Source organism: Gouania willdenowi, chromosome 3 (assembly GCF_900634775.1).
Source record: "Gouania willdenowi chromosome 3, fGouWil2.1, whole genome shotgun sequence".
Lineage (NCBI taxonomy): Eukaryota > Metazoa > Chordata > Actinopteri > Blenniiformes > Gobiesocidae > Gouania > Gouania willdenowi.
Window position 1 is genome coordinate 37,988,931 of NC_041046.1, and position 65,216 is coordinate 38,054,146.

Below are 65,216 nucleotides of genomic sequence, written 5' to 3' on the forward strand. Positions count from 1 at the left end.
CACTGCTCTAGATCACCGGTTCTCAAACTTTCTTTGCTCAAGTACCCCCCGTTCTCTTATTTCTGAATTCAAGCACCCCTTTCTCCAGAATATTACATCTTGCTCACAATACTATTAAAAAAACACAATAGAGCATAATGATGGAATGAGAGTGTTAACACACATTTTAAAGAATCGAACTTTATAAATTAGTGGAAAGAAACGGTGTTTAGTGCCTCATAAATATATTTACTTTTAGTTTTTATCATTTCCTGTCATCTCCACTTGGTGTGGGACCAACACTGAACCTTGTAATTTTAGATCATGTACTAATTTAAGATCATTTAATAATTATGATGATTTTTTACTTTATAAAATCCCCATATTTTTAATGCTTTTATTTCTTCATTTTCCATTGTCTCAAATACCCCCTGTGGTGCCATTGCGAACCGCTAAGTCAGGGATCTGCAACATTATTTACTCTCAAGGAGCCATTTTGCCTCATCTCGCCTGGATTAAAGTCCTTCCGGAGGCGAAAAAAATACATTCTCAATGAAGACAATACAGTGTATAAAATTCTATACAGTTAAAATAATATCTAGATATTCCAGGAGGTGAAGTAGGAAGGTGGCAGTTATTGCACAACGTGATTTATTGTTTTATCAGTTTTATTTGAAGTCAACGTCATTAATCTTCAATACCCTCTGTAAGAGATAATTCATTATTTTAATATTTTTCAAAGCTACAGGGAGCCATTGCAAAAATGAGGCTCCAGAGCCGCAGGTTGCAGACCCCTGCACTAGGTGAACACGTACCCCCATTTGAGAAACGCTGCTCTAGATTAGCTCGTTTTGGTCAACATGTTCCATTCAAGAACATCATGAAGGCAGCTTTTTATCCTAAGAAAGGAAAAGTACAGATTTTTTTTTATACCCTAATCCGATTACTCAGCAAACTAAGCTAGCTTAACATTCACTTTATAAAATGTCAAAGATTAGCTACAGGATCAAGAGGAAACGACAAAAACAAATATATCAACTGCCTAAGTGACTTCAAATGATGTCCTTCAGGAAAACTAACAAGCGTTTGAAAGCTTTCATGAATTGTTTCTGATGTACTAGTCACCAGTTAAACTGTACACCATTTGAATCAGAACATGCTAACACGGTGTATGTGATGTGAAAGCATCCATCAGTGATCCTGATTAGGCTCATTGTGCTTTGGTAATGAAACATTCCCCTGTGCTCAGCGACCTTGACCTGTGCACTGAGGAGAGCTTTAATGAAAAATAAATCTGGAGGAGAGGGAAACAGACGAATCAATGGAGGCTTAGAGATAAAAGCTGTGAGAGCCGTTTGTTGCCGAGAGCTCCTCGCCCTCATTCCTGAGCTGATTGTGCTCAGAGTGAAACCACATGAACTGAGCAGCTCTCTCAACAGGAAGTGTATAGAGAGCTAGAAGCAAACATACAGCACACCTCAGCACACAGGGTCCACCACGAGGACAGGAAGTGCTCTGTGAGCTCAGGTTGAGGATCTAACACTTAAACCAGTCACACTGCCATTAATCTAACGCAAGGATCCAGAAGGTCAAGATTCAACCTGATCTCACTGAATAATGTGACGGTGATACTGTCACAAAAATGAAAGAATCTAGTCTTTTGTGTCCCGATCCGATATTGATATCGGTCCGATATCAGCCAGAAAACGAATATCGTATTTTATCAAACTGCGTGATATAAGCTCTACGATAAAAATTTCCACTCCAGCACTTTTATCCATAGGTGACTGTGGTTCACACTCCAACAAAGTAACCTAACATTCCACACTACAAAATAAGTAATAAAAGTATGTATGATTCGTGCTGATATCGTATCGGATCAATATCGGTATCAGCTGATACGCAAGGCTGCAATATCGTTATCATATCGGAAGTGAAAAAAGTTGTATCAGGACAAACTTAATTACAATCCCGTCTTCAATTATCCATGTTTAATTACAACTCAATTACGATTACATCGACCGGCATTTTTCCCGATTACAATTATTATTTTTCTGCTGACAGTCAATTACAATTATGTTCTCAATTACTAAAGTTCGATCACAAATAATCACATTACTTAGCCTTTAATAAATACAGTAGCCCAAAGAACATACCCTTCCTCTTGTTAGCATCTCTAATGATAACGGGTCACTTTTGACCCATGTTTTAAATCAGCTGTAAAATACACAAAAAAATATTATCAGTCATTTCATTTATTTCTCATCTCTTGGTTACCTTGTTAGGCTTCCTTATCCATGATAACATAGATTATAATGTTTTTGTTCTGGGTGTCTAAGCCTTTCTTCCTGTAAATATACCCCTGGATTTAAGTTTTTTTATTTTATTTTATTTTTTAAATGGTAAAATTGTGAACTGACCGGTAATGGAAAAACTTGATATGAAACACATTTTAATACTTGTTAACTGCATATGTGTAAGCCATAGAACTGTAACATGGTTCCCCTGGTTTGCATTTAATTAAATTGTAAATAACAGTTTTTATAGAATTTCCATGGGAATTACAATTACAGTCAATTGTCTGAACTCAATTACAATTACAACAGCAATATATTTTCATATTTATTTTTACATTAACAGGCCTAAACTTCACATTCAAAAAAAAAATTTTAAACTCCGACATTTCAATGTTTGGAGGAGCGTTGGAATTGGAAAACACACATTGTTTTGTTAGTGGTTGGTTTAACAATTGTGATGGACTGGCGCCCTGTCCAGGGTGTAACCCCGCCTAACGCCCAATGAGAGCTGGAGATAGGCACTAGTAGACCCTCGTGACCCTGAAAAAAGGAACAAGCGGGTCAGAAAATGGAAAAACAGAAAAAAAAGAAATCTTTTTGGTTTTATATCTGCAGATGTTTCCAACATGTTTACGTCATTTATCAAATTGTACATTTTTTTTTTTTTACTTTCCTATGGAAATAAATGTTGAGGACTGTAATAGAAATGTCATTCTATAGGAAAAAGTGTTTCCATAAGCTTTGACTTTAAAAGGCTCCAGCATCCCACTGTTCTAAGAAAAATAAATAAATGAAAGAAAGCGAGGAAGAAAACAAAAGACCAGGAGGTATGAAAGATGAACTGAAGTGAAAAAAGAAGCGGAATCATGAAAACACAAACAAGCTCCAAACCACTACAAGGTCTGACTGGATGGTTTGATTTAAAGCTCAACAGGACGAGTCGGACTTGTTTAATCATCCATCTGTGAACGAGACAAAACAGACTGAGAACGAGGTGGTTTTCTATGTTAGGCACTTTAATTGATTTATACTGACTGGTTAACAAACACGTACGTTGCCAAAGACAGACAGATTGGTTAAACAGTACATTTATTTATTTATTTCACTGGATTCAGTTTCTGTTGACAGAACATGGGACAGTATCCCCAGAAATGGTGCTAATCCACAGTGTCTGCGGAACAATATATGATCTGTTGTATGAACACAGATTTTTGGTTGAAGTATAAAACAGAGAAGTAGATTTTAGGAGTGTTAACAGAGCAGTTAAGGACAGGAGTGCTTCTAGGGACTCAACTTCACGGCGGCTTCTTCTCCACTTAAATAAAAACTTTTTGTCTTTTCTTTTTTTAATCCGTGTCCTACAGGAAACATTCAAGCCGTTCTACTTCCAGACCTGCTGAATATTTTTAGCTTTCACACTGAAGTTAATTAAAGTAATACAACGCTATGAAAGAGACTTGCTCAACAGTCAGAACAGCACTACACTACATCTTCAGCAGGCTCGGGGGGGAAACAGCCACAGCCTCACCTCAGTTTTACTCCCATTTCTACCCTCACACAGATCTTTCTCAACCAGAGTGTCTTTAATTCACTGCTGCAAAGCAACGAACGCAACAAAACAAAGCTCTAATGTTTCACTTCGGGAGCAAATATACAGAGGTTCAGTCTGAGGCTCCCCTGGCCTCATGGTAAGTCTCTAATAACTTGGCCTGCCAAGTCTGACCACTAGAGGACACTCTTGTTCAACCAAATAAAAATCGAAAAAAAAAAACAACAATGACCATGTGCCACCGCAAACTGTAGACACACACCAAGAGATCTTCATCTTCACTGCACGCCTGCTGACTCAAATGATCAGATCCTCCAATGACTGACCACCTGACAAATGACATTAGGAAGCTTGTTAGGGTCTTTGGTACTAGAGTTACAACAATAGTGTCACTGAACTAATGTGTTAAAGATGAAAGCAAAGGTTTTAACATTTAAAGCTCAGACGACGACTCCTGGTGATGGAAACAATCCTTCTAAAAGTCAAAACACAGAGTACTGATGAGTGACTAATCATTCAGTAGCAGGAGCAAAACATGCTAAACCTTCCTTTGGATCACGAGACATGATCAAGTGTTTCATTTAAAAAAGAAACAGAAGCTTCCTGTTGTTTAGGTGGGCAGTAAATAACAGCTAGAAATTCTAAGTGTTGATGGGAGATATGTTTCGAATTTATGCAAGATTTTCTAAATAAAAAATATCACATTTGTACCGAGAAAAGTTGCAGAGAAGTAATATAGAGCATATACAGTATGTGTGCGCACACACTGGGCACCCACAGGGGCCTCAGCAGGTGAAACACACATCCAGGGTTGAGAATGAAGGCGGTGGATTTGAGTCAGCGGGCGGCGTGCCCTGTTTAGAAGTTTTAACAGACAAACTCCTGCCTCATACGGATGATCTGCAGCAGAGCAGCCTGCACGTCTTCATCCATGTGACCCTGTGAGGGAAACAGTCAGTGATCAACTTTAACTATTGGTGCAAATGTTGGGTGGCAGAAAACACAATTAACATGATATTTACTGCAAACATATATGTATTAAAAAACAACACTTTTTGGGAACATTTTAAATTGAATTCATGTACTTATGAGTAGATAGAGGCTCCAAGTTTTAGTTTGTCAGTTTCAAAAAATTCCGAAGGGTTCAGTGATTGTCAAGTGGTTGGTCTGGACCCAAGAGTGAGTCGCAGACCTGTACTGGGTGGGTCGTGGACGGCCGGTAAAAAATAATCAAATAATGTCTCTAATGTTGGACTTGTCTTTTATTTTGAAAGAAACTTTTCTTTTGACAGACATGCTGTGAAATGTATGTTGCACTGGAAAATTTATAGATTTATGTTTTTAAAAAGATTGTATATGTGTGTTATCAACAGATGTTTTTGACAAACTAAATTTGGTTGGTTGAATTCTAAAAAAAAGTGGGTCGCAATTTAAAATGCGGGTCCCAGGGTGAGACTAGTTCAGAACCCCTGGTTTAGTCAGTCATACAGCTATTTCTGTTTCAAGAGGTGAAGGCAAAGCAAGGCAGTAGAAATGTATAGCGCATTTCATACACAAGGCAATTCAATGTGCTTTATATGATTAAAAAGTGCATATTTTGCATGGGCCATTTTCGTGACTTTGTTCACATGTTTACGTTGAAAAATTCCATGTTAACTGTGTGATATTGTCCCAAAACATGCATGCGAGGGTATATTCCCCATCATATTGATATTTTTACTTGATTAAAATAAATAAATAATATTAAAACATTTTTCATTTCTGTTTCAGAAAGTGAACTAAGTTTTTACAGTAGACTGCTGAAGATGTGATTTGTTGAATGCCTCAAAGCTCAAACTATTGCAAACAGTGGATGTAACTTCTTAAACTAATTTTGTGCTGGGATTGAATTAGAAGATTGTTCAGTAAACTGGATGTTTGATGATGAAATGTAGAGATAATAATTATGGAGAATAGGAGGAGCTTACCTGTGCTGCACTGAGGAGATGGGTGCGATATATTGAAACCACTTCTCTGTGCTGCCTCTCAGCATCCTTAGTGAGCAGAGAAGACAACGGTTACTATTCAAAGGCTTCTATACAGATGTGTGTGACTGTGTATGATAAATCAAGTCCTAAATCCACCGTGGATCACAGCGATAACCTGAAAATTTTCTTCTGTTACTCAAGATTTTGGTTTTCATCCAATTAATCCAGGATTAATTTATTATTTAAGTAGATATCACAGACATAATTTAGCAAAAAAAGTTATACAGGAGGGAAGGAAAGAAGGCGCTGTTTCATGTTTACGGTTTCCTTCCTTTCTTCTGAAAGCATTAGAAAGTGTAAATTGAAGCTCAGGGAGTGACACAGAGCTCGAAAGACAAAAAGCAGCATTAAATTATACCATATGCACAATGAAGTGTGAGTTCAAAGTCAAGGCTATAAACTTTGGCTCCCCGTGATTAAAGTGTAAATTTCATGTATATTAATGGGGCAGCAGCAGCTATTTTTTTTAACCACTTCTCTATAATAATGAAGCACTTACAGCCAGCTGCTGCTGGAGGTTCTTGATCTGGGCTTGGAGTGCGTCCATGTGCTGCGTCTGCCACTTGTTGGGTGCGTTGCCCTGATAGGCTAGCTGGGACAGACCGTTCAGTGCTTGTTTCAGTCGATCAATGTCTGTTAGCAACTCTGTGATCTAATACACACAAAGATACACAAACAATTCTTAACATCGTTTAAATGAAATATTGATATGAAGACTTGTTTCCTTTGAGCACCTTCTGTGAAGCTCCTTCTGGATGAAATTATGGAATAAAGTTTTAAATAAAGTTTTCCTACCTTTTTGTCTTTGGCTTCTGTCTGGTGAGCAGATGTCTGAATCCTCCTCTGCAGATCAGAGATGGTACTGAGGGAATCGTCATATCTCTTCTTCAGCTCTTTGATCTCTCTTTCAACACCACGTCCCTTCTCCTGGATGGACTCCATCTCAGTCCGGACTCGTATTTCGCCCGCTCGAGCATGTGAGGCCTCCTGATGGGCCTCCTCACACTCCTGGGCTAAACTCAGAAGCTTGTTGCTCAGGCTGGTGGTCTCCTCTTCCAGCTGCTGCTTCTCCTTCTTCAGGGTGTTCATCTGGTCCTCCTTATCGCCGATATCTTCCAGAGCGTGCGTGGCTTGGAGAAGCTCCGACTGCAGGGCTGAGACGTCTTCGGCTCTCTGAGCGTTGTTCTCCTCTTCTTCACGAAGAACCAGTCGAAGTTTATGGATTTCAGCCTCCAGGGCTTGTTTGTCTTTGATGTGTTGTTGCTGTAGAGAGGCCCGCTCAGCTCGAAGCTCCTGGAGTTCTTTCTGGAGAACACTGACCCTCTGGGCCTCCTCCTGCTGAGCCTCTCTTGCCTTCTTGCAGTCGGCCTGGGCTTGCTGCATGGTGTCGTGAAGGGTTTTAAGCTCGGTGTCGTACGTGGCGATCCGGGTCAGCTCCGACTTCAGACGCTCCTGTAGGTTCTGTGTCTGAGAGCTGCCAAGGACCAGCTGGTCTTCAAGTTGGGTCTTCTGAAGCATCACGTCCTTGTGCTGCTGCTCCAAGTAGACGAACCTCTGGACTATTTCCTCATATTTAACCCTGAACTCTTCTTCTTCCTTTTTGTGCTTTTCACTAGAAACCAAAGCGCTGTCCAGCCTCTGCTGGACTGACTCCATCTCAAATTTGAGTTTCTCCTTCTCTTGCTTGCTGCTCTCTCTGGCCGACATCTCTTGGTTGAACTTCTCTTCCATTTCCTTTAGCTTTGCCATCAGTTCTTGTACCTTAGCGCAGTAGGAGACTTCCTTCTCCTCGGCTGATGTCAGAGGGACAAACTTGGACTGAATTGCTTCCTGTATTGTATCCAGTTCTTTCTTCTGGGCTTCCAATTCTTGAGTAAGCCTTTCTACTTCCTGCTGAGCCGTTGCAAACTTCGCCGATGATTCGTTCGCTTGATTTTCTGCCTCGATCACAGCGGCGTTCAGCTTGTCAGTGAAACCTTTGTGATCTTTGATGCTGATAAAATCTTTTTCCACCTCTGACTGAACTTTTTCCAGCTTGTCTTTCAACTTTTCATTTCCTTCTTTCACATTCCTCAGTTCCTCCACACACTCCTTTTCCTTCGTTTCCACCCTTGTCATTTCAGCTCTGACACTCTCTAAGGTGGAGATTAGCTCCATCTTCACCTGCTCGTGCTGCTGTCTGGGAACATACTCTCCATCTAAGCTCTGTCTCAGACTCTGACTCTGTAAGGTCAGCTGTTCATACTCTTTTTCTCTCTCATCACATTTCTTCTGTAAAAGTTGGAGTCTCTGTATCAGGTCAGAGTTTTGGGACCTCAGTGCTCCAGTTTGGCTTTGATGTTTTTCACTGTCATTCCGTAGTCTGTTGATCTGCTCCTCCATTGTGGATCTTTCAGCCTGAAGCTGCTGAACTTGTGCTTCTGCTTTGCCAGAACATTCACTGGCTTCCACCAGCTTGTCCTCGAGCTCCTCCAGAGTTGCAACCATGTTTCTTTGAACTTCGTCATGATCCTTCACGGGTATGAAATTGGTCTCAATCCTACTGTTAAGCTCATCCAGCTGCTCTCGGAGCAGATCTCTTTCCTCCTCACTCTCCTCTAATTCCTGAATCAGGGCCTGGCTTTTGGCGGTCACGTCCACAAGCTTCCTCTTCAGAGATGCATTTTGTTCTTCCAGAGACGCCATGGGCCCTTTCTGGGAGGACGGGCTATCCAGTCGTTGATGGAGATCTGCCACCTCCTCCAGTACACGGTCGTAGTCTTCTCTCAGCTCAGCAAGCTGCCGCTCCTTCTCATCCACTGCATTAGTGAGCAGGTTTTTCATGTTGTCAAACTTCTCTGCAGGAACCGTGTTTCCTTGTTTGGTCTGGGCCTCTCTCAGTTGGCTTTTCATTTCTGAAAGGGTTCCGGCAAGTTCGTCTCGTTTTGCCGTCACAGCTACCAGCTCCAGGTTCAGTCTGTCCGTCTCAGCAGCCAGCTGACCCTCGCTGCTCTTGTATTCCTCCAAAGCCTTCTCGCTTTGCTTGAGACGATTACGAACACGACACACTTCAGCTGAAGCTCCTTCATACTTGGCTTTTACATCCTGGAGCTGAGCGCGCAGTTCTTCGGCCGCCTGCCCCCCCAGATGCTCTTTGACAGCAACGACATGCGCTTGGAGCTGTTTGACCTTACACTCAGAATCCAGCATCCTCTTCTGCACGTCTCCCAAAGCGTCTTCCAGTTCCTGCACCTGCTGGTCCGCCTGCTTTTGAATGGCGTCTCGGCTCTGAACCAGCTCCTGGCACTCTCGGCTTTTACGGTTAAGTGCCGACTGAAGCCGTATTGTCTCTTCCTCTGCTGCCTGTTGTCTTTTTTTGACATTTTCAAGTTCCCGTCGAAGTGTGTCTAGTTCATGTGAGACATCCCAGCACACGGTGGATAGACTCCTCTCAGGTGGTCTGGACAGTGTACGTGAAATGGGAGGATTTTGTCCCACCTTTAAATGAAAAGGAAAAACTCCTGATTTTTAAATTGCATCATGATAATCATCTCAGACACTATTGTGATGAAAACTAGTAAGTGAATGCTTTTCTAAACATTGAGTAGCATATTGTTTCAATGCTTTACACAAAATAAAAAGCCCACACCACTGAAATCTTTAATAATGGACATTTGTGCCCACTGTCAAACTGTTTAACTCACAATATCTGTCACCACACTGACCCCCAACAACAAATTACTTCAATAATTTGCACGTCGTTTCTTTTTTCTCTGCTATGCATCTATATGTCCTACAGCCTTACATTTTACACTATTATCCTATGTTGGTATTTATTTGTATCTTACTGGCTGCTCTTCTATTGTGTTGCTGCAAGATGTGAATTTCAATAAGTCTATTCTAATTAAAATGAAAGTTCTAAAAAGCTTTTATGAGTGAAGTTCTCTCTCAAAAATCATTTTCCCACTTCAAACAGGCTGCATAAATAAATAACTTTGCTATTTTTTATTTTTTATTTTCAGAGAACATTGGGTGCCCCCAGCTTAAATAAACACCACAGTAACAAATCTGTTAATATTTCTATTTTTAATCATAAATCGCTTAAAAGCTGGAATAATTATTTTTCAATAAATAAAACTATGGGTATCCACATCAAACTGCCCTAATACAGTGAAACTTATACAGTATGCTTCATGACAATGAAAATGGACTTTATGCTAGAATGACAATTAGTGTTATATACTGTATGTGTACTCACAACTTGTAAAATACAACAAACAATCCTAAAAGGTTTCCACCCATATAAACTTAACCTTGCTTTAGGATTCAGGGTCAGTAATCAAGAAATATACCAATAATATAATAAGAACTATTACTACACAAGTTGTGGTCAATACATGTATGTGTTACTGCAGTGAGGACAAATCATTTCACGAATATATCTAATTGTATACTGTATATTTAAGCACAAACACAGGCTGGCCTCCAACACAAGAATGTCAAAATGATGTTTCACAGATAAACATACCATCAGCTATAATTATCCTTCAGTTTCAACTCTTTTGGGTAATTTCACAAACAATTTCTTTTTAAAAAGTATTAATAAAACTTACGTGGTCAGAATCCACACTGCGAGCTTGTTTGACCAAATTGTTTTCCTTGCCTGTCATGACAACAGTTAAACATTAAAACAAATGGTACAAACCTGGTAATTAAAAGGTGATTTCACAGCTATCCATTTTATTCATTTTATTATGTAACAAAAAAGTGCTAACCTTTGATGACAGATTGGCCTGAGTACTCTCCCTGTGGGAACAAAATATATATAAGAATGTTTTTTCATTTTAAATAAAAATGTAAAACAGTAATTCATTGTTAATATAATTTGAGTGATAATAAAGAACAGAGGTTAAATTCTGGAGACTTTGTACGTGATAGTACTGACCAAAGTACTGCGCAGTTGGACCTTCACAGTCTCGAGGCCTCGAGCTCCTTCCTCTCGCTCTTTGCCACCGTGAAACACCTTCAGCTGATCTTTCTGATTCATTAAAAACGAACACAAAGGCAGCAGTTGGCCGAGCATCACAGCCACATTAATAAAGAACAGACTGAGCAGAGGCACAATCAGTGGAGGGTCTGAATTTTATCTGCTATTCTTTTATACACGATTATCTCGAGACTTGATCTGACCAAAGGACGCAGAGCACATTCCATCAGCAGGCAAACAATCATAGATGAACTCATCTGTCTTTGCAAGAACACCATTTTATTTTGGGTACGTTTTTATACAGTGGGGAAAAAAACTGTATTATGCAGTAAAAGGTGGTGGTCCAGCCAATAAATGCACACAGAAAACAAAGTGTTTCATTTCGTTTTTGCGCCCATGTCCTACTGTTTAGTCTTCCAGAGTCAACCGGATTATTCCAGGTACTCTGGGATTTACGCTAGTTTGATCCGACAGGCAAAGAACACGTATGTTAGGTCCACATGAGTGCTCAGGATAAACAGGTAGGGCATTCTAAGAGAAGCTGTAATTGCTTGAAATTGATTCACTGTTCGATCTATATAATTTATTTCATCAGAACATTTAATGAAATAAAAAATTATTACAAATCAAAGTATTTATATTTTTTTTCTTTAAAAGAACAACTTCACCTCGTACTTCTTTTTGAGTCTCTTCTGTAGTTATCTTTTCCTGCAGATTGACAAACATTAATAATATATAAAATTTATATTTAGGTGATAAAGAGTCTTAGTCATTAATCTTTCACCAAAGGCCGAAAAAAAAGTGAAAATTTTAATTAAAACTCATTTAATAAACAGCATACACAACTAGGGCTGGGCGATATATCGAATATACTCGATATATCGCAGCTTGTAGTCTGTGCGGTGTCGAAAATGACCATACCGTTAAACTCGCGGACTTTTTTTTTTTTTTTTTTTGATTTTTTTCTTTTTTTTTTTTATTAAATATCTTAATGACAACATGCACAAAAGGGCACTATTTGTTTTAAAATATTGTAGTGGCATCATGTACAAAAAGTGCACTTTAATTTTGTGTTTTGAAATGCCATGTGAGTTGCATCCTGCACTAATGTCTTGTTTTGAAATGTCTCTGTGACAATTTTGCACAGAACGTGCACTTTCTGTTGACAATTTTATGTTTGAGCCACTCACTGTTTAATAAATACAGTTATGTCAACTTTGACTTAGTTGTGATATCCCCTTTTTTGCATGAAAGTTTAAAATTGGCATATATTAATGCAGTATGTGATTTTGTGCATCAAAGTGTTAATTCAAGGGTAATGCAAAATATCGAGATATATATCGTGTATCGTGACATGGCCTAAAAATATCGCGGTATTTATAAAAGGCCATATCGCCCAGCCCTAGACACAACCTACAAACTTCTAGGAAAAAAAGCCAATAAAATCCAATTGAGCTGAGCAGCATTTTTCAGATTTTCATGATTTAAACCCAAACCTAGACCCTCCACTTCACGCACTTTAAATGTCAAGTAAGATGGTGATAAATGTTGATCGTCTGCAGTGCTACGTCACCTGTGCAAGCTGCTGTTGTAGCATGTTGACTTTATCCAACAGAGTTTTCTGTTCCTGGTCGTATTTCCTGAGCCCTTCCTGAAGGCTTTCGTTCTGCCTTTCCAGGTCCTAATAAACAATATAAAACTTTTTGATGTAAAAAAAAAAAAGTACCTCATATTGATAATTGTTAACACATGACTGGGTTAGATAGCATGTAAGCACTTACATGGATGATCTGGTCCCTCCGATTAGCTTCAACTGACTCTGATCTCTCTACCGAGTACTGAAAGTATAAAGAGATGGTTTGAGTTTAATTGAAAACTGATGGGAAAATCACCATTAACAGCCACTAGATGGCAGCCACGTAAAACAGAGTGAAAGGCCCCTGCACTAAAATGTGTTCATGACATTTTTCAGAAACAAATGACAGTGTTTTCAGTCAATTCAATCTGTGATCTTAACAATCTTTAACACAGTGCAAATTAAAAATCTTTATGAAATGGCGGCTGGGTGCATTTTACCTTTCGCTTCCACTGCTGTATCCTTGCAGCGTCTTTGTCTGCAATGAAATGAGCAAACAAATCAGATATTTTCTCCTCACTGTTGTGATTTAAAAGACTTGGATTTCTTTTTATAATACCCTGAGAATATTTTGAATCCAAGGAGTGTAAAGCAATAGTTCCCAAACTTTTCACAGTCCATTACCCCTTCAGACATTTCACCTGAAGCTATGTACCCCCTACTCCTGCACATTTAAAAACATAATAATGTAATGTCAGATAAATTATTAATTATCTGTAAGGACAAAATAAAACATCTTATTTAGAATCATCACTCCATTTATTTAATTAACCTACTGACATTTTCAGTGAGAAAAAAAAAAGATTGTTTTCTTCACCCTGAAACTGAAATATAACTAAAAGTTTAATGAGAAGGGTTTCACATAAAACTTGTCAACTTGGCCAAGTTGACATTTGAAGTGTCTGGAGTTGTTGTGTATGTGTATTCCAAGTGGGTATCAGTCAGCTTCCTCTGAATTTGAAGCATCTCCGAAGCCCTTATTATAATAAAGTGCAATAGAATTCCTTAGTCATGTCCATGACCTGCTGGCTGGACAGCAGCTGCAGATAAATCATAGAGTGTAAACAGCCTCCGTGGGCATTTGCTAAGCAGAAACACTACATCATTATAACAGCATGAGCCAATCAGGCACATTTGACATGCAGCTTGTTAACTTTGAAGATTAGAACCACAAAAATCACAGCAATAAACGAGGCTGGTAAAAGTTTAAAAAAAAAAAAAAAAGAAAAAAGTCTCCTCTGATTTTTCCTTTGACATTTTCATATTGTGCTCAATTTTTTAGGAGTTTCCTGCTGTTCCCTTTAAAGCATTCGCTGCTTGAGGAGAAAGTAAAAATGACTGAGAAAAAATAAATCATTGCATACATTAATAACTAACTCAGAGTTAGATATCTCAAATTCAATTAAAATCCACATATCTGCAGGGCTCAAACCTTTCCCCAATGCTTATATCACTCAATGGCAGTTATTTTATTTTATTTATTTTTTTTTTTAAAGGATTTTTTTGGCTCTAGTGGCCTTTATATGACAGTTGCTTGACAGGAAGGGGGTAGGGGAGAGCAGGGAATGACACGCAGGAGAGGGTCCCAGGCTGGGAATCGAACCTGGACCCGCTGCAGGTGAGGAGCTACAGCCTCCGTACATGGGGCGGGCGCTCAACCCACTGAGCTACACACCGCCCCAATGGCAGTTATTTTTAATTGCAAATTAAAATCCTGCGATTTTCCTCAAATTATTCCACAAAGGTTTACCAAAATGAATAGAAATTGATCCCAAAACCAAGGAAATTTAAGTGAAGATCTTGCAGCAACTGATATTTGACACTAATTGCTTAGTATTCTCTGTGACTTACATACTTTATATATCATTTATACGTGGAACTGTAAACTAGGACACAGTAATGTTGAAATTGCTTGTTTTTCCCACCTATAACCTGAGATTAAATTTTGAGATTAAACTGGTCCATATTTGGCCCCTGAACTAAAATGAGTGTGGAACCCCTGTCTTAGCACATACTGTACATACAGTACAGGAAAATGAGTAAAAGAGAAGGGGGAGTTATGTTATTTGGTGGACTTGTGGGTTGCAATGGGCATATAGAACCACTAAATTATCAGGAGAAAATTATCTCGTTGAATCTCTAAAAAAAATTAAAAAAAATAAAAAATAAAAAAAATAAATGTTTTCAATTCAGTTGTAAAGAAACATTTCTTGTACAGCAGGGGTGTCAAACTAATTTTACTTGATGGGCCAAATACGGAGCAGTTTGATCTAAATGGGCCACAATTAATGAAAACAATTAATTTTAACATTATTGTGCCCTAGTTTGCACTTTTACGTATAAACTACAAAATATGTAAGAAACCGACCATAGCCAAGAAAAAAGTGACATTAGTCCCACCTGGATCTTCACTTTATAATTCCTAGATTTTGTGACCAATTTCTATTTAATTAAGGGAAATATTATGTATTAATTTGAGGAAAATTGTGACATGAATGTAAGAATTTGGGGTTTTATCAAAAAAAAAATGAGTTTCATGGGATGCCCCAAACGGCCGGATTTGGCCGCCGGGCCATGAGTTTGACACGTGTTGTACAGTCTTTATGTATTAAATGATGCATGATTACATCGAAAAATAACAGAAAAGTACTAAAAATTATGCAAAACAAAAATTGGTTGGTTCTCATACAATAGGTAATTGCGCCTTTTTGTTTGATCTTGGAGAAAAAAAGTAATTAAAAATACTATTTATTTTGAATGTGTCATCTGACCTTTGTTTGCTTTTTCCAGGTAACTTTTGACCAACGCCACCAGCTCCTGGTTCTTGCTGAGGCGAGCGTAGTGATATGCGTCGTGGCCCAAGTTGTCGGTGGTTTTCACGTCAGCGCCATTCTTTAGCAACACCTCCACGGCGTCCTTACAGCCAAACTCACATCCCAGAATCAAAGCTGTCCTGACAGACAAAGACAAAGACCAGTCAAGAGCAGTGATGACAGAAAATCCCAATAAAGCCTAAACACACATAATAATAATAATAATGCATACATTTTATATAGTGCTTTTTTGGACACTCTCAGTCGCTTTACAGAATTAAGGGGTTATTCTTTTACTCCACACTTAGTGCTGGTAAACTACTAGTGTAGCCACAGCTGCCCTGGGGCAGACAAACAGAAGCAAGGCTGCCAAAGTGCGCCATCGGCCCCTCCGACCACCACCAACACTCTCTCACTCACTACATTCATACTAGGCAATGTGGGTGAAGTGCTTTGCCCAAGGACACAATGACAGATACCACTGGGGTGACTGCCACTTCAATGTGGCACCTGGAATTCTGAGTGGTCTCCCATCCAACTACTAACCAGGCCCAGACTTGCTTAGCTTCTGAGATCTAATGGGGTCGATTTTGAAACAGACCTACATCTCAAACTGTGAGACCTACATCTCAGTTGTTCAATTCAATTTTATTTATATAGCGCAAATTACATCAATAGTCATCTCGAAGCCAATAAAAAAAAAGTTATGGATGTATGATATACTCAAATCTCCATCTCTTTAACACACAGGCTATCCGTCTTTTTACTGAAGTTTCAAAATTGACTGAATGCATGTGTACGATTGTCTGTCTCAGTATTTGTCTTGTGATGAACTGGTAACTTTACCAGAGTGTACTAAGCTAAGAAGTGCTCCAGGAGATTTATCAAATCAATTAATTAAAAAAAGAATCCATGTTTTTGGTTTCATGTGCAAACAGGACTTAGAGCGGCTTGGAAAGAGAAAACAAATGAAAAACTATTGATTTGGATTTCCTTATTGAAAAACAGCCAAAACCAACAGTCAATAACCTGACAATATTGGCACACATTGTAGGAATTATTTAGGAAGCTGTCAGTGAGACAAGAGTAACTAAATCCCAAAACGATATACATTTCTGCAGAATACAAATGTATATAGGTATGACATAGTGCTGTTGATTGATCCTAGCCCAACGCTCAGAGTGACTGCCCTCTATGGGTTGAAACCCGGCTACAATTGATTTTTGCTATTGGCTGAGAACAAGATCATGTGACGTTTTTTGGAACATCTTGCATCACAAACAAGCACTGGTAGCCCCGCCCCTTTGATAAAAACTAGCTGTGTGCTCTACAATCTGTGGTGAGTAGGTTGGACTGAGATAAGAGTGAATAGAGAGGAATATAGAGTCATGAGTGGCTAGTTAGCATAGCATAGATTGTTAATTGGAGATTTTATAGTATAGACTAGGCGTGTCTTGACTGTTCCAGGAGCCCCACCTATAATCAAAGCATTCTTTAATTTCCCTCCTAGTGGCAGGTCAAGAAAAAGCAGGGATTTAGTTACTCTTTAAGAAAGAGAAGCACTGTTTGGAACCCTTCCTTTATATTGAGCATGAAAAAAGTTTAACAAACAATATATTGCGTCATTTCTTGCACAGCCAGAATACAAGATAAGTCATGTAGTATCTTTATTTCATTTTAAAAGTTATATCTACCAAACAACGTCAACCATCATGTTGATCTGTGGTAAAGAGAAACACTTTGAGCGTGGGGTGTCTTACTTGGTTTGTTTGTCCCTGGCAGTGAAGTCAGCCCCTCGCTCCAACAGCAGCTGACAGATGTGTGGATGATGCATCTGTGTGGCCAGCATTAAAGGAGTCTTACCCTCCTGAATCAAAAACAACAGCACAACGACATAAAAACATGGTATTACATGTCAAAACAGAAACCAAAGCTGCCCTTTTTTTCTCTAAATGTGCAGAAACATCATAAATGTCCAATTCTGTTAAATGGTTCAGATCTAATGGAATAACTCATTGTGCCTGTCTAAGTGACCATGCATCGACCCATTGGGTTTCATCATTAGCAGCAGCAGACTGTACAAGTGGACAAAGGGAACGATACACAATGGAGGAAAATTGCCTGGAGTACTGTAAAATACGAATTATCACTTCTTACAAAATCGCTGGCATTCACTGAAGCCCCGCTGTCACACAGGAGCTTCACGCTGGAAGCGCAGCCCGCCATGACTGTCAGGAGAAAGAAAGGAAAACATTTCATCTGGTCTACCACTGTGAGGCACAAACAGACTGCAGCATGCTGATTTTACACTGGAATACACAAGGAACCAAACATCAAGGAAGGCAGGACATCTGCACATTCTCTACATTTACATAATGACTTACAATGACATTAACATGAATGTGGATGATACACTGGTACAACATCAAAACAGAAGAAAACATCATCACTATGCCAAGTTTTGGTAAGTTTATTCATCTCTGTGCCCACATGCACTCACTGAAACACTTTGCTAACATCATACATTTCAACCCTGATATGCTATTGAGAGATTTGTTTCACTTTTTGTGATCTAATAAACATTTTACACCTATAAATAAAGAAAATGATAAAACTAGAAACTTCTTCAAAGAACAAAATGGTTTATCGAAACGTATCTACAAACTTTTAACTTCCAACATACATTTTTAGGAGATATATTTGCAAATAACTAATCGGTAATGTATTAAAGCAGTATTTCTCAAATGGGGGTACGTAGACCTCAAGGGGTACGCAATGACACTACAGGGCAGACTTGAGAGAGAGAGTAGAAAATTAACAAATGAAAGCATTGAAAATAGTTAAATTTAGTTAAAACTGATAATAATAATAATAATAATAATAATAATAATAATAATAATAATAATGGAAATGATTTTGATTAGAACATTAGCTGAAAATTAGAAATAAATAAAGAAATAGGCACTAACTACTGTTAGTTACTGTTGTTATCACTCATTCATTCCATCATTATGCTGTATACTTGTTTTTTTCCATAGTATTCTGAGCAAAATGTTGTAGTTGGACAAAGAGGGGAAATGAGCCAAAAAAAAGTTTGAGAACCACCGTATTAGAGCATGTAGACACGGTCAAAATCAGAAAAGATGAAAAATGTGACCCAAGAGCCTGTGAACGTGGCATAGTTGTTGGTGCCAGATGGGCCAGTCCAAATATTTCAGAAACTACTGATTTACTGGTATTTGCGCACGCACACACGCTCACACACACGCACACAGAGAGACACACAGACAGAAAATATCAAGTGAGTCGCCCTCTGAACCAAAATGAACAACCTGTAGAACTTCACTGTACATACAGCAAGTAAGTGTACGGTGAGATATAGATATATTCACTTTTTCCGTTCTGATATGATACCTATATTGCTGCTTTGAGAAGTGGACAATACCAATTTCAATCCGATATGATATCAGCATAAATCATACATACTTATTACTTATTTTTTGTAATAAGTATGCCATTTTGTTGTGTGGGATGTTAAGAAAAGACAGCCAGCAACTATTTGAGAAAAAACTGACTCCTTTATTTTTGCCAATGGGTTACATACATCTTAACCTTAAACATAGGAATATTTGCTAACTGAATAAAATTAAATAAATTGGAAGACCCTGAAAAATAAATGTACCATAATTAATACAATAAAAATAAAAACATTTTTACGCAAAAGTGCAAAATAACAACTAGTTTAACTTAAATATAAGAATGTTGTACAATTGATCAGAATAAATAGAAAATCGATTGAAAGACCATGAAAAAAAAGCCACAAGAAATCAAATAAAAACAAATAACGTATCCAAGATTTTAGAAGCAGGCCGATGTAATATGATTTTGGGTTTTTTCTGATATCTGACCTTTATTTGCTGTCAATATCAGATTGGCACATCCTTTATATGTATCTACTACATTAAATAAAGCAGTAGAGGATATCTCACCTGCATCATGTAGAGCAGTTCTTCCCTGAAGGTCCACATTTCCAACTGGACAGTTGTGCTGTTGACAAAACAAACAAAATGAAAAAAAATTTATCAACAAACAGTTGAGTAGTTTGTATTATGCTGATCTGTGTAAAGCCCTGTGAAAGAAAAGAACACATTAGCATCTTTTTTTAATAAGTGACTGGCAGCAGACTGTGAAAGACGTCAGCAGGTAGGTCGTATTAGGCTAAGTGGGCGCTGTGCTGTGCTCAAATTCCCATGACATCTTTACACTCTGGGCCAGCTGATTGGATACCAAAAGAAGTAGCAGCACAGTGTTGATGAGGATCTGAAATGGAGCCACGAGGACTCAAAGCTAACAGGGGCCTGATGTTGCTGGGTAGGCTTGTCAGAGAGAGAGCGAGAGAGAGAGAAAGAGAGAGAGAGAGAGAGAGAGAGAGAGAGAGAGAGAGAGAGCTCCATCCACCGGCTAAAAAAACTCAACTCTCTCTAGCAACAAGGGCCAAAAATTAGCAGCATGCTCAAATGACACAGCAGAAAGCAGGGGAGAGGGCTTTGACCAGCAATGGGAGCTGACAGCAGAAAACAGGGAGAGATATCCTAGAAGTTAACAGTTTGGGTGACAGAAGTTGAGAGAATGGGGGGAGAGAGAGAGAGAGCGAGAGAGAGAGAGAACAGAGGTGATGGGTGTTGGATGCCATGTGTGGTGTGATGATGGCACTAAGAATGGACAAAAGCTTTGAGGAAGACAGGCTTGTCAACACCGCTGACAACTCTCTGCCAACAGCCGCTACTTCCATTACACCATTGCCCTGTGCCCCATGTAACACAATGTAATGGTGGAATAAAAGCCCCTTGTTGTAAAGACATAAATCATCCAGGGTCCACAGTGACTAAACCCCCTTTTGAACCGCTACAGAGAGAAAAGCTTTATTCATGTTCATCAATTGCATTAACAATAATTAAACAATTACCAGTTCACATGAAAAGGAACAGGCTTTTCTTCATGAAGCCAGGGTTTGTCAACCTTGGGGTCGTAACCCCATGTGGGGTGTCTGGAAATAAAATGGGGTAGCCTGAAATGTCTAGATAAAAATAAAATAAAATAAATTACACAATTAAAAAATAAAAATAAAAATAAAAATATGGAAATTAAATTAAAACGGGGTCACATGAAATGTCCAGTAATAAAATTGAAATTTTTTTTACATTTTATTTAATTGATCTATGTTGCACATTACCAGAAAATAGACTTACAGTGCAGGAAGAGGAAGAAAGCTCAAAGTGCTAAAATATGTATTATTCTTTTTTTTTTTTTTAAATTTAAACACCACAAGCAATCTCAAACAATTGCATTCCTATACTTTCACTTTCTCAAATATAATTCTAGTTAAATATTGTCACCATTCCGCACTAGATTAGATTAGATAAACTTTATTAATCCACAATGGGGAAAGTTAATGCAACCAAGTTGCACGGTTAATACACACAGTCCACAACAAGACCTTAAAAGTGCATACAAATAAAAAAAATATTTAAAAGTTATCGTCTCCAGCTGCTCTAAAGAAGAACTTCAGTATGTACCTGTAGCAGTTTCTGCACACACTGAGAGTGTCCATTTCTTGAAGCCAGATGAAGAGCATTTTTACCTGAAACAGAAAAACCATCATTTAGATATAAAAACTACATTCAGAAACCACAGACTATCCATATACTGTATTTATCCCCACATGGCATAATGTGCCACCCTCTGTGTGATTATGTATGCTTCACTCAATGTGACAATCATAAAGCCTCATACTGAGACAGCACGGACCTCATTATCATTTGCAGCTCTTTTATCTACTACTACTTGCATGTCGGATGTGTCACGTGTATGTGGCATCTTCACATTGCTGATCACGTGAGTTGAATGCACTGTAACTGCACAGATTCTCTACAAATGAAGTTGTTTTGAAGTTAAAGTTATGAACTCACCGGTGGCATCGCTGGCAGTGATGTCTAAGGAGTGTCCTAGTATGAGGTTCAGAGAGTCAAGGTGTCCACGTGTTGCTGCCAAATGAAACCTGGATGAAAAAAAAACAAAGAACAAAATCGACACAAGGATGACAGATGGAGCAATAGACAGATGAACATGGGCAAGAAGGAGTCATCAGCAAAGAGTTGAGAAGGGCATGTAAAAAAGTGAGAGGGAAAGACGAGAAGGGGGGGAGTGAAACCTAACGACAGAAGAAGTACTGGAAACAAATGCCTGGCTCCTGCAAGATCAGCATTTTCAAAACAACCCTCAACATAGAGCTGGGCGGTATGGCCAAAAATGTATATCACGGTATTTTTCAAAATTCTAACAGTTTCCCGGTATATGATGTTATTTTTTTTTTCATGCATAATCAGGTGTTCACAGCATTTTCTACTGGTTGAGAGAGGAATTAGTGCAGTAGATTGACTTAGCATGGTCTATTTTACTGTCATGATGAGTGAATATTGTAGAATAATTCCACACCAGTAGTAATACAAGTTTGCAATAGCAGCCCAATGGCTCTTTGCCGCACTAGCTTAGCTTTAGCATTAGCTAGATTTCAAGCTTTAAATGCTGCATACTCAGTGGTGTGGTGGTTTCTTATAGTCAATAAGGTAGGGTTTGGTTTGCAGCTCCACCAGGACTTATTTAGGCGTTATAGGAATTACAAATTGCGATCCTTTACTCTCTGTTTTTTTGTGTATTATTGCTGAACTGCCGACATGCTAAGCTAACGGTGTTTCCGTGTCCGTGAATGTTGTTCTCCTGTCGCAGAGGCATGCACACGCAGGCACATGCAGCTAGGGAGCTTTCAATTCTGTCTTTCTTATCAATTGACACGTATGATTTACACCACAACTACCACCAGAGCGCTATTGTTTATCTTCCTATTTAGAAGTGCAATGTTGAAACAGGTCCCGTCTAAAACATGGTGCAGTGTAACATTCTGAAAGTTGTGTAATCAAAAACACCGGTACGGTGGTATATTGAAAATTTATATCATAATGAAATACCGGTATTCAGTATGAACCGGTATACCGCCCAGCCCTACCTCAACAAATCTCTGGGTTTGTTAAGACTCTTTGATAACATGAGCCCACAAAAGCTTTTTTATGCTTTGCAACAACTTTAAAGTCTGATCTTTGAGCTAGAATCACACCAAGTAAGCCCTAAAGCCTAGGTTCCCAAAGTGGGGCAGGAGTACCCCCAGGGGTACACAAATTGTCAGAGGGGGTACGTGAATAAAAATTAAAAAACAATGCAACAACATTGGAAACTAGAATATAAATCGACCAGAAATCAAGTATTGCTATTTCCACATATTACACATGCAGAGGCCCCTCATGCAGCTTCAGATAGATAAACAATCTCAGTTGTTTATCTGACAAAAATTCAGTCAAACATTGCAGAGTTCTGTGCATCATCTCAACCTCACCCTTCTCATTAAAGTTGTAGCGAAATGTATTTCACAATTTCAGGGTGATGAATATGTTGACTCAGTAAATGTTCGGTACATTTATTTTACAAAAAAAGAAATTGGTTTTTCACTGAAAAAGCCAGTAGGCTAATTTATTAAATGAAGCAAAGAAGTTCTGAAGAAGTTTTTTTCTTGCGTGTTTAATATTATTATTTTTTGGTATATTTTTACATTATATAAATATATATACATTCCTCAACAGGATAGTTAGAATTCAGGGAGAAATTTCAATGTAGAGCTACATAGTATGACATTACATACTAATGATTTTTGTGCAGGAGTAGGGGGTACACGGCTTCAGGTTAAATGTCTGAAGGGGTACGGGACAGAGAAAAGTTTGGGAACCACAGACCTGAAGACAATCATGACAACGAATCCAAGATCCGAAACATGTTCAACGTTAAAAGGTTTTCCTTTAATAACTGTTTATTTACCACAGACTCACAATATTTTCTTTAGGCAATGACATGATTTCTCAAGCAGTTTCCTACTTATCATATTTGCCATCTGGTCATTAATCAACACTTTAGATTGGGAAATTAATGCCATCCTCGTCTCCAAGTGAACCCTTCATGGCACTGCGGCTCTCAGCGAGTAAAGTCCGCAGAGCACTTGTGTGTAAACTAATCTCGCTCCGTCACAGATGAAGCCACATGAAACTGTTTATACCCTAACCCTGAGGTATCTGCCAAGGAGACAGCAAGACTGTCACCTCGACACGGGTGTGAGTATTAAAAGCCGCGTTGATGGCCAGGAGATGCTGGTCCTTTAGACGGCAACGAGGGGTCACGACCTCTCGGAGGCAACCAGTCGACAGGGAGCAGACCAAAGCTATCCGAGTAACAAATACACACTATTGGGGCTCGCCAAGTTCACCAGCCACAACATTTCCAATGAGGTGACCAAAGTAGTGTGAGAGGTGACAGCAATGAACGTGCAAAATTAAATTAAAGAAAGGCGTTTTGTCGTGATCACTCAACGATGAAAATTGGAGGTGCGTAGAACCCAAAGCTACAAAATAGTAATAGGTAGGGCTGGGCAATATATTGAGTTTCAAGATATACTGAGTTAGAAAATTACAATATCTCCTGTATCAATACATTTTTTATACCTTTTTTGTTTGAAAACAATTGTTTTGAGAGTCGCTACTTTCACTACATTTTAGAACAGCATCAAAAGCACAGTTAGATGGATTTCTGAGTGCGTCCTGACCCAGACTTCCCCCTAAACAAGCCACACTACTACATTTTGTGCAAAAAATTGTTAATAAATGTCCATGTGTGGCATTTTGCATCAGCAAATGTAACCCTGAATTGTCTTTCTGGTACGACTTCATTTCAAATAAAATTATCGATTGATATCTTATATTGCCATTTTGAGAAGATATATCGAGGTATGAGTTTTGGTCCATATCACCAAGTCCTAGTAATAAAAACCACAATTAAAGTGAAAATGACATTCAGTCGCTGCAGTGCTCGCAGTCTCAGCTGAAACAGTACATACAGATATTATGCTACCATTTAGCTTACTCACTTCTCTTAAAGGCAAAATATGTATTTTTTTATAGCTAGCTTTCCCTTAGGGCAGAGTCCAGCCTGTGAGAAACATCACGAAAATGTTTAGAGATTGATATTTGAGGACTAATGGCTCTGGATCCAGGAGTACACGCTCGGCTATGTCATTTCATCTGCACATCTGCTCCCTGGGCAGCTTTCATGTTCCCCGTTTACAAGACGTGGCTGCTAATTTTAAAACTGTGGTAAATGAAAAAGTAGATGATGGTGACAGTTTCCATATAATAACCTGTGTCTCTATTAACATAGCACTCAAAACTAACCAATGACTGCAAGGCTTCAAAAATCTCTTACTGATTGTAATTTGGGCTGTCTAGCCACTCTGTGCTGGTTTGGAATGATGCATTTAGCCATGAACATTTTTTCACATTGCATATAAAGTTTTGAAGCTTTTAGTTCAATGAATCATCATACACAAAAAATGTATCAAGGATTAACTGTATTCAAATCAGAAAAACAGCATTTATAAGTTGTGTGGGAAGCTTCTTTAGAAGCATTTTGTATAAAAACAGCTAATTTCTGCAAAAAGGCTGTGAGAAACCTTAATGTTCTTTGAGATTATGAAAAAAAGACGGATGAAGTCAGTTAGCATTAAAAGGCTTAGACGTTTTTAGCTCCCCTGAAGAAGTTAAGTCGCTGGAAATGTCAAGGACCATCAAATGTATTATCTCTCTATAAAAGCAAGGAATCGCTGTCTGTCTGTGTGTATGTCTGTGCCTCAAATATGTTTGTACTGCAATGCTACAGTTAAATAATTTCAAAAAATTGTCTATCACGAGCGAAGCACAGCCACTTGAGTCACGTGTGCGCCCAAAACTCTGCTCCGGTGCTTGCCAGAGCCAATCACAGTGGCGAGCTAGAGTCACGTGTGTGGCCGAGCCAATCACTGAAGAGCTTGAGTAGACGTGAGCATGCACCAGATGTGCGCATACACAGCCAAGCAGACACGGACCACTGATATGCTGTAGATGCTCCCACTGCATTGTTTTATCATCTCATTTACACCAAAGAGTTGTTTGCTTTATGTGACACGGCTTTATTTTACTCGCATCTGTGCACAGACGTGAAAACCTATGTGCGGCTGAACGCCGTTTACCCCCGAGTCTACTGGATCGGATAGCGTCTGCTGTTAGTGTTTGTGTTTGTATGTGTGGTAGGATTTTGACAAAAAACCTAATTGCAAATATTTCGAAGATATTGCGATTTCGATTCACAATTTTTAAAAATATTTTATACATTTTTTTTCAAATTCTGTTTTCCACATCAATTATTTTTAATTCAGTTTTTTTTTTTTCTTTAGAAATAATACATTTTTCAGAAAATACAAGTTTTTAACTCCTGCAAGCAAAATACTAATACATAAAAAACCTATATATAAACAGAAATGTATGTCAAAAATGAAGTAAGATGCAATTAAAAGGTAAATATAAGTTGTACTGACATGGATTATTCTGACTGCTCCTTTTTATATATTCATGTCATATAAAGATGTAAGAGAGCAGCATTGTCACACAATTTACCCTCAGGGATCAATGTTTGCTGAATCTGAGCAGGTTTATTGATAAAGTTCTAATCAATTTAATTTAAATTAATCTAATTTAAATTATCCTGATGACATCATTCCAGACCGCAATGATTAAACAAAAATAAATGTGCAAGACACATCATGTGTAAGAAGTGCTTTTTCACCACAAGGGACTAGATTATTATAAAGTATCAGAAGTTATTAATCTACGATGTTTCAGACTCTACAATGCCTGGTATCGGTGGTCTAGTCCACAACAACAGAACAACTTTATCCACAGATCCTCTGTAGCTCTGATTAGATGTTGTTATAACGTTCTGAGCAGGTGAAGCCAATTAAAGCTGCTGCTGTTCTCTGACTTTGCCAATCATTCAAAACGGCATACAGCTTATAATCGATCTACCCATTTTATAACACTACAAAATACAGAGTATGTACACCTCTTTGTACATCCAACCTTCAAACACATACTCATTTGGCCATAATTGACAACTGTACTTAAGCTCTGACATGAATACATAATTCCGACGGGCAGTGTATTAGTTTAGTTAATCAACACTATGTTGCATACAATGAGTAAATTACATTTAACTTACATTGGCTCCTCAACACCCCCGTGATTGGACTGAACAGTCGGCGTTATGTATGATGTTCAAAACAAAAAGGCAGGCATGGCTTACCGCTGTGAATTCATCAGATCTGTCAGGTACAGCACAGGAGATTTTTTTTTGTTTGTCATTTAGTAAGAGGAGCCATAGATCCCATAAATACACTGAAGTGCCCATAAAGTGTGATTACTCCGCTCTCCTGCCTACAATGGAGCACATACAGAACCATTCATTCATAACAGCAGCTACATTAACAGGCAAAAAAACACACATCTGAAATAGTTGAAACTTAATGTTGACAGCAAGAGACATCAAACCATGAGATGGTGGATTTCAGAGGCAGTGCTACCGTCTCACCAAATGTGGAGTTAAAAGGTGCTGTTACATTATGCAATTGATTATCAATTTATATTGTGATTCTGATTTATTAAGTATTGCAAATTGATAGTATCGATAATATCCTTATTTTCCTTGTTTAAAAAACTAAACAAAAGTTGAATCATACACTTCTAGAAATAAAAAACAATGCCCATCACAAGTCAATCTGTTACTCTTACATTAGTTTCAACTGCACGACAATACAATGTTAACCCATCACCAAATATGCAGACAAGGTAAAAAAAAAAAAAAAAAAAATCTATATATATATATATATATATATTTCTATCATGTATCAATTTACAATATATCACTTTTTTGTTGCAATATTGAAAATGGAACATCATTTTGACATTGTCACAAAAAAATTGTGATATCGTAAACTGATACTTCCCCCCATCCCTATCACTCATTTTCTTTTATCTTGCCAAAGAACACTCTGGTCTGACGTATTGCCTCCTATACTTAACACTAAATCACTTGAGAACAAATCCATATCTGTTAATCCTTACAAACAATGGGCACGCAGCAGTATCTGCACTCACTGCCAGATTCACGCTGCTGGGCTAAATGAGTGACTGCCTCAAGTGGGATGCCATCAAGTGGACTGTTGTTGTCTGTTAGCCTTTCATAAGCTCACTGTCACAATGTGCAGAAGTGAAGGGTGGGCTTACTTCACTGGGACCCAGCTAATGCCACAGTGGAGATATGAAGTGTTTATACAGCTGGATGCTGCCATCACACAGAGCCAGGTTCATTATGTGGACACAGAAAGGCTAATCCAGGCCACACCAAATGATATATTCCACTAACAGCTAGTAATTAGTATCCCCACAGAGGAGGAGCATGATTACTGGGAATCATCATTCAACATTCCTTTGTCTGTTTTTGCCGAGGCCAGAATGCCACGGACACATGTTGCCGGTGTGTGGCCCACTGATGTGTAATCACACTTGTGGTTGTGCGTCACTGTGTTTGGGGCTAAAACTAAAGAGAAACGTCTTACAGTGACTGTCACTGTGAAACTAGCTGCTTTGCTCCCGAGATTTATTTCAGAGAAAATTCTAGCACCTTATTATGAGACCAAGGGTTTATGAGGCCGTGTGTACATTTGTGTTTATACACATACCTGTACACAAGCACCAGCTTTGGCAGTGGAGCCATGGAAGAATTTCACACATGGCTGAAAATACTCGGCACCTTCGTCTCGGGCATCTGTCGCTCCGTAGTTTTATTAAAGCCTTCATCAAAATAAACATGGTGACTTCTTCATATAAATGGATTAATCTGGTGGCTCCTGACCTCCAAATGCTGTTGTTGAAGTCGGTTTCATTAAAGTAAACAGAGTACCTTGTCATAGAGGCCACGTCACGGTGTGGTTTTCTATACTGCACTAGCCTAATCAAAATGAAATACAATCATTCTCAAACGGTTTTATGTTTGGGATAATACTTCAAAAATACTGTACACATTTGCGTTACACTGGCCTATTTTTTTTTTAAGTTACCATATTCAAACACAAACTTGCACAATGTGCAAATACAACTAGTATAGAAAGGAGAGCTAAAGAATGGCTTCACAAGAAACCTCCTGCTATTTATAACATAATACTTAATCGAAAAATCAGCCGATATTGGCTGTAAAATTTAAGCATCGGACATAAGCCATTCCGCTGATGTAATTAACCGATAAAAGAACAGACATCATATACACAGACGCCTCATCGCCATCTTGAGTGTGGTTTGAAGCACTCAACAATCTCAAAGTAGAATTATTCACTGAATTGACCAATTTCCTAACAGTTTGATTTTTGTCCTCTTATCATATTGTCACATATCTATGAAACACAAAACTTGGATCATGTAAAAAACGCTGTTTTTACCACTCAAATACAAAATTTAAGTATGAAAGTAAGTAGTAACCGTTTTAACAAAGAAAGGCTGTAAGTATCTTAATTGTTTAAAAACAAAAACAAAGGTCATGAATAAATATGACATGTTTTACATAATGCATGTTGAAGAGTTTCTTATTAATTACTGATATTACATAATTTTAAGCCTTGTCTTATGTCTGAATTTGTCAGCAGGCCAACATGATAAAAAGTTTGCAGAATAATTTGTAATAGTTTGTAAATTCCACTAAAGAAATTAGAGGATTTGGTGTGAAGGGGAAAACATCAGTCTTGACCAAATGAGCTGTAAAATATCAGCCAATAATCCAATCCATCTCTACCACAATTCTTATAATACACTACAGCTGAGACTCCACCTATCACTGGTGCTTCACCAGAGTGGATGTGATTTGAGGAATGGATGAAGAGACCCATTTCCTGTAGGGACTACATAAACAGTCTTCGGTCAATGTGGTCAAGACTTCAGTGCCCAGAAACATTCTTCCCAACTCCCACACTGACCTCCAGTCAAAGGGACAACACAGAAAACCTTTGGATGTGGAAATGTTACCCCTGGCATCCAAAATCTGTAGCGCAGAGAGCAGAATGTTCACAGCTAGTTTTCTGAGACCATGCTGAAAGTTCACATTTAAGGGGAGTAATTGGTACTCTATTGTGAAAGAAACATGCTTTATCTTGGAATGGAAGTCGGGAATGTCATGTGGTGTTGTGGGGGGGGGGAGCATACTACAATGTTTGGAATTCTTGGCTGTTGAACATTTTTAGCTTTAGGAAGTTAACTCGGATGGTCACAGTCGAGAGCGCGCTAACACATGTCAGCACTCAAAGAATTTACTGCTGCCATTCTGCACAGTTCAGTGTATAACCGTTCACATCTTATCTGTTCAATGTGGGTGAAAAAACGTGTGTACGTGCGTGTGTTTACTCACGCAGAGCGTCCCTCTACGTCGAGCTTGGTGGGGACGATTCCTTTCTTATTAAGAACAGCAGCGACCTTATCCACCTCGCCGCGCTCCACCGCCTTCATCAGCCGCTCGTCATACTTATTCCAGTCTGTGTTCTGCAAACACAGAATCAGCCATTGACATGCACTCTTCAGTTTCTACAATCAAGTCAATACCAATAAACGCATGATGCATCTTAATGAGGGAATTTTCAACTTGGAGAAAAATAAGGTAAGGTTATCACAAACACAAAAACATCAGCACATGACACTAGTGTAATCTTTCCTTATTCACTTTAAAAATAGATTCAAATAGAAGTCAAGGAAGGACGTGCCAAGAATGTGCTGTAGTGCACTTTCAGTAACCCTCCCCCCGGACGAGTGATGGCTTCCAACCATGGGAACAGACTACTCCTGATGCTTCAGACAACACAACTGATGCTTTATTTTTAAGGTCAAAATAAAGAAAATTTAAAATGCACAGCAAGTTTAAAAGATGACCAAAGCAGAACTTGAGATTAAAGAAAAGGAACATTTAAAGCAATACTCTGAATCTTTTATTCTGTGAGTGTTACAGGAACAGGAGTGAAAACATGAAAGCAGTTAACAGTGACATTTGTGACGGTAAATACATACAAAGTGCATGGAGGTGCATTTCAGCCACCGGCTCATCCTGGGTGTGTAGAGCTGGTCCTTGCACCGTGCTACTGAAAATGTTGCCACGGTTCCAATTTACAAAAAAACTAATTGAAGAGAAAAATGTATTTTAAAAAAAGCCCTGTTGCCTCCCAGTGCACTCAACCAGTGAGTGCAACAAAAACAAAGGGTGAGAGTCCTTCTTGGATAGGCTCAATCTCTGAAGTCTTCCTAACTTCGAGGCACAAAACTTCACTTGGGAGGACTGTCAAAGCCTTCTTTCATTCTGTAAGTTCATCACTACAGTTTAGTTAATGGTTGTAGGGAGGAAAAGAAAGAGTGAGAGGAGAGGAGAGGGTTGGAGGTGGAGAAGCAGTTGGGCCAGCCCTGCCAGCCCTGGGACCTGCCCTGGCCGGCAACTGCGACTCCTCCTCTGGGTTAAAGTCAGCTCAGCCTGGCTGCCTCCTGCCTCCCTGCAGAGCCGCTCCCTCTCGTCCTGCCCTTATCCTCAGCCCTCCTGCTCACTTCAATCTGTTTGGCTTCACACTTTTTGTTGCTGTTGTTTTCAGGAAAACCTGCAAAATTACTTGCTTGCCAAAAAGAGCCTGAAGTGTGTGTCTTTGCCTTCTCTCTGCTCAGTCAGTGCTCTTCAGCTTCTTCACACTACCAAATGGCAAGGTCAGTCAGGCGCAGTGGGTAAATATGTGAGCTCTCCTGGGTTTAAAATATCACCCCTCCCTGGTAAACAGCAGTGGTGCAGACAGCCCTGTAGACTGGTTACCTCTTTATTTTTTGACCCTCCAACCTTTCTGTAGTGACTGATAGGAAGACGGGGGCTAAGAATACATTCTGAACATGCCTGCACTGTGAGTAATGGCTTTAATATCTATCACCACCACCAGCATAAAACAAGGCCAGCCAAAAGGACCCTTGCTTACATTGCCACCCATAGCTCGCTCCCTGCTCGCCTCCATTTGAAAATATTAATGTCAGAGGGGGATTATGGTTTTCACATTTTAATGTGGTCTTGGCACGGTCCCCCACAGGGCAGCACAGGGTAAAAACCTGCTAACCCATCCATCTACAGAGGCAGGTGTGGCTTCAAAGCCGCTTGATCCCTGCTGCACAGTAACAAGGTTGACGTCTCACTGTGAGACTGCAGCCTCACCAACATATACATCCATTTCTCCTGTTCTTATTTGCTCGTATAAACAACACATTAGAACAACAAAGTTGCTATTTGCACGATATTAGGTAAAACACTACACGAGCAGAGTTATCCGAGGTAAGGGGAGGACCTGTTTAATTTACACACGACATCAGCTCTTCACAGGCTCGTGTTACTGCATGCTGCCAGACTGGCGTTAACAGAAGCAACATTGATATCCACAAACATGCAAAAAAGACCTCCTCCACATGACATGTCATGTCATATTGAGAAGTAGGTGTCAACTTACGAAAGCTGCTCACGCTAGCATGGAGACAAAGGCGCCAAAATGGCATGCAGCCATTACTTATGTCCATCACGCAAATATCTCCCATGGGTGTGCTGCTGTGTGTGTATTTGTTTGGGAATCTGTTTATGAACTAGTTAATAATAGGGCTGTTAGCAGGCAAGAAAACGTAGCCGTGGATGCAGTTCAGGTACAGAAGACCAACACAAATAGCGATTTGTCACATCACAACAGCCTGTGAAGAATGACATGACGTCAGAAGAGATCATTATTTTCTAATGACTTACGTGAGAAGCTTCTCAATATTTTTTTTGTTTTTCTTTGCTCAAAGCAGTCAAATGATCAACATGTAAAACACGCAACTAGCTCACGCTCTATGGGCAAGAATGATAACATGAGATCACCACACATTTAACACCATAGCATTATGTCATGATCACATGAGTATGAAGTCAGTGCTTCACTTTTATGACATTTATTGACTTGACTTAAAATAGACCACTGTTGAGGAATTTAACCATGCATGATGTATTTAGGTCATGAACAAAATGTGCAGGAATTTTATGAACAGGGTGGAGTTAAAGTTCCAAACAGGATAAAATAATTAATTCTGCAACTAAAGCAAAGTATTGTTTCGTTTTATTTTTCAAAATACTATGCTTTACAACTGAATATAATTATGACTGCCAAAAAGCATTAATTATCACAATTTCATTGTTACTCTTGTACGTGTAATTGGGTATCCCATTTTAGTCGAAGTAGAGAGAGTTGTAAACTGGGGAGAGGGCAAGAAAGAGTAGTTAGACCAGAAAGCAATATTGATAAAGATTATCATTAACAAGAGGAACACATAACGCACAACGTAAAGTGAAGAAAGGGCAAGCTGAAGTTGACAGTGGCCTGCTTTACACAATGTTTCACTGAATAACCACTGTCTTTTTTTTTCCATTTATAAGAGTTGCACCGAAATAAAAATTACTGGCAAAATCCGAAAACCAAAAATGAGAAAACCAAGGCCGGAAACCAAAAACCGAAAGAAATTATCATGCCAATTATTAGTGCAATTGCATTTATGGATATAAATATGTACTAACCTCACTTAAAATTAAATCATTGCAATTGCATAAAATAATAATGCTTCAAATAATAAATAAATTATAAAACGTTTCACTTGACCCTATTCATGTGTACATTAAATAATAAGGTACAGGCCTATACTGTAACTGAGTGGACTGCTGAAAGATGGAGAAAAAAAAATGTTCTCTCATCAAAACACAAAGTGCATTTAAGTTGTTGATGAAAATCAGCTTCTCTGCTTTATCACAGTGGTCTGTTCCTGATAGTTCCTCTGATCTTCTTCTTCTGCACTTTTCCCCATCTCCAAATGGGTTCTCTGCATCCATCGCGCCATCCATTTATAGTGAGCGCTACTTATTCCCACATTCAAGTAAGAATTTTTTCAATGCGGCTCAAGTAAAGTCGCAATCAAGTCCAGAGGATCTGAATAGATCTCAGTGAAACGTGAGTTGGCTGATTCTGAATGGGTTTTTTGAAGGCTAAACGGAGCTACAGCATTGACGTGACAGAGAAACATAAATCACAGAGTGAATTTTTCATTGTTTTCGCTCCACCTCTGCTTAGAAGACGCTTAAGGGCTCAAATGTGAGAAATATGGCCGGTCCGCTCCATATCCAGACACCGCACGCTGACCATGGTGTTGTCGCACCATCACAACATAGTGTTTTGGTGAAAAAAGTGTTTCAACCGAAATCCAAAAATACCATTTTTGGCAGAACATTTTTGGTGGCCAAATTTTCCATGCATTACTATTATTTATACATACAAATGACATGTTGCATATCCCAGAACCCAAGAACAGGAACAATAAATAAGACATTTTAAAGACAACAACAATGAGGTTTAAATGTTGGCACAAACGCCTACTAAACAAACATTAGTAGTGTTCAGTTGATTTTAAAGTTGATTCCACTCATTGCCTTCCCCACCCTTGTCTACATTTCTGTTTGTATTGTGTTCAGGGAGAACACTTTAGTCCACTCCAACAATGTGTACACAATCAGTGTATTGATGCTGAAACAACATTCAACACTGATTGTGTTGAACATTGCTTAAAGCTTCTTCTTGGACCACTGACTGACTGAGCGGATGTTTCACCATGTGACACTGGATAATACATGTGATGTGAGGCCTTTACCTGTCTTCACAGACTACTCCGGGTGAGTAGTGGCACTCTTCAGACCACTTTTTCCATCACCCACTAAAAGCGATAACTCATGCCCAACACGTCAGCGTCCTGCTGCTCTCAGGTCTCTGGTGTCTTCGCTGATGCATCAAGTATTTTACAAGCCATTTGATAACAGATTACAGCTAAAGCCAAAACATAAAAGTTATACGCGTGTATGTCAGCAGACGAAACCGTTACCAAACTGCCATTACAGAATGAGTCTCATTTTAAGCCTTTTATCAGAGGAGCCATTAGCTGAGAGACAGACATTAGGTCATGAAATATAACCCTCTGATATTTTACCCTTCAAGTTTTTAAATTTGGAGACAATTAATTTATATTTACTATTAATTCACATTTAAAAACAAGGAGGAAGATGTTTTTATTTTTATTCACACTGAAATTACATGATGGTCACAAAAGAAGTGTTCTCTATTAATTTACCAAATTATCTATGTATTCATTAAAAGGGTGATTTGCATTGGCAATTATAAAATGGAAAATGGGCAGCCAGATTTAGCAAAAACATCAATTTGTAGTAAATTAAATCCAACAAACAGCAAAACAAAAAAGAGTAAAGATGCATCATGACCAGCCAGAGACAAACACAGCAATCAGCAACAAACAATTATAAACACACAGTTGGGTGCTTTATTTAACAAGTAAAATAAAAAAAAAACTGAAGCATGTCGGAGAGTTTAAAAACAGTATGTTTAGAGATATATAACTATTTCCAACACTCGATTCGAATTAAACCTTAAAAAACACTTGTTTGTTTTCTCTCAAATCTCCAAACATGAATGACGTGTCCACTGGAGTCTTAAAAACTTCCAATTCCCCCACTGACCTGATAAATGGCTTCCTCCTGCTATCAAGTGTGGTAGAGAAAGCAGACATCGAATTTGTGTGGAATGGGAGCTTTACAGGATTGGTGTTTGTCTACACTGCCATAAGAGTTAATGAGTTAAATTTTCTGTCTTCGAGGGCATTGGCAATGCAATAGTCTGGAAACCTTTCAACCAGGACACTTAACATGGTTAAGAAGGCGGGTACAGAAAGAGCAGAGAATGTGGTAAAGAGCGGTATACATATTAATATGAAGCTTAAGAGTATTTAAAAGTTTCATTGCAAGTATATTTAATCAATGTATCTGCCATTGGATCACGTTAATTTTAGATTAATATGTTGTTGTCATTTTTAAACACTGATGATGTTAGATTTTTTAAAATATATAATAAAATACATAATGATGGAGAAAAGGCTCATCACAGACGTTCCTTTGAACCTCAAATTTTGTTGTAAAAAAAGTTATAAGAAAATACTACAAGAAATGGTATTAACTTCTTCTAATTTGTGAGAAACAAACACGTGAGAAGGAAATGTATCGTCATTTATAGTAAACCAAGGCACAACTAGCATTATACAGCAGTGCTCTAATATATAGGAGTACATTGTGCTGAATGGTAGGTCAGCATGTTAACATGCTGATGTTGACATGTTTAATGTTTATGATGCGCAACCCAATCGTTTGTTTAACTTTACTGACAACGTGCCTGCTGTCAATCTTAGCAAAGCATGTAAAGTAAAGACAGATGTTTAACCAAGTTAAAATGTAAAACCTCACTCAAGTCTAATTATAGCTGGTGATTTTAGTCTGAACAACTGGGTAGGGCTCAAATACTGCCAGAACACTGCCATAGTGGGGCCCCAATGATTTAGAATGAATGAATGAATGAATGCTTCAGTATTGGTTGGTAATTTGAGGGCAAATTTACCAAACATAAAATTAAGTGGAAAATCTGAAATTCAGTCTCCAGTGGAGGCAGTTTAACTGTCAAAACCAGAGTTTTAAATGAAAATGTTACCTTCTCTAAAAGTCTGAGGTTGAATTTTCATGAGGTTTAGATTAGATAGACATTCTCTTGAATGTTCTTCAGGTGCTGAATTTAAGGTGAATTAATAGAGTAAATGTGATTGTGGACGTGAAGTTTGGTCATGTGCGTGTACAGCAATACTCGACTCATTAATTATTTCTTCGTCATCTAATTGGGCATGCAGTGGTTCAGGTGGTGGAGCGGCTTGTCTTCTGATTTGAAGGATAGCGGTATAATCCCAGGCTATGCCAGTACCCAAGTGTATTTTGAGCAGGAAACTAAGGTCCAATCTGCTCCATCACTATCAACCTTATTGTGCGACTGTGGCTCAGTGGGGTCGTCCAATAACCAAAGGGTTGGGGGTTCAAATCCTGCTCTAGCAAAGTCATTGTTGCCGTGTCCTTGGGTAAAACATAGGGCTGGGCGATATATCGAATATACTCGATATATCGCAGCTTGTAGTCTGTGCGGTGTTGAAAATGACCATACCGTTAAACTCGCGGACTTTTTTTTTTTTTTTTTTTTGATTTTTTTTTTTTTTTTTAAAATATCTTAGTGGCATTATGCACAAAAGGTGCACTTAAATTTAGTGTTGTTTTGAAATGTCATCTTAATGACAACATGCACAAAAGGGCACTATTTGTTTTAAAATATTGTAGTGGCATTATGTACAAAAAGTGCACTTTAATTTTGTGTTTTGAAATGCCATGTGAGTTGCATCCTGCACTAATGTCTTGTTTTGAAATGTCTCTGTGACAATTTTGCACAGAACGTGCACTTTCTGTTGACAATTTTATGTTTGAGCCACTCACTGTTTAATAAATACAGTTATGTCAACTTTGACTTAGTTGTGATATCCCCTTTTTTGCATGAAAGTTTAAAATTGGCATATATTAATGCAGTATGATCAAGAATGTTTTAATGTAGACATATAGAATCATCATACTGGTGTGATTTTGTGCATCAAAGTGTTAATTCAAGGGTAATGCAAAATATCGAGATATATATCGTGTATCGTGACATGGCCTAAAAATATCGCGGTATTTATAAAAGGCCATATCGCCCAGCCCTAGTAAAACACTTTACCTACTATGAATGTGGTGTGTGAGTGGGTGTTGGTGGTGGTCGGAGGGACAGATGGCCCACTAAGGCAGCCTCGTTTCTGTCAGTCTGCCCCAGAGCAGCTAGTGGCTAGTCTGCAATAGTAGCTTACCACCACTGTGTGTGGATTGAAAAAATAATGCACATCAATGCAAAGAGCTTTGAGTGTGTATCTATGATAAAGGGCTACATAAAATCCAATGCATTATTATTATTAATAATGCCACTGACCTTCCAAAGCACTGTGCGACTACTGGTACTCACTTTGGCTACGTTCAGACTGCTGACAAAGGCAACCAAAATCCATTTTTGTTTGCCCATATGTGTCCTGTATTTCATCTGTTAAAGACAGTTTGAACAGCACAAATCTGATTTTTCCGAAGTGATCCAAGCTATTTTCTTATGTGGTCCTAAATCCGATTTTCATTTGATATTTTGCAATGCATCTGCTTTCTGGAAGGCCAGGTCACATTTAAATCTGACCTTTATATCATAGAAATGCAATAAATTCTGCATCCCAGGAGGAGCAGCGATGAGAGAATAGGTGGAGGACGGAACGGAAATTACACAGTGGAAGGAGGGTGAGGTCTTAGAAATAATAAAAATGTATGCATTACATTACATGTATCAGTGCCACACACACGCCGAAAATACATGTCTTTATCGTTACTTGACCCAATATTTTGCATAATTAAAAACAATACATAATATCGCAGATACAGATATACAGTGCAGGAAAAGCTTAAGTAATTATTTTTCTTTTTTAAATTTAAACACCACAGGCAATCTCAAACAAATTTTCCATACTTTCACTTTCTCCAATAAAAATCTGGTTAAAATAAAATGCAGTATGAAAATATCTAAGCTGGCGCATATTGTGCACTAATATTAGCTGCTCAGTAGCAGTATAACAAACATGATTACCAGAAATTTGTAATATAAAAATGGAGTCACAACAACAAAAAGGTTGGGAACCACTGCCTTAGGGCCTTTTTTCTTTTGCACTAGAGGGATTCTCTAAACTGATAGAAGAACATTGTGATAAGAACGAACCCACAAAAAACCTATTTCTCCAAAAAACCCAAACTGTGACATGAGACCTGCAGTCTAAACGAGGCTTTAGTGAAGTCCATTTGACTGCTTTTTAAAGAAAATGTACTAAAATGTCTAAGAAAATCTTAATTTTGAACAGTTTAACTCCCTCCTCCCCTTTCTTTGATAAGGCCTGCTGGTTGTGGCTTTAAGTGCATTATGCACTACTGAGGGCACTTTTAAAATAAACTTTATAATAATGGTACAATGTGGCATCACAGCAGGCTTTAGTGCTGCCATTTTGGCCGGGTCACTCTTGTTAAAGAGGTTTTGAATCTCAATGAGTTCTTTTTTTACCTGGCTAAGTAAAACATATTGCTTGGTTCAGCGATGGACTGCTGTGTGAAAGTAGCGCTGAATGCAGTGTTCCTTAAAAATATAAGAATTTAACTTTCCCTTCCACAATGAGAGGAAACTGAAATCTAATAAATGTGACGTCACCTGAATAAATAGCAAAGCACCCGTGGCTGTATTATTGAAAACAATCATTGCCCCACCCATATGTGTTCTACAAGTTAAGCTGGTGGCTATAGCTCAGCTATGCTTTTAGCATTATCCTGGCATTTTAATGCCCAGATCCAATCTATCTTGGAATGTGATTGAACTGCTTCGCTTTATTAAAAACAAACTCTCTGAATTAATCAGTTTAACTTTCAGGAATGGCTTGTTTAATAGGACAACTGATATGAATCTGGATCAAATAATCAAATCACCAAAAAAAATAAGTCAAACCAAACTGCTCTATATCTTTCTTTATATCTTTCAACCCAATCGGTCACTAGCAGCTATTTTCATCATTTATCCCCAGAGATACCTGACTGCAAAGTTACGATAGCTGCATGCTTTATGAATATGTGAGTGACTGATTGATTTATTGCGGCAATAAACTATGGCAGTTAAAAGCCAAATATCAAGCTGTATCAGTGTTTACGTGAGCATTTAAGAGAGAGCTCTGATATCAGGAACTGCTGCAACACATTTCTGAGGCACATGTGTGAAACAGCTGCAGCTTTAAGATGGGGGTGCACAAAAAAGGCCAAAGATAAAGCAGTGCTACACAATTCTTAGTCGTTATTGATGATTAAAAAGGATGTGAACATAATATAATTGACATAGTAAATTGAACAACACTGAGCAGGTTTTGAACATTTATTTGAATTTGAAGCTTCTCAATCATCCAGGTCATGATGAATCTTTGGGATAGCATATTCATGTACACAACTCATCATAGTTGGTAGTAACCACAATCATTTGCCTGAAGCCGTGCACCGAGTAACTGTCTGGGCATGCAGCGTAGCTGAAACTCCTCCAGGACCAGAAGAAGAGAAGCGAAGGAGTACCAACGGCTGAGAATATGCTTAGAAACAAACAGGAAGAGGTGTGAAAGTTATGAGGTTTAGAATGCTCTCTCTGAGCCAATAAAACAACACTGATCCTTTGTGTGGTTAAATCGCTGCCCGTCTTTAACAAAAGGCAAACATCACTGTCATTTAATAGGGGAGAGATACCCCTGGTGGTGAACACCAGAATTACAGGGACAATTACCCAAAACATTAACAAGTGCAGAAGCACTTGGAAAAGTTGAGCTCTGAGTAATGAGTGAGGAAATGTTATCGCTCCCCAAAACAATCAGTATAAAATGGGGCTGCTCGTTTATAGAAAAAATTAGATTCTGTCATAATTTAAATCACAATTATTCAAACAATAATTTGTCAACCAAAAAGTTGTTTATTTTTTGTACAAAGCCATATATTTAAACATAAATCAAATAAAACATGTTCGCTTTTGCACAATACAAAAAGCAAAGTATGAATTAAATTATTATTCAAGTATGTTCCCTTAAGTAAACAAATGCAGTGCAGTGTAACTTAACTGCTACGGACACTGATAAATTGCCACAGAATTGTAGCATTTAAATAACAAAAATAAATTTGAGGAAACTGCAAATTATGAATTTAAGTATGTTCGCTGAAGTTTGACACACTGTACAATATATTCGTGGAACAATTAAGAATAATAAAAGTGCAGCTTGAAAAAAGTATGTTCACTAAACAAAGGCATTACTGCACTAGAAGTGTATTAGTTAGGAATAGAAGGGGTTAAGACATTTCAACTCCAATGCTATCAATTTTTACCTAGGAACACAAACCTGTTTATGTGATCTGGCTTTAGGGATGCTCGTAAACTGGACACTATATTGCCACCCCTGCTAAAGACCCTTTCTGAAGATGAGCTTTTTAAAATTTTACTTGCCTTGCTCATTTACCGAGCAATTTTGCCACGTTTCTCCTGCCATGTTTCAAGACCGTTAACCACAACATTCCTCGTGTTGGCCTGTAGGCTAGGCTAGGTTTAGATTTCAAAGTTAGTATTAATAATAGTTGTTTCTTGTGTGTGCCAACCTTTATTCTTTGTAGATAACCTAACTCGTGGAAGTTCGTTTTATTTAGCAAATAAAACATGTATAATTTAATTTAAAACTTTTTTCAAATATTTTTTTCTCTCGATTATATTAATTTTGTAATCGAGTGTAATAATGGAAATCGTAATCAAATTTTGATTAATTGTACATGCAGCCTTAGTATAAAACATGAGTTTGGGTGCTCTCTCTTTGCTCTGTTGAAGTCATTATTGGTGTAAAATCTCTTGTAGTACCAAATATGCTAGTAATTTAGCAAGTTTAAGAAAGAAATAGAAACAAATTGTCATGTCATTTTTTTAAGTTCTCAGTTAGATGGTAAAAGCAGTCAAAGTCCAGTTATAAAGCTAAGCAAAAGTCATCACAAGTAACACAAGGGACCATGAGGCCAGGAATACGACTTAGAATATTGTGGGCGATCAGTTTATATTCCACAGGAGTTTAATTTTTGAACTTCTACATAAGTCGATAATCAGAAATGGATAGAGCTTCCTTTTAGTTTGTTTAACCTCAAAGTCTGGTGACACATTTCTACAACACTAAGGAAAGACTGCACAAAAAATACAATAAGATCAAAGAGAAGGTGTCTGCCCTCAAACACTGATAAAAACAAATACACAAAGCCTGCGCTGACAAATCATTTGTGTAGATTTGAGCCAGTTGAAAGCACAGTAGAGTCATTGTGGGAAAGCAGGAGGATTTGATAGCTTCCTAGACCAACTGGTATCTCTAACCATTATAGCTGACTTTTGACCCTCAGGGCAAGGCTTTTCCAGGCTATTTTTCTCCACTTCCCAGACCTGCTGCCAGGGCAGGAGATTTGCTTTCCAGTTGCCTAAACTCAGTGAACTTTGCCCTTGCTAACTCAAGAGTGGAAAGATGTTTGTCAATATTACACAAAACACAAAAGTAAACAAAATATTAATTAAAAAGATAAGAGGTGCACAAATAGTCGACTCTTGTTCATTAATTAGTTCCTTCTATGCTGCTTCTGCTTTTCAAATGACAGCACAAATATTTAAGGAGATTATTAAACATTGATAAATGAATGTCTTCAACTTTGTAAAAGCAATTAGAGAAACTATTTGACTGATGGAATCATTAATTACATCCAATTATGAAAGCAGCAATCTCCAATTCTAAGATAACAGAACAGAACAACAAAACATATCCATCAGTCAGTGTGTGATTTACAGGAAAGACAGAAGGGCGAGTGGTTTTAAAATAGGAATAAACAAACTAAACTGAGTCAGCAAGCTTGTTCCCAATATTGTAATTATATAAAGAAACTTTCCAAAGCAATACAACCAATACGATAAGATACACAAAGACTTTTTTCGTCTAAAATAAAATAAAAATAAAGGTTTTAAAGGTGGAGATTCTATATAAACAGGTGTAGTGATGAGTCTTTAAAACACAATCAAGTCTGTAAAATGGACCTGCCTTCCAGTTATTAAGAGGAGTGTTAAAGCTGCCAATTATCGATTTGCTGCGTCGTGTAATTTATGCGTCGCGGGCCATGTCGCGGTGTCGTTCACTTCACCTGCAGAGCTTTGTCAAAGTTTTGCCGAGCGAGTCATGGGAGCCAGTTCAATACAGAGTGGAGGCGGTATTTAAATGAAACATGACAGACACGGAGAACAAAGTTTGACCAAAGTTCTCAAACCTGCTCCCACCCACACATTTGAGAATAAAGGAGCTCAACAGCAGGTATGTCACTACAATATCCTACTTTTGTTCCATTTTGAAGTGAAGAAACATAACGTTTGTTTCTTTGGTAGCTCGCCTGATGCTTTGTGTGTCTGCCCAGTTGCGTTTGTATGCAAGATACTTTTTTTATTTCAGTTTAATCAGTTTAGGCAAGGTTTAAATGTGCTTTATATGTAGATAAACTTAACTTGCACACAATGGTGGAAATAATTTTAAAATTAAGCCTCAAGTTTGACATAATGTCTGAGTGAAGTGTGTGTGTGTTCGTTTGTTCGTTCTTTGGCCTACTTACTTGCCTAAACCTAATACTGCAAATAAAACAAAATGTTATGACTACGGGGCTCGAGACTGCGAACATTTTTTCAGTGTGTGCGAGTGAAAATTTAATCTGGTCACATCCGTGCGAGTACGTATGGGTGACCTTATTTTGAACGGAGTGGGTGAAAGCTTTGTCATGTCCCACAAAGTGCACTTCTCTCTCTTGCTCACTCCGCACTGCAGGTGAGGAGACGGTGCGCGCTCACGCAACTTGGCTGCGGGTAATGCAACGGTGAATGCGTCGAGTATAAACACCATAGCGCTCCTTTGGAGTGCGCGCAGTCCACGAACTGAGCCAGGCATAACGAGCCCTTCACTGAGCACTCCCTCACATTGAGGGCAGAAGTAAAAAAGAAAGAACAGCAATATAGAGCATACATCAGAATCAGCATGGAGGGGCCAGAACTGATGGTCTATGATGCCAGGCCAGATGTTCAGGTGTGGTTCTTCCAGGGGAAGAGGGTTAGGAGACCCCACTATAAGAGCTGGACCCTCTGAATTGAATTGAATGCAGATGCTAAGTTGGTTAACTTAATTCAAGTACAGCCAGTTAAGTCAACTATTAATCAGCATGCATGGCTTCAAAAAAAAAAAAAAAAAAAAAGGTGTGACCAAATTTTGTGCTGGTGTGACCAACTGAGAAAGTTAGTCGCACCTGTGACACCACTGGAAAAGTTAATGAAGAGCCCTGCCTAAAGATACCCCTTTAAACAAAGCCCATAATGTGGACATGCCCCTGGTCGAATATACCCTGGGGTAACTGAAGATCCCTGCTGTTGTAGGCCAGGGAGATAGCCTTCACAATCCAGTAAGAAAGCCGCTGTTTAGACAGACTTTACCCTTGGCTGGATTAGTAAAACAGACAAACAGCTGGTCACACAAACGCACACTTCGAGTGCGGTCTATGTATTTTCATAGAGCATGTACAGGAAACAGAGAATGTAACCTCCTTTGCTCCTCAGATGCAAAAGGAGGAGGGCAAAAGCTTGTCAGCTCAAAAACCATGGAACTATGTGCTGAAGGGATGACCTTGAGTATATACGCCACATTCGGGCATAATGTGACCTTGGAACCACCTGAAGTGAAGGCACATCAGTAAGACACTGCCTGGAGACCCCGCGAAGAGAGCCTCCACTTGGCTAAGAGGTGTGAAGACAGGCTTTTTGTGTTTTTTATTCCAAATCAAGAAAACGTTGCCAAAGCACAGTTGTTGCATTCCTGAATACAATTCCTGTCTATGGTGAGGTAAGGAACTCTGGGCATGCTGGAACTTGGACACAAACACTAGTAGTGATGCTTGTTTGGCCAGCCCTTGCATGTAGCGCTGCAGCCCCCACACAGACAGAGAAAGGAATGTAAATACAGTTCTGGCTGTATTGGTCAGACAGATTAGACTGCAGATTAACAGTAACACACATCTAAACTTTGCAAAAAATTCACTGCTTTAACTTCTCATTAAAAAAAAAAAAGGGTTTAAATGTTTTAAGGTTTTTTTATTTCCACAACAGACCAACTTTAAAAGCAATGTTGAGGACAATCAGACTGCTCAGACTTGTGTGGAAATACCTGATACTGATTATGACTTTTCCAATGGGTTTCCAATGACTTGCCACATTAAGTTAATGCAATTTCTACCTCTGACATATAACAAACCAAATATTACTATGGAGATGTCACAGACTTTATCAATACAATTTACCATAAACAAGAATGATAAAATGCGCAGTGTAAAAAAATTAAAGATCACGATGGTATTGGCATTTTTTTTATTTTTTTTTCCTTATTACACAAGTTAAGTATAGGATCCTATATAAAATCCACGTTAACAAAATCAAATGGACAGAATCATCTTGAAAAGAGTCACTGTGAGGCAAGGAACTTAATCATCACTGACTTCTAAATACACAGCTGACCAGTGCCTGCTTCACTTTGCTGTGCCTGTGAAACTCCGTCCGTTTCTCGTCCAGCGCTGCAGCGCTCCATGAAAACATGAGCAGCTTTAATCAGCTTCACCTGCTGAGAGTGCTTGAACAACAACTCCTCAGAGATAAAGAAGATCTTTGGGAAAAGTTGCGTGTTGTTAAGGACGAGACCATTGATGCCAGGGTAGTGCACTGACTGAAATGTTCATTTTTCATACCCAGTGAAATGTTCCAGTTTTCATAAAACAAGTTAATTCTGCTTGTAAGGCAGCGCTGATATTAGACCTGTGTTGAAAAATACGTTTTCCAATTCTGTATTGATTCTCATTCATTTCTAAAGACGATTCGTAAGTCCAAAAATAGATTTTTTTTTTTTAATGCCTTTTCCCCCGGTGAACTTTAACTCCTTCACGTCATGCCTGAAGTAAAGCTCTTGTTATATTGTCCACTTAAATCCTTGTTCACTTATAACCCATTGGGTGGCGGCTGGTATTGCCCTAAATCGTAGTTTGCCAACCACCATAAAACATCAAAAAGATGAAAGAGAAGAAGCTCTCACTGTACATGGTGACGGCCAGCGGTCAAGTTAACCCTTGCGTTAACCAAGCTGAGAAGTGTCACCTCATTTCGTACATACTACAGACTACAAAAGTTGAAGCTGACCATCGTTCTGCCAGTCTAGCTGAAATGTTGACGGCGGCAATAGAGAAGTGGGGGCTGATGAGAAAAGACTAAGCCACTGTAACCAACAATGCAGCAAATATGGTCTGTGCGGTTGGGATGATTGGGCTAACCCAAACCGGCTGCTTTGCATACATCATCAACCTCGCCTCGCAAGCCGGTCTCAAACTCCCAAATATTGCACGTCTGCTTGGCAGAGTGAGGTAGATCACGGACCCCCTCCACTCACCACAACACCCCGTCCTACAACAACTTCACTGGCTTCCCATAAAACAATCAACTTCAAAATACTCCTCATCACCTTCAAAGCACTTCATAACCTGGCCCCTCCGTACATATCTGACCTCCTCCACATCGCCACCCCTGCCCGCACACTCCGCTCTTCCTCCACTCGCCAGCTCTCTGTACCTCCAGCCAAACTCATCACCATGGGGCACAGAGCATTCAGCTACTCTGCCCCCCAGCTCTGGAACTCTCTCCCCCCTGACCTCCGTACCATAGACTCCCTCCCACTCAAAACTCACCTCTTCAGACAATCCTACTCCATCTAGACACACATTCACCACACCAATACTGTACTCTGTTTTATTCTGCTGCACTTGTTTTTATCTGTTTTTATTCTGCTGTTTTTATTGTGTTTATTTTTTAATGACTGCCCTGTACAGTGTCCTTGGGTGTTTTGAAAGGCGCATTTAAATAAAATGTATTATTATTATTATTATTATAAAAACATTGCAATATATGGTATAGCAAGGTACCCATCCCTAATTACTGTCTTATTTGGTGATTTATAAATCTAATTAAATAAATGGAAATTATTATTTTGTTCAAGCCTGTTTTAATATGAGTTGATTGTAATATGATGACCGGCTTTGATTTTGGAATTATGTCAAATATAAGACAACTCAGAAATCCCCCATACTGCTTGTAAGCGTGGCTAAAAACAACCTTTGATTGATAGAAAACAGACCAAGAAGGAATTTACACAATTATCCATCAAAGCACCTTTTCTTTTCCAACCAATTGGCTGGACTGGGTTTTAAGTGGCGTGTTGTATTGCTGGCATTCTGTTCTGATAAGTCAGAGACATCTGTTCAATACACAGCGAGACAGAAAAATACAATCAGAGACAACACAGCTTGTGGAGGCTTAGTCTAAGCCACAGCAGCAGTTTGTGCCCTCATCAATAAAGTCTCTGAGCTGCTCGTGCACATGCATGGAAACGCATGAGCCCACCCAAAGTCAGTCAATTAACTAAGCCCCCCTCTCATCTAACAGCCTCCCCCACCTTTACAAATCTTATCATTGCTAATCTAGCACACTGCTCTTTTGTGTAATTGTGCAAACATGATTTGGATACATGTCGGTATGTCACAAATCACAACAACAAACATTGACATCACAAAAATAAGCACATATATTCTATTGAAAAGCATCACAGCATGAGAACACATGAACTCAAGAGACTCCCACGGGGCCAGAGATGAATCCTCAAAACATTGATTGCTGCACCAACTCCTAAGAGGGAGCCAACACAGCACTCATTCATCCTAACAATATTCTATGATAATCATAGGAGACTAAGTCCTTCTTTAATATACAGAGTAAATTGTACATACAAAAATGTGATGTTTCATTTGGGTCAGCGCAGTAGGGCTGGCCAATATAAACCAAAACTCATATCAATATTTTTTCTCAAACTGGCGACACACGATATAAATATAGATATTTTTAACTCAAAGTCTTACTAGAAAGACAATTCTGGGTTAAATTTGCTGAGGTAAAATGCCACACATGCACATTGATTAACAAACAGCTGCACAACATGTGCTGCTAGTTTTGGCTTTTTCTCCTAGGGACAGTACATGTGAGTGAGTTCTCTAAAGTGGCTTGTTTATAGAAAGGTCTAAGTTAAGATGCACTCAGCAATTCATCTAACTTGTGTTTTCATGCTGTTCTGAGAAGTCGCGAAAGCAGCAGCTCCTAAAACAATAATAACTAGGAAAGACCTGTATTGGCAAGACGAATACGTATTTGGCAATTGAAAATTGAAACTGCAAAATTTGCAGAAAAAAATTAAATATAAAACTGGTAAAAGTAAACATTTCTGAATTGTAAGAATTGTTCATGTGAAAGACATCTTATTTTGTGTATTTTGTTGTTGAGTAATGTCCCTTAATGTTGTTCAATGGTCCTAGTCTGAGCACTGTATCTCAATTTGTGGCCAATTTACAGGGGGAAAAGTCACAATGATTCTTGTTTAGGGCTGGACAGTAATGTGTATCAAATCTGAGGCAGTTTGACCATTGTATATGATAGTCATAGCGGCTTTTCTATTATGGTGTGCTAAACGAGAACGCAAGGCATGATGGGTAATTTTTTACATTTGAGTCTTGTTTAGGGATGGACAGTCATGTGTATCAAATCTGAGGCAGTTTAAACTTTGTATATTAGAGTTAGATGCATTTTTCTATTATGGCGTGCACCATGAACTTTGACCCCTACTGATCCAGATACAGATTGAGATGCGCTTTTCAGAAATGTAAGCATCAAACTTTGATGATAAATATTCGTAGAGATATGGAAAATTTTGTTTTTTGACACTTGGTGCGACCTTGACCTTGACAATTTGGCTCCAAAAAAGTTAAACAGCACATCCTTGATATTGCCCCTAGGAGATGACATACTGTATGTGTCATTAATGCTGCATTAACAGCCTAGGAGGAGTTCCATGACAAAGGAATTGCGGAAAAGTTTCGGAAGAAAGAAAAATAATAACTAATAATAAGAGAAAATTGTATTTGGCAATTTTTAATTGCCAAATAGCATTTTGTATAATACCAAAATAGGAATCTGGTTATCTCTTGAACTTGATATATTGCCCTGGCCTACAGCACAGCATCCTTACGACACAATCACATTTAAATGACTTCTTACTCTGTTCTTTATATTTGTTTAGATGCATGAGTAAATTGATAGTTTTTCAGGGTTTCAAAATAGTAATCAATTTATTTTTTCAAAATGGGATACAAAGTTTAAAAACAATTATTTACAGGGGGTATTGCATCATACTCCGTCTATAAAAAAGTATGAAGAAATACTACCTCTATGATGACTGATGATTTCAAACCTAGAAAATGACAAACAAATAAATCTTCACAAATCAGAATTCAGGATCAGAATTTAAATTTGTGTTTAATTTCATCACAACTCATTTGTATAAAATTACACTGCCAACAATGTAATCTCATCTCTATGTAAGGAGGCATTTCTGTACGGAATTTTGTGATTCTGTTTTGTGAGAAGCTCTTTGTGCGTTTCTGACAGACATCTTGTCTCAATTGTAATGCATCAACAGCTTTTTGTCAGAAAAGTAATTATGTATGACACAAACTTGTCAGAAAAAATGAGTGGCAAAAATGATGGATAGAATAAATTACAATAATTTAACAAAAACATACACCCGTATTTACAGTACTTGTTGTGAGAGTCTTAAAAGGAGATTAAAAATCTTATAAGAAGCTTTAACTTAATATGCTGCTACTCAAGGCTCTTAAAGTCTTCTCAGCAGTATAAGGGAGAACCCTGAAGCTTCAGCTGGAAAAAGAAACTCCAAACCCTTTACCCTTCAGTGCACAAATCCAATTTCTACACTTACTTTCTCGAGTACTGTTGTGGGGAACAACATCAAATCACAGCAACACAGTGGCAAAAAGTAGGTCGCATTACAAATGAGTGCAAGTTTTAGCACTATCACTCCAATCCCTAATAGCCACATGTTAATGTAGTTAATAGGGATGTAACGATTCACTCAACTCCCGATACGATTTGATTCACGATACCGGGCTCACAATTTATTTTACAAAATTAGATTGTAGACAAATGATGACTGAAAAATATTCATTTTTTTTCCTTCAGGGAAAGAAAAAAAAACTGCACTATTTTCTTTTATCTTTCATTGTCAAAAGAATCCCTTGGTAAACTATTCAAAACAATGCAATTTAACTAAAAGTGAACCTTCAATTAAATAAACAAAGCAATAATACAAATGAAGAAGAAGCCTATTAATTTAAATTCTGGTTCTATAGTAAACAATGAAAAACTGCATAATAGTTCTTTTTCTTTTTAAAAGTGCAACTGAAAATGTATTTTGTGCCTTAACAATTGGGGGGAAAAAAAAAAAAAAAAGTCATTTCGCTGTATTTACGTCAGATATTTGTTTGGAACCCAGTGGTCAGTTGGCATGCAGATATTCTGTGCAGTGAAGAAGAGACGCTATGCACTAGCAGACAGAGCTAATAGAAAAACGTGACTTTTACAGATGTTCACGTAATATTACAGATATTCTTTCGGTGCTAAAGGGGTAAGGGATCATTTATGAATATGTTTAAGAGTAGAAGGCGGCCAGAAAAAAAAGTAGTAGCAGATTCCGTCCGCCGCCTCAGCATGTGGAAAAGAGAAGGATAAATATATATGTTTAAAAAAAGTACTGCAATTCAATTTTCAGAGAATTGCTATGAACCGTGACACCTATGAATCGATTTTTAACTGCCTTACGATTAATCGTTACATCCTAGTAGTTTACAATGTATTGTGTGGTGCCCATGCTTATTTATCTTTGAAAGTTTTTCAAAAGGGCTTTTTAACATTAAATTTCAAGTCTTGTCAAAAAAAAAAAATGTTTTAACAATTCTAACAGATCATGCATTAAATCAGACTAAACACTAGGGGTGCAACAATCCATAAAATTAATAAAAAACAATAAAAATCAATAAGAATCGATAATTTAAAGAGATGGCAATTAATTTGTTGCATTGTGTGAATTCCGCATCACTGACATTGTTGCGGAGTTATTTACTTTACCTGCAGAACCTTTGTCAATAAAGTTTAGGTTTTTTTTAAGGATGTCCCGATACAACTTTTTCACTTCCGATATGATGCCGATATTGCAGTCTTGTGTGTCGGCCAATACCGATATTGATCTGATACAAAATACAAAATCAGCACGAATCATACATACTTTTATTATTTATTTTGTAGTGTGGAATGTTAGAAAAGGCTTGATCAAGTGATGTTACTCAAACAGAGAACAATTGTCAGCAACAGTGGGTTACTTTGTTGGAGTGTGAACCACAGTCACCTATGGACAGAAGTGCTGGAGCGGAAAATTTTATTGGAGAGCCTACAGTGATGTTGATGGGTTTTCAATGTTGTGTCCCCGGGACCCACAGGTGGTAATTTGAGTGGGTCTCTGGGAAATTCAATGGGTCCCCAATAAAAAATGTATTTCTTTCTATTTCTTATATTCATCTATTTCTTAAATTGTAGTGTTAAACTCTCTTAATGGTGGTATGATGTGAAATAACCCTGGAACTAAACATAACAACCCTGGATCAATCTGTCACTGAGAATGTTCATGTACATACTATTTCATTTAAATGTTCTCCTGCACTACTCATCAATGCACTACTATCTTATTATTATTATATTTTATTATTGTTTTTCTATTTTATTTTTATACTACTATTATTATTATTATCTTATTTTATTTAGTTTTGCACATTCTAGTCTAACTACTGTTTATATTTATTATTTTTTCTAGTTGATTGTTATTATTTAATGTTTACACTATTAGAGAGAGCACAGGTCACCACGTCAAATTCCTCGTGTGTATAACATACATTACTTGGTCAATAAAGTTGATTCTGATTCTGATATGGCTATAATTAGCAGATATCTTCACTTATGTTCAAAATGTATCTGAAATTAAACAAATACAATTCAACAAAATGATGTCTGTTGTACAAAAATAAATGATCACTAAAAGTGCTGATTTTAACACAAACAAAACATTCTCATCACCATGACAGAGTCAAAAAATAGTCATGAAAATCTTCTTGTCTGAAGATCAACTAAATCAATGAACTAAGTCACTCACTATGAAACTTATAGCACAAAAATTTTACTTAACTAACAGTGCAAAGTCTGTTGGGAAAAATAAAATGATGCAGGTATGTTTGTGGTGTATTGTAAGCAGCTAGTTAACTGGCTGATTGTTGTTGTCGCGGTTAAACTAACATGTACTCAAGGCGATCATGTCTGCGCTGATTTAATGCGTAAAGGGATCCGCTGACGGCTAGGTTTCTTTCGCTAGCAACTGTGATTTTAAACATAAGTTGATGTTCGCAATGTATCGTACCTAGCAACATCACTGCTTACTAATTTTTTTAAACTCTCCCTGTTTGTGTGCGCGTGCATGTGTTTGTTTGTGTGTGTGCACCTATGTGTGAGAGATACTTTTTTTATTTCAGTTTAATCAGATTAAACAGGGTTTAAATGTGCTTTATAGATAAACTTAACTGGCACACAATGGTAGTAATACATTTAATTGTTTTTCATTTCATTACAAAACAGCAAACAATGACAGATGACAAAGACAACAGCTGCTTGCTGTGTTGACTGCATGCCTTCTAACTGGCTCTCAAAAGCATGATTCACCTGCTCTGTCTTCCCTTCACTTGCTCCCAGTCTAATACACAATTGATTTTTAAATTTCATTTTTAAATGCCTCAATGGCCTTGCCCCGCGTTATCTATCCTACCTGCTCATGTCCTACTACCCAGCATGTTCACTCAGGTCAGCAGATCAAGTCTTGCTTTTGGTTCCTTAGACTCAAGTCATCGCGAACTTAGTGAAGACCGCGCATTTTCTGTTGTTGGTCCCAAACTGTGGAACGAACTGCCTCTATACATTCGACAGGCCAACTGCCTTCCTATTTTTAAATGACACCTTAAGACCTGCATGTTCTCTTTGGCATTTAACCAGTATTGAAGGTGACTTTTACTGTTCCAATAGTATTTTGTGGTGCCTCTGTACATATATGCTGCTGCTGCTAAAAGTGCTGGGAAAAAAAGAGTTTTACAATGCTGTATCTGCAATCAAACGCACATGTTGGTGTGCATTAACATTTTTGTGCATCTAACAAATTCAAAGCATGATCTTTATTTAAAGCAGGCGTTTTGAATCCCTGAGAGTCTTAAAGCGATTACTCTTCCTCCTCATGTCTCCACCCTTCTTATTGTTTAAAAAAAAAACACAGAAAGAGACTGAAACCAGAGTTTCTTAAGCGTTACAGCAACAATACATTCCAACAGCACCTTTCTCTCCAATCCAGCAGAAGTCTGCCTCTAGAAACACTTCCCAGAGGCATTATTTTGTCAGAAAACACTGCTAGTGCAGTGAGGGAGGCGATTATGTTTCACCCTTGAGGGACATTCCCAAAACAGAAAACTGTTGTGATTGGTAACGAAGAAGCAAAGAAATGTGCAGTAAGTCAACCTTTGGCCAACACTCACAGAAAAATCCTCCTAATTGTACCAAGTTGGAACCAGTCTTTGTTTAAACCAATTTTTTTTTAATTCAAATTTAAATTTAATAGTTTTTTGTTTTGTTGGGACATTTAAATAATTTCACATTGGATTTTTTATTTTTCATTGCTGAGTTGCCATTGGATTTTCTTGGAAAGGGTCCAGAATGCTTTTTAACATGACTTTTTCACAAGTGAATGAGCTACAGGAAATACAAGAGGATGTTGGAGGATTGAGAGGTGCATGATGTGCCATGTACCTACTGTGGAAATAAAAAAGACATTGCATTCACCACCAAATTCAATGAATAACTAAGCAGCAATTGTTGTACAGAAAACCATTTGGCCTTGCTAAATCCAAGAAATACACAGTTGCAAAATTAACTATACAATTAAGAGGGCAGAAACCAGTCAGAGATGTATCTCTTTTATTAGTCGTTTGTGCCTCACTTTGGCCAAAAAGAACCTACTCATTAGTTAAGTATTAACTCCTCAGAGCTCTGATGAAGGCTTTTCACATGCAGGCCTTTATAATCATACCTGAGGCTAAACGCTTCATAACCTCTTACTGTCTTCAACAAAGATATGAACCTTTAACAACTTGCTAAATAAATGCCACAGATCAACAATCATAGTGGAAAAATCTACCTCTATTAACTTACAGAAAGAATTAACTTTTGCCGTGAAAATCAATCACAAATCACAACCATTTTACCAAATTTGTCTTCAATGCATCTATTGAAAGTAAGTGCACATTCCTGCAATTACACTTCCTATCAATCAGCAGCATATTATATTTTCCCTTCCACTTCATAAGTTTTACAGAACACACACAGAACATTCTTTACAGGTTGTTTTTCTCAGGGACACATGAAATCCATATCCATTTAGACTAGAGGCAGTGTCTCCAACACCAATAAACACTTACATACTGAACTCACCTTGGGCAATGTGACATTTTCTATGAAGAAAAAGGCTTGAAGATAACATGTCCATCCATGTTACATAAGGTCAAATATAATAGACAAGGGCTGTGGAGAGGCTGCACACATAGATGCAGACCTCAAATGAGCACCAACACCTAAGAGATTGTGAACAGGGAACAGCAACATTTCCATTAGGGTTCTCGCCAGCGCTGTTGAGCGTAGGGGCCTCCGACGTTGTAATTTTGCACCCCTATGGAGCAATGGCACCCCCTACGCTCTGTTTTCAGCAACGTACGGGGGATTTTTTCCTTTTGTAATCGGTACTGTGACTATCATAATCATTTTTGCACATTTGAACACAAAAGAGACTCCCAGGCGTGCATGGGTTGTTTTAACTCTTTTTAATCTGAATAACTGGGAAACACATTCATCAGCTGCTAATGCTGAAGGATTAACCTTAATCGCATCGATATTGAAGTTTTCACTACTTCGATAACCGAACCTCAAATGCTGAGGTTGTTTCTTCCGTCTCCATCATTTGAGTGATTTTTATGTTCACCAACCAGAATCGCCTTACTGGGCTGCTGGCCAATCAGAGATAGTTACAGGACACAAGCTTGTATGCGCTACAGTGAGTCTCAGTTACCCCTCAGTTAAGTGCGCTAACAACAACTACACTAGGGCCCTATAAAATCCACACCAACAACATTGCGGACAGAATCACAAAATCGACCAATGAAAACAAAATCTACCGTTGAACGTTGGACAGAATCGGGTTGAAACGCCATCACCGTGAGGAAAAGGACATTATTTCATGGTGAAAGGTTTCCGGGGACCATTTATTAGGTGCATGCCCGCCCCCTCCCATTCTGGGCCACTTCAAACACAGTCTAAACTGCACTAAACGTTGCGTAGTCGTTGCTGTGTTGATCATGGACCGCTACTTGGTTAAAACCAGACAACCATCCAACAACGAGAACCGATTCAAGTTCCTCCATCAGATCCACCCAAAGTTCCACAAACACGGGGACAGAGATGAACCTGTAGCAACTATTATGAACTGGAAACTCAACTAAAGCTAACAATGCTAAGCTAACTCACCGACACACAGACTGGGCTAATGCTAACCACTCCAAAAAAGGAACAAACCAAGTAAAAAGAACATGTCTTACTGTCATAAAACCATCGACTTGTTTATGGTCAGATTTAACACTTTACAATGGAAGGATAAAAACTAACATGTCACACGTTGTATGAAATAAATGTTAGCATAAATAATAATGCCACTATGCATCCTCCCAATTTGTGAAACAATATTTTTTTTAATTATATTTCACGTGTTCACAGACAAAGCTGGTCCCATGAGACTAATGTAACTATTGTGATTATTACACCTAAATATAATGAATGATTAAATCATAAACTTGAGCTGGTTTAATTATAGGAAATCATAGAGATATTTATCATTCATAACTTTATGTAACTCATTATCAGATAAACGAAGCAAGATTCAGCAACAGTAAAAACACTAATGGCGTTATATTTGCTTTTCATGTGCTTTTTTTTTTAGAAAAGGATTATATTTCAAATGAAATAAATGAATTACATACAATAACACTAATAGAGTGACCCACATGCACAAATATATTCCATAAAATATCAGTTCATGAACTCTGAGTCAGCAGCTATTGTAGCCTTTTTAAATGTGTCTAATGTATTCAGATTTATGTGTTTGGAAAGAACCTGTTTACACAGTTGTGAATTTTTTTTCATTTATTTATTTTTTATAGTTTTTATTTATCATGATTTTTATCGTTATCGTGATAAATACCAGAAATTATCGGGATAATTGTTTTTGTCAATATCGCCTATCCCTATGTGGAACTCCTTCCATTTCTCATTTCTCCTTTCTTCCTTTCTCACTTCTTTCATTTTGTCTTGGGGAAGCCAAAATGCTTCCACACTTCTGATTTAAAACATGGTGGTGCGTCCTGAATTTCAAATTCTAAATCGATAGTGCCCTCTGCTGTTAAAAAAAAAAAAATAAAAATTTACAACTATTTTATTTATTTTTTATTTTTTTAAGTTCTGCGATTTCAATTTTAAAGTATGAATGTGGACCGTGGCACCTTTGAATCGATTTTAAACAGCCTCACGATTAATCTTTACATTCATATTATTAACGCAAATCGTAAATGCAAATTTAAAGTCTTTTTGAAAAGTCATCTTCTCTCATACTAACTTTGTGTTATTATTGACCATTGAACTGATTGGACCATTTGTGTGTTGGTGGTCTAGTCAAAATAATGCTGTCAATACCTGTACTATAATAATAACCACAAGGTGTTAAGTCATTTCTCATGTACTTATATGCAAAATTAATATATACTAGGTCCTTTCTACGTTTGAGTGTGTGTGCGGGCGTGTGTGTTTTAATTTATTTTCTCTCACTTTGTGGTGTTATGAAAACTGGTGTAAATATAGTTTTGTAAACAGCATGCTGGATTGACTCCAGGAAGAGTAGTCGTATTTGTTACAGCTAATAAAGATCAAAATAAATACAAAACAATATGCTTCTCTCGAAGGAAACACATTGTTTAATGAAGGATTAAGGATCACCAACTTCTTTAATTTTGCATACGAAAGTGATCTTTTCTGGCAACATGATCCTGAAATTTCAAGCTTCACTGACAATAAAAGTATAATATTTAGCATTGCTAAACTGAATTTACCTATTATACATCAGATTTAGTTAACTGGAACTTGGGCGATTTTGCCTAAAAAATGTTTTTAAAGCACTCAAAAATTGCTGCAGACATCAGATATATTGTCAAACGTGCAACTTTATTGCTGTGATTGTCCTCAAGAGTTAAAATACATGGAACAATCCCAAAAAAAATAAATAAATGAGGCTGTCATTCAACAATTTCAAGCTTTAACCCAGGTTTAAGCAAAAGTGCAACAGCAACTTCACAGTAGCTCATATTTTCTGATTAAAAAAATCAGATGACTACAACATATAACCTTACAATTAAAAAATTAATAAACACGCAGCTGTGTACATTAGTAGTTTTCATGTTTTACCACCTGAAATGATGAGCCCAGATGCTGCGATCAGTGCGCGCTGCTGCCGCTCCCCGTCCCCCTGCACTCACACACACACAGCTTGGCTTGTCACAGCTTACCTGAAGCTGCCGTGCTCCTGTGTCATGGTCTGAGTTCACATCATACTGAGATTGTATATATGCGCACTACCAAAAAATGAATTCATTTTAGTATATTTTTGTTTTCAAAGTGAATGGACATGTGTTTTATTTGTTTGTTATAATCTCAGTACAGAGGTCAACTCAGACCGTGACACCAATACATCATGAACCGCTACTTGGTTAAAGATCAGACACCCGACAAAGTGAACCAGTCCAAGATACTCCACCAGATCCACCCAAAGTTCACACAAACACAAAGATGCACGTTTCCAGCAACAATTATGAACTGGATACTCAACAAAACCTAACTAAGCTAACCCACCGACAAAGAGACTTGGCTAAGAGCTAACGCTAACCTCTTCATGAAAGGAAGACACCAAGTTAAAAGACACGGCTTACTTTCATCAAACCACAAAGACTCACCAATTTAACTATGGTCAGATTTAACACTTGTATGGACTATTAAATGCAATATTTCTCATTATATTTCACGTGATCACAGAGAATGCTGGCCCCATTGGACAGTAATGTAACTATTGTGATTATTACATCAAAATATCCTGTTAGTACTGCTCTCAGTAAAAAAAATTGTAAATCATCAGCCTGATCTGGTTTAATTAGAGGAAATCAGAGAGATACTTATCAATCTTAACACTGTGTAACTCATTATCAGATATAAAATAAACATATATTAAACAGTAAAAACATTATCAGTTATTTTTCTTTTTCATGTGCTTTTTGTTTAATGAAAATAATTTCATTATAAATGAGGAAATAAATGCCAAAATATTAATAATATAATATTTTCTTAATCCATACCCTGCTGTACGTTTCATGTCAGCGATGTTAGTTCAACATTAGGTGTGCACTGATTTATTATTTACAAACTTGCGTTGCACATTTTCTATTCTCTCTATGTACATTTAACAGTTTATTTTTTTAATTGAGGTTTTTAAGGTTTTTTTTTCCCATTGTTTTGTTGACCACTTTTTAAATGTTAAAGATTACATTTAAAACAAAAGTATTTAAACTTTGCTTTTTTTCTTCTGGGTCTTATTTTGAACAGGTTAAAAAAATATATCAATAATTATCAATATCGACCGATATGAAACACTTGTATTGTGACACATTTTTCAGACATATCACCCATGTAGATGGGTTTCCGTTTCCCTAATTTTACATGATTTTAGCCGTTTGTCATGCCGCATTCACGCATGTGTGGGGATGCTCAAACGGAGCGAAGCTAGGGGTATAATTCACCAGTTTCATCACAATATGATGTCGATTCCTTGCCCCACGATGACGGCGTTTCATGCCGATTCTGTCCATTTCCGCATTTAACCATTTTCATGGGTCGATTACGTGATTCCATCCGCGATGCCGTTAATGCAGATTTTGTAGGGCCCTATGTTCATCAGATAGTTTACAATGTCTGGATACAAAACGGCCGGGAATGTATCTACAGTGGACACCCATTCTCCTTTCCCGATCTCGTACGGATCTATGTTGTTGATTTCATTCAACTTCTGTAAGTACCTCGCTTTGCAAGTTGCATTCAAACTATCTCTGTAGATTGTTTGTTCCTTTTGACTATTTTTAGCCAGTTTTGTCATCATTTTGAAAGCTTCGGGGGGCAAAAATGTATCTCGTAAGGATGTAAACAATGAAAAGCGACACAATATGGCAGACTACAAAATTGTGGGTGGTTCCTGACGTCATGGGAAATCCATCTATAGCAAGGTAAGAATAATAATCAGCAATAAGAAGCATGATACAAAATAAAATACAAAGATCAAAATGTAAACATGGAATAAATATAAGAAATTCAATTAATCTTGTATTATTTTTTTATTATTCATAGTGAGATTTACTTAGACAGTGCATGTTTTGTCTGCATTTGGGTAATACTTTGAGAATGGGAATAGTGTACACCTATGTAGACTCATGATCTATGGGTTTGGCTCTCCGGCTGCTTCAAATAAATGTTTCAGAGAACACTGCAGGGCAACAGGGAAGCTTTTTAGTAACATTTGGAGGTACAATACCATTTGAATGCTGAAAGGCTTCTTTTTCTCCCTCTAAAAAAACAGGACGGGATAGTTTAGCACACACAGCTCGACTGGCTTTGTGCTTTTCTCATGGTAATAGCATAGCTTGGAGCTCGAAACAGAGCAAAGAGCCAAACTACCACAACAATGCAGAACTAGGCAGAATTTTACTGAAGTTCATTTGACATAGCTGGATTGTAAAGAACTAATCCAGACTCAGACAGTACGAAGAACATACTCCAAACAAATAAAACACATGATTGTGGATCATTTACACGACTAATTAACCATGCAGGGGTTTTCTTTCAGCATTCTTGGCAGTAACATTCCTCAAGTCACTTGTGTGGTTCCCACGGTGATATGAGTGTGAATAAAAGCAACTTTGATATCAATTGTGATTGTTTTTGAAGTTGTATTTATACAAACATTCTCTGTTATGGTGCCAAGTAAGAAGAGTGTGGGTAAATATTCTTATTAATTCAGACAATGTCAAATTCAAGGTACAGCAACAAAGTTATGCTGACAACTTATAGCTACTTTAATAACTTCTTTATAATAATAAATATAACTCTGTAAATACATTTCAGAGTGATTTATGCCCTAATTTATTCAAGTAATGTTTTTAAACACCACAATCCACAGCCTCTCAAATAGACTAAATACATTTTAATGAAATAATCTACAGCTATATGAACTGATATTCTTATTTTCATATAAACATTGTTCTTTTGAGCTTCATATGTATGTGTGCATGTTTATTTCATAACTTAAGCAACCCTTACCATGCATTTGTTTATATAAATCTGCAGGCCTGCTTGAACCATGTCCAGAATAGTGAAACACTATCATGGGATATATTTTTAAGGTGTAAACATTTTAAACCTTGCCTTTCTATGCGTCATTTGAGTGAGTTCTGTAGTGTGGCTTGTTTAGGGGAAGGTCTGGGTTAGGATGCATTCAGTATCAGTAATCCGTCTTACTGTGCTTTTCATGCTGTTCTGAGAAGTAACAAAAGCAGCAACTGCTAAAACAAGTATTTTGATACAAAAATAAACATTTTAGGGTATTTCCTGGGTTAGCGATAAAATAAGAGGGTTAGCGGGGTAGCTAAAAATAAATATGAGCTAAACTAAAACTGACAGAACTTTAGGTCACCTAAACTGGCCAATGAAGGGCTCTGCTACGAGACTGGCAGTCTATTCATACGTTTCAGCCACGGATTACAAAAAAAGCTATAAAATAAAAACACATCGTTGTAGGCGATATTGTAGGTTTCTACATCGCCAAAATAGAAATCTCGATACAGCTTGACTCGATATATTTCCCAGGCCTAAATATCATGTTAGCTGGCAAAGATGATTGATGAAAATAAAACACAGGAAAAGGAAGATTTAGGTTAAACAGATTAAGATGTAAAAGGGGCTCCAACAAAATGAAATTTCCAAGTTAGTGTACTTTGTGAACCACCTGAGCCTGAGTCAGCTGCTGTAAATGTAGAACAGACTGCTGTGAAACACAAAGCTTAAGGGAGTCGGTGTCATAAACCAGTGCCAGGCCTCCATGTGCGGTGCTGCAGGTGCCCAGAGCTGCTGCTGGTGTGTTTTCCACACACAGCCACCGTGGGAACAGGACCGTGTTTAAGCCTGGAGGCTGGCGTCAGTTTGACAAACACAAAACTAAAGCAGTGGTAAAAGTCCACAAAACTTCGGAGCCAACATCGAGCTGTTAAATCCAACAGGAAGAGAAACGAGTGGCTGGCAAAAACTAAAGAACCAGGAGAAGAGTTACCAACTTACTGTGATGTTAACTTCGTGCTTTTTCAACCGATACTTCAGACTCTTCATCATGAAACGTTGAGTTCCGCTGCGTTGAAAGGTTTTCTTCAGTAAAATAAGTTGATATAAAGTCCAAAATCACAACAATACAGTTTTAATCTTTCTTTTCCCCGCTCACAGGGCGAGTTTCACCTGACGCCTCAGCGCAAACTCTGGAAGCACGTTGATTGACAGGCCGTACAGCCAATGGGACACCAGAAGCTACAGCATGTTGGATTTTAGCCAATTGGCGTGTAGAGAGGGCGGGACTTCCTTGTGCAGAGCCGTTGGAGAAAAAACGTCCTGGGACAAAGCAGGACGAACCTGCTGTGACGTCAGACTCACCTGAGCACAGAAACACCTGGAAAGAATGGAAAAGGTGGGACAAAGTTCTACAACAGAAAGTTAATCACATTATTTTTTTTCGTCATTTTATGAGTTTTGTTGTCATTTTGTGAATGTCTGTTTTCATTTTGTGTCATTTTTTTCCTTTATTTTTGTCGTTGTCTTGTGTGTTTTGGGAGTAATTTTGTGCTTTTTTTGATGTCATATCTAGTTTTTGGAATCATTTTTGTTGTCATACTGTGCTTTGTTGGAGTCATTTTGTATATTTTCTGCCTTTTTGTACATTTTGCAGTTTCTTTTGTGTGTTTTAGAGCCATATTTTGAGTTTACCATGGGGGCCTCAAAATTAAACTGGGGACCGCATGTCTGGAGTAGTCAAATGGTGGATATAAAATGTTACGATTAATGTTATGTAACACTGCTCTCCCTTTTTATATCCTCCCTATAATAAAATATTTCTTACCCTTCCTTAGGGAGGGCTGGTGATGGTCACAATTAAGCAATAAAATAAATCAATGTATTTTATTGCAATAACAAAATATGCATTGCTGTCTCATAATGATTGCACTTCCTGTGGTGTTGACCTTTGACAGCATGTGCAGACAAGTAAAAAAAAAATAAAAATGTTATGATTTGATATTGTTCCATGTATATACTGTATGTATCCTTAACAACAAAACACACTACAATTCAAACAAAATGGATTTAAATAAATAAATGCAATCCATCTTTTCATAAAGTGAAAGTAACTTACCTGAAAGTAAACATTGTGTAAAAGTAAGTACAGCTTAATGTGACTCTCTATATAACAAGCTATTATTTTCAATTAATGTGCTGGGTAAAAAAATATCTTAGATGCTCCACTTTTGGATATAGTCCTATTTCTATTCATCTCTGCATAACTGTAGCATCCATTTAGGTTCACTAATGTATCCACCTTATGCATTATTCATAGCTTATGAGGGGAACAGAAAAAAAGGTTTGCTCATAGCCCAGGTTTCATAAGCAATATTAACTGTACATTATTAATGTTTTATGCCATAAACCCAGGATAAAGCCCTTAAACCAACTGCACTTGTTATTTCAAAGGCAATATTAAAAGGCCTCGAGGAGGGTCAGTAATACATTGGAAATAAGTCAAGCTTGTACTCAATGTTTGACTTTGTGAATGCAAAAATCTGCTCTACTATTTGAAGGCTGTTGAAAATTTACAAAAACATCCTCATATTTGGGGTTTGAGCTAAACCTTAAACAATAACTAATAATAATCAGTAATATTTCATAGAGTCTTCATAAAAAACACACACTGCTACATGAAGTGGAAATAAAATGTACCCCTGCTCCCAGGTAAGGGAGAATTTGATATGACAACTTAGAATAATAACAAAACTAACTTTAGGCAAACAACTGTGAACAATAAAGGTTGAACGATAAATCGTGTGACAATACATCGCCATTTTAAAATGTCACATGTCATCAATGATATGAGTGTTATCACAAAAGGGATGAGAGGGAGACATAGTACATTCTTTAAATTAAAAAACGAAAACCTTCCTATTATCCTCAAACATTACTGACACATTTTACCCTTGGGGTCAATCCGACCCAAGGGATATTTGCCTCCAGAAAATAATTTTCAGAAAATTGTTGACCAAGTTTTTGTGTCAGGCACTTTGTTTCTTTTTTTATGAATACATAAATAATCCGTTGATAATGAAACCTTGACACACAGACACACACACATTCATGCCCATGGTGTGGGAAAGTTCTCATGAAAATATAGCTAAAACAGCTTGGGGTTAAACTGACCCCAAAGGCACATCAATGCATGCAATATGTGTTCAGCACATTGGAAGAATATCATCATGATAATTTCATGCTTGATCAATTGTAGCTATGAAATTAGGAAAAGTCATAAAATATGAAGAAAAAAAGTCAACTATTGTTTTTTGAATGATAAACATTGCATGGGGTCAAATTGGCCCCAAGGATATTAGGAGGGTTAACTTTGCAAGGTTTTTATAAAATCAAAATAAAACAGTCTACGGAGCTCAGATTTAATATTTGGACATTTTACAATATTATTATTTCTACATTTTCTAACAGTAACTGATACTGTAACTTCGGACATTTATGATAACAGGATTTAGTTTCATTTTAGACCGGCATGAATAATTTTTTTTTGGGTTCTATCATCACTGTCACTTTTTACGCTTTAAATGAGTGGAAAAAAAAATAAAAAAATAATATTCTCTGTGAGTTGAAAATATTCTACTCATGATTATTTATTAATTAGATCCTCATTGCTATTCTTCCTGGCGTCCGTAAAAGTAATTAAGTGTGGTTATTAACTGCATTTCTTCTTTGCGGTCCACATTCTTCCCATTCTGCAAATGCATTATTAAGTCCAATTTAATTAACGAGGGGATATGACAGATTATTGATCCATCAAAAAGCAAAATTCTTTCTCTGAAATATTAACAGCAATTATATCGGACTAATTAAATGAAGCATGTTAATACCCTAAACACGACAGTGATGCGTCCTATCAGGCTTTTCCTTCTTTTCACTAAGATCATTAAAACCAAACACCCGCTGCTCTACAAGCGCATGGCTTCTTCTTTTCATGCATCTCCATGGCAACGTTGTTACCATGGAAACATTGGCCCGTCTGTCTCTGTCCGAGCAGTAAACAAAAATGGCGTCCCTGTCCAGTGATTCATCAGTGACAAAAAAAAAGAAAAAGAAAAGTATAATGTGACACCATTCACTGCTCACCTGGACGGTTCTTTAGCAGAGAATCTAATACAGAACAAGGCCAATAGATCGCTGTCAACATTTGTTACATGGCATGAGAAACATCAATGGTTCTTAAAGCAAAAGACTTGACATTCAAGACCTTTTTCATTTTTCAAATTTAGTTTTGAAAAAAAGTAATGCCACTTTTATATACTATTCATTTAAAATATGAACTACACTCTGGACAGAAGCATACATGGTCTATTGCATGTGTCAAACTCATGGCCTGGGGGCCCAATCCGGCACTTTGGAGCATCTAATTCAGCCCGCAGGAGAAAGTAAAAATGACAGCGAAAACATGAATCATTGTATAAAGGGAATACAACAATAATTGCAGGGGCTCACAGTTTTCTCAGTGCTTATATCACATGATTGCAGTTACTTGTAATGTTTCCGCAAATTACATATTTCTCTTAAATAGTAATTGGTCACAAAATTTTGGAAATTTAAGGTGAAGATCCTGTTGGGACTGATATCTGTCACTTATCGCTTGCATATTGCTGGGTTTTTTGTTTTTTTTTTTACACATTTTGTATTTTATGTTTATGTACAAACTAGGGCCCAATAATGGTGAAAATAATTTTGAAATTACTTATTTTCCCACATAAAATCTGTGGCCCATTTGAGATATTGGCCCCTAAACTAAAATGAGTTTGACACCCCTGGTCTATTGCATGCAAAAGCTTCATACACGTCAAAAAGGTAAAGATGATTAAAAAATAACAAAATATTTAAATTAATTTAAAAGACAAACTGAAAACTTTGAATGAAAAAAATGGAAAAAGGGCCTATAGGTTTATCTTTCAAATGGTGTCTCTTTCATTTTGAAAGTAAACCTAATGGTAAAGACAGAAATCTTTATGTTGGAGGTTGTGAAGAAATCTCCACAATACTTCATTCACTATCATTGGGATGAAGTGGGGAAAATACAGAATATTTTCCATCTTTAAATACATTTTCCTTTCTATAAATCCAAATCATTTGTTAAAATTCTTATGGATCACTATAAGATCTTCAAATTATTATTCAGGGTTAACGCTTACATCAGTGCATTCAGTGATTTGAAGCCAGAATGTCATACTCCTCCTCACAGGTGGTAATTGACGTTGTGTGAATGGTTTGCTGTGAGGGCTTTTACATTAGCACTGTGGCTCTAAAAGGATTGGAAAAAAAAATAATAATTGTATTAGGTGTTGCCTAGTTTTTAGTGAACATCATCAGAATTAGACTCAAATCCATCCTAATCTTTTTGTATTATTCAATGTTTAATACAGGCGATTACAAAAAATTAAGGAAGTGGGTGTGGCTTATCACCAGGCTACATCAAATCCATAATTCATAAGATATGAAAAGACAACCAAAAAAGAACTTGCAATTTATTACAAATACACAAAATACATACAAAAACATGGAAGTGCTTTGCTTGTAATCAGGCTTTAAATCTAACTTTTTAAGATTGCACATAATAAACACACACATGCAACTTGATCATATATCTATTAACCAGAATACATGACACACATGACAGACTGGTGGTAGAAACAACTTTAAAATGAAAAAAAAA

At 37.7% G+C, this 65,216-nt stretch overlaps 2 protein-coding genes across 4 annotated transcripts in view; both read right to left on the reverse strand.

Annotated features, from left to right (window-relative positions):
- Window positions 1–3,271: 3,271 nt before the first annotated feature.
- On the reverse strand, window positions 3,272–60,695 carry uacab (uveal autoantigen with coiled-coil domains and ankyrin repeats b). 2 transcript variants are annotated; one of them, XM_028475281.1, is made up of 18 exons: window positions 60,491–60,695; window positions 29,683–29,813; window positions 21,237–21,325; window positions 20,844–20,908; window positions 19,257–19,314; window positions 17,425–17,495; window positions 17,028–17,134; window positions 15,226–15,407; window positions 12,895–12,932; window positions 12,600–12,656; window positions 12,392–12,499; window positions 10,777–10,869; window positions 10,607–10,637; window positions 10,445–10,494; window positions 6,648–9,329; window positions 6,352–6,504; window positions 5,793–5,858; window positions 3,272–4,764 (listed from the first exon to the last, which is right to left on the reverse strand). In XM_028475281.1, the coding sequence occupies exons 1-18, from the start codon at window positions 60,539–60,541 to the stop codon at window positions 4,693–4,695; spliced, it is 4,104 nt and encodes a 1,367-aa protein (XP_028331082.1). In that variant the 5' UTR covers window positions 60,542–60,695; the 3' UTR covers window positions 3,272–4,692. The 2 variants fall into 2 exon arrangements, with proteins under 2 accessions (XP_028331082.1, XP_028331091.1); XM_028475290.1 differs by lacking the exon at window positions 60,491–60,695 and adding an exon at window positions 30,333–31,120.
- Window positions 60,696–65,014: 4,319 nt separating this feature from the next.
- Window positions 65,015–65,216, reverse strand: part of LOC114459348 (mortality factor 4-like protein 1) — a 15,629-nt gene continuing 15,427 nt past the window's right edge. For both annotated transcript variants that reach the window (XM_028441637.1, XM_028441634.1), the window contains exon 12: window positions 65,015–65,216. This exon is cut by the window's right edge and continues 340 nt beyond it. The gene's annotated coding sequence lies outside the window, so the exon portion shown is untranslated.

Bases quoted from the DNA above. Each gene is read 5' to 3' on its own strand.
- uacab (XM_028475281.1), bottom strand. From the start codon at position 60,541: ATGATGAAGAGTCTGAAGTATCGGTTGAAAAAGCACGAAGTTAACATC. The intron at 20,909-21,236 runs GTGAGTTCATAA...TTTCTGTTTCAG, and splicing joins CACTGCCAGCGATGCCACCG to GTAAAAATGCTCTTCATCTG. The intron at 12,657-12,894 runs GTAAAATGCACC...TTATACTTTCAG, and splicing joins TACAGCAGTGGAAGCGAAAG to TACTCGGTAGAGAGATCAGA.